A 72089-nucleotide genomic window follows, 5' to 3' on the forward strand; every position below is an offset into this window, starting at 1 on the left:
CCCTGTCTGAAGTAATATTCCCAGTGGAGGTACAAGGCTGTTTCAAAATATGTATAATTAATTAAGAAGCATGCACCTCCTAAAGAATAGGGCGCTTACAATTACATCTAATCGTGGGTACAAGAGGTGATGCACTCAGTGTTCACCACCTTGATGCAAACATTTATGTTCATTTATTTTGCAGGGTATACAGTACAAGACTTCAAAAAACAAAATAAAACTGTAGAGTCATTCCAATAAGCAAACAATTTCAGAGATTTACAAAATCATCAGAACAATATATGGACCCCCTGCTCTTTATGTCCATCTTACGTTCACTAGTAAATGTGAAGTTTGAAACTTTTTGACTTAGCTGCTACTGATCAAAGTTGAATCTCTTCCACGATCCGAATGTCCCATTTCCACCCCCAAGACTTTTCTCCAGCTGGCTGAGTTTTCTGGAATGGGCATCTTCAGACAAACAGGACAATTTTCAAAATCCAAAGTTTCAAGTAAGTCCTAAAACCAGCTTTTTTGGCAAGCCTGTCACATTCATTACACTAACTCTTATATGAAATGAACGTATAGTCTGAAATTAGAATTCGCCAGCTTTGCCAAATTTTTCCCCCAAAAATTTGATTCATGTCAGATGAATGCATCACAATACTGGAAAGCTGAAAATTATAAAGTGAGTGAGACAAAGTGTTCATGCAAAACATCAAATTTCAGGAAATTCGACTTGAAGTTGATCCTCTGCAGATCGATCCACTGATCACGCTATTTCCTCATACATTGTAAGCTTGCAAGTAAGATCCTTACTCCTCTTGCCAGAATTATTAAAAATTTGCTAGAAATGTATTGAAATGTTTGATTTTGTCTGTACATGTACCATTCAAATTGTACAGAGCTGTGGAATATATTGGGTCTGTATAAAGATTTATGATTATTATTCTCTCATATGAAATCTAATAGACTGTATTACTAGAGATGAGCGTTGTTCTACTTGAACTGTTCGCCAATCTCAAATTCGAGCTGTTTTGGGCGGTGTTCGAGCCGGTCGGCGAACACGAACAATTTGAGAAAAATTCGGCTGTTCGAGGTTATGTTCGATAACTGTTCGTGCACCAAAATCATAACTGGATTTTTTCTCAGTAATGATGAAAATTAATGTTAATACGCAGTTTGAGTGTACAGCGGGGCGGGGGGAGGGGCAGGGGATGGATCTCTACAGGAACAATGAAGATCTCCATTTTTTTTTCTCTTTCCCGCATTTGCAGTGGGGAGGTGCAATCTGTCAGCCTATCAGCAGCGCACACACGGAGCGAAGTGCTTTTTTTCACACAAGCAAGGGCATGTGTGATTGGCAGTGTATGTCACATGTCCTTGCCCTATAAGACCAAGCCATTTTCCCCGTCGCCACCATTTTCTCACTGCTGCAGCTGCGTGTTAGACGGCACCGCTGTTGCTGTGTGCGCTATACCTTGTTAATTTCAAGCCAATTTTCGCACAAATATACAGATAGCTTGGGAGTAGGGAATAGTTGTGATTGCAGTCCTTTTAAGGACTAGGTTACAGCATTTCCTACGACTTTTATCAGGCAGGTCTGTGCTCTTAAATAGATAGATTGTGGGAGTAAAGACTAATTGTAATTGGAGTCCTTTTCAGGACTAGGTTACATCAGTTCCTATCAGTTTTTGCCAGGCAGGTCTGTGCCAGTGCTGTGCAAGTTTTTTTCACAGCATTTGGCTGAATCTAGCAAAGCTAATCCTTTTTGGCCTATTGCAGAGTGTGTTAGTCAGTGGAGTAGCCTATCTGTGTTGCAAGATATACCACCTGTGTATAGAATACCAATTTTTTTACTGCACCTAGTGAAGTAAAATCTTTTGGGCATAGCATCATTCTATTAGTCCATCTTTACTGACCTCCATCAGGTTGCAAACTGAATATAATTTTTTTCTGCATGTAGCTCTGAAAAAATATTTGGGCTTCTAGCAGTGTGTGGGACTTGGTCTATTAGTCCATCTATACTGACCTCCATCAGGTTGCAAATTAAAAATAATTTTTTTCTGCATCTAGCTCTGAAAAAATATTTGGGCTTCTAGCAGTGTGTGGGACTTGGTCTATTAGTCCATCTATACTGACCTCCATCAGGTTGCAAATTAAAAATAATTTTTTTCTTCATTTATCTCTGAAAAAATATTTGGGCTTCTAGCAGCGTGTGGGACTTGTTCTATTAGTCCATCTAGACTGACCTCCATCAGGTTGCAAATTAAAAATAATTTTTTTCTGCATCTAGCTCTGAAAAAATATTTGGGCTTCTAGCAGTGTGTGGGACTTGGTCTATTAGTCCATCTATACTGACCTCCATCAGGTTGCAAATTAAAAATATTTTTTTTCTGCATCTAGCTCTGAAAAAATATTTGGGCTTCTAGCAGTGTGTGGGACTTGGTCTATTAGACCATCTATACTGACATCCATCAGGTTGCAAATTGAATAAAAAAATTTTCTGCATCTAGCTCTGAAAAAATATTTGGGCTTCTAGCGGTGTGTGGGACTTGGTCTATTAGTCCATCTATACTGACCTCCATCAGGTTGCAAATTAAAAATATTTTTTTTCTGCATCTAGCTCTGAAAAAATATTTGGGCTTCTAGCAGTGTGTGGGACTTGGTCTATTAGTCCATCTATACTGACCTCCATCAGGTTGCAAATTAAAAATAATTTTTTTCTTCATTTAGCTCTGAAAAAATATTTGGGCTTCTAGCAGTGTGTGGGACTTGTTCTATTAGTCCTTCTATACTGACGTCCAGCAGGTTGCAAATTGAATATAATTTTTTTCTGCATCTAGCTCTGAAAAAATATTTGGGCTTCTAGCGGTGTGTGGGACTTGGTCTTTTAGTCCATCTATACTGACCTCCATTAGGTTGCAAATTAAAAATAATTTTTTTCTGCATCTAGCTCTGAAAAAATATTTGGGCTTCTAGCAGTGTGTGGGACTTGGTCTATTAGTCCATCTATACTGACCTCCATCAGGTTGCAAATTAAAAATAATTTTTTTCTGCATCTAGCTCTGAAAAAATATTTGGGCTTCTAGCGGTGTGTGGGACTTGGTCTATTAGTCCATCTATACTGACCTCCATCAGGTTGCAAATTAAAAATAATTTTTTTCTGCATCTAGCTCTGAAAAAATATTTGGGCTTCTAGCAGTGTGTGGGACTTGGTCTATTAGTCCATCTATTCTGACCTCCATCAGGTTGCAAATTGAATAAAAAAATTTTCTGCATCTAGCTCTGAAAAAATATTTGGGCTTCTAGCGGTGTGTGGGACTTGGTCTATTAGTCCATCTATACTGACCTCCATCAGGTTGGAAATTAAAAATAATTTTTTTCTGCATCTAACCCAGCCAATAGTTTTGGCCTAATACCACAGTTTGGCCACTCAGCTCTGCTCGGTTACCATCCATTGTTTTTTTGTGCAAACAACTCCAGAGTTGTGAATTAGTTAACCACCAAAATGAGTGGAAAAAGGCCTGCTGCTGGTGGAAAGGGGAATAGGCGTGTTGGGAAGGGGAAAAAAGGTTGTGTCCGTGGGGTAGGTGCAGAAGAAAGACCATCTTCCAGCCAAACTAAAATGTCTACTTCTTTTAGCGGACAATGTGATAAGATCCCTTTCTTACGGCCACGCCAATCGCTACAAATTCCAGATGAGGCACAAAAACAGCAGGTGCTTCAACGGATATCAAGTGCTCCTTTAAGTGGGCTCTCCTCCACATCAACTTCAACATCACAAATACTCCAGTCCTCAAAGGTGTCACCCAAATCGCACTTGCTTCCTCACAGCTCCCAAATCTCCAGCTGCCCGTCTGAGTATGAGGTAGAACAGATGGTTGAGTCTGCAGAGCTGTTTACTCATACTATAGCCTGGGAATCAGAGGTCGACTCCAGCGCTTCTGTGAATCCAGACGAGGAAATGATCTGCACTGATGCCCAGAATCTTTATGAGTCGGATCCAGGACCAGACGCAGAAGGTTCTGACCATAATGTAGACCCTCATTCCCAAACTGTAACTCCTGTTGGTGGAGACAATGAGGAAGACGATGATAAGACTCAAATACCTGATTGGAGCGACAACTTTAGTTTTTTGTCAGGGCAGGAACAGGTTGGCTCTGAGGACGACGGGTGTGATAACGCACAGGGTGATGATGATGAGGTCGGAGATCCCACTTACTGTCAACCCACAGTCAGCCAAGAGATGAGGTCAGCAGAGGAGGTGGAGGAAGATGCTAGTGATGACGAGGTCAGGTTGCGCCTTCCTGGACAGAGACGTAGTACTGGAAGCACGTCAACAACTGCATCCTCAAACACAACTCTGCCTCTCACCACAAGTCGTGGTGGCTCTTCAGGTCGCATGGGTGCTAAGCCTTGCATAGCCTGGGCATTTTTTCACATCGATAAAGATGACCCAACTCGTGTTATCTGTAACATTTGTCAGCAAAAGCTAAGTAGAGGCCAAAAAATACATAGTTTGAGTACTTCATGCATGAACCGGCACATGGACATGAAGCATAAGTTGCAGTGGGAAGCTCAGTGTGCTACAATGCGGTCTAGCCGGCCGGGCCAACCACCGTCTGCCATATCTTGTGCATCCGCGGCCTCTTCATCCTCTGTGACTGGGGGGACAGCAGTCACACCTGTTTTGGGGCGCAGACCTGCCACCTCTTTACCCGCAACAGCCAGCGTGATTGGCAGGTCATCATTTTCTTTGGAGGTGGTAACACCAGCTGGTCTTGAGCGCTGTCCGACATCGATAGCACCACCTTTGGATCAAGGCAACCTAACATGTCCGCCTGCATCTTCCTCACAGACCGGCAGTTTGCCGGGGACACCCTTATCAACCCCGTCTAAGCACAATAGCCAGCCCTCGGTCCCTCAGATGTGGACAAGTAAAAGACCATTTCCTCCTAGCCATGAGAAAGCTAAGAGGTTGAATTTCACCATCTGCAAGCTCTTGGCTACAGAAATGCTGCCTTTCCGCCTGGTGGACACAGAGGATTTTCGAGACCTTATGTCCGTCGCAGTGCCCCAGTACCAGATGCCCAGTCGGCACTACTTCTCAAAGAAAGGTGTGCCTGCGCTCCACCAGCATGTCGCACACAACATCACCGCTTCTTTGAGAAACTCTGTGTGTGACAGGGTGCATTTCACCACAGACACTTGGACGAGTAGGCATGGACAGGGGCGTTACATGTCGCTGACTGGGCACTGGGTAACTATGGTGACAACAGGACAAGGGGCTGCTGTCCAAGTCTTGCCGTCCCCACGAGTTGTGCGTCAATCCTCTTTATGTCATTTTTCCTCCACTGCTTCTGCCTCCTCAACCTCCTCTCGGTCTTCCACCTGCACCCAAAGCCTGTCTGGTCATGCCACAAGCTTTCTAACTGCGCAGAAGGGATCCTGCACACCTCCTTACTATGCTGGCAGTAGGGCTCAACGTCATCAGGCGGTTTTTACATTGAAATGTCTGGGAAATGTGAGTCACACAGCTGAGGAGTTGTGGTCAGCTCTGGAGAACCAATTTCATGAATGGTTGTCTCCACTGGACCTGAAACCAGGGAAGGCCGTGTGCGACAATGCTGCAAACCTGGGTGCGGCCCTTCGCCGGGGCAATGTCACACACGTGCCTTGTATGGCTCACGTGTTGAACCTGGTTGTCCAGCAATTTTTAGCCCACTATCCCAGACTAGATGGCCTTCTGCAGAGGGCACGGTCGCTGTGTGCTCACTTCCGCCGTTCGCATCCCGCAGCTCAGCGACTTACATCTCTACAGAAGTCGTTGGGCCTGCCACTTCACCGGCTAAAATGCGATGTGCCTACCCGGTGGAATTCAACTCTGCACATGTTGCAGCGACTGTGGCAGCACCGACAAGCCCTGGTGCAATACGTTCTGACGTATAGCCTGGGCCAACGAGATTCAGAGGTGGGGCAAATCACGCTGGAGGAGTGGTCTCAGATCAGGGACCTATGCACCCTTCTGCACAGTTTTGAAATGGCGACGAAGATGTTTAGTGCTGACGATGCCATTATCAGCATGACTATTCCGGTGATTTACATGCTGGAGCACATGTTAAACAGAATTCGGAGTCAGGTGGTGGCACAAGAGGAGGTGGAGGAAGTAGAGGAGGAGGAGTTGTATGCGGAAGGGCTAACATCTGCAAGGTCCAGACGGTCGGCAGCACCAAGGCGGCAGGCATGTGAGGGTGGGGGAGATGGTTTTACCAGGGCGCATGGTAGCAGCCAAACTAGTGAGGAAGGTGCAGGAGCCCAGGAAGAAGTGGAGGACGAACTGATGGAAGACTCATCAGATGAGGGAGACCTTGATCACATTTCTGTTGTGCGAGGTTGGGGGGAGAGGACAGAGGAAGGAAGCATGATTGTTACCTCGCCACCAACACAACAGGGACTTGGTGCTCCTGGATGCGCAACACACATGAGTGCCTTCTTGCTGCACTACCTGCAACATGACCCTCGAATTGTGAGAATTAGAAATAATCCTGACTACTGGGTTGCCACACTGTTAGATCCCCGGTACAAAAGTAAATTTGCAGAAATTATTCCTGCCATAGAAAGGGATGCACGCATGCAGGAGTATCAGCAGAGACTGTTGCAGAATCTTACATGTGCTTTTCCACAAAATACCAGTGGTGCACGTAGTGAATCTCACAGTTCCAACTTGCCAACCGTGGGACCGTCAAGTGTTCAGCACTCAAACCGTAACAGAACCACAGTATCTGGTGGTAACATCAATTTTGCGGAATCATTTCACCACTTTTTTAGCCCATCCTTTGCAAGGCCACAGGAGACAAGATGTCTGACACATAGTCAACGCCTAGAGACGATGGTACAGGAGTATCTCCAAGTAAACATTGAAGCCACGACTGTGTCACTGGACCCTTGCTCTTTTTGGGCTTCCAATCTGGATAAATGGCCGGAGCTAGCCACTTACGCCTTGGAGATCTTGTCATGCCCCGCAGCCAGCGTTCTGTCTGAACGTGTGTTCAGCGCTGCTGGTGGTGTGCTGACAGATAAGCGCACGCGGCTCTCCACTGATAATGTAGACAGACTCACGTTCATAAAGATGAACAAATCATGGATCCGAAACGACTTTTCTACCCCTGTGTCATCCTGGGGAGAGTAAAAGCTTGATGATTGTTTAAAATCACCCTACCAACCGTTTTAAGCTTTCAAATTACTAATCATGTTTATCTGTATCTTGACTGGAAAATAATTTGGGCTTTGTAGCAGTGTGCAGCACTGATCCTATTAGGCCATCTATAATAAGCTCCACCAGATTTAAAATTAAAAATAATTTTTAGCTGCATCTAGCCCGGAAAATAATTTTGGGGCTCCGAGATGCGCAAGACACATAAGTGCCTTCTTGCTGCACTACCTGCAGCATGACCCTCATATTGTCAGAATTCGAAGTAATCATGACTACTGGGTTGCCACACTCTTAGATCCCCCAAACTTTTCGATCAACCTTTTCATTTTAATAAAGACCAAAAAAATGGTCATTTTTGAAATTATAAGCATTAGCAGGTTGTTAGAAACTGAAATCAAACAGTTTTCAACTCAAAACTTTATTCTAGGTGATGTTACATTTTCACATAGGACCCCTTGTTCGAAAGGAGCTTCTGAACTCTCTCGTCCATTGAATTTGTCAGGTTTTAGATGGTTTCTGCTTCAATTGTTTTGCATGAGGACAGAATACCCTCCCAGAGCTGTTGCTTAGATGTGAACTGCCTCCCGCCATCATAGACACTCCTTTTAATGATGCTCCAAAGGTTCTGAATGGGGTAGAGGTCAGGGGAGCATGGGGGTCACACCATAAGTTTGTCCCCTTTTATGCCCATATCAGCCAGAGATGCAGATGTTTTATGTGCAGCATGAGATGGTGCATTATCATGCAGAAAAATGATCTTGCTGTGAAATACACGGTTCTTCTTCTTGAACCATGGCAGGAAGTGCTGTTTGAGAAAATCCACATACATTATGGAGTTCATCTTTAGCGCCTTCAGGGATCCTAAAGGGGCCGACAATCTCTCTCCCCATGATTCCAGCCCAAAACATTACTCCACCTCCTCCTTGTTGGCGCTGTAGCCGTGTTTGCGTGGGGTGTCCATCAACCAGCCATCCTCCACTCCATCCATCTGGACCATCGAGCGCTGCACGGCACTCATCCGTGAACAAAACAGTTTTGAAATCAGTCTTCATGTAATGTTTGGCCCACTGGAGCCGTTTCTGCTTGTGTGAAGTGGATAGAGGAGGTCGACAGGATGGCGTATGCACAGCTGCAAACCTCTGAAGGACCCTGCATCTTGTTGTTCGGGGGACGTTGGAGGCACAAGCAGCTTCAAAAACTTGTCTGCTGCTATGACAAGGCTTTTTTGCCGCTGCTCTTTCAACCTGACGTAATTGCCTGTAGGAAAGAGTCCTCAATTTGCCCTTATCAGCACGCACACGTGTGTACTGTGAATCAGCTACATACTTCTTGATTGCCAAGACACTTCATCCTGATCATCGCACAATGTTCATTGTAGTCATGCCTTGACCTAAACACTCCACAATTTGTTGCTTCTCAGCAGCCGACACATCCTTTTTCTTTCCCATTTTGGCAGAAAATGTAGGCTGCTGAATAATGTGAGAGAGCCTTCTTAAGTAGTCTTGCCTTTCATTGGACACACCTGACAAACTAATTAGCACTGGTGTCTGCAATTGCTTACAGTGATATAAAGAGCCCTGACACACATCACCATCAATGAGTTTAACTGACAAACAAACAAATTCTTCCCTTATCACTCCTAAACACTTTTTGCATAATAATTTGGAACACAGTGTACATGTGCTTTTCCACAAAACACCAGTGGTTCACGTAGTGAATCTTACAGTTCTAACTTGCCAACCGTGGTCTGTATGGAGTTGTTCAATAAAGGGCCCAAAATTAAGATAACATAGATGGGAGAGGTCTCTATGAATAGGAATTCCTAAGTATTTGATACCCTGTGAGGGCCAGGCAAAGGGAAAGTTGGACTGGATGGAATCCTATATGGATTTGGGGAGGGAGACATCGAGGGCCTCAGACTTCGCTGCATTGATTTTAAAATTTGACCATGTAACAAAGTGATCTATTTCAGCCATAACAGCATGGATGGATATATGTGATTGAGTGATATATACTAGGACATCATCAGCAAATAGAGAGCACTTGTACTCGGTGCCTCCGACCTCAATCCACCTAATATTGGGGTTATGGCGAATTGATGAGAGCAGGTGCTCCGTCACTAGGATGTATAAGAGAGGGGACAGAGAACATCCCTGCCTTGTCCCATTGGTGATTGTGAAAGGTGATGAAAATGTTCTGACGCGCCCCCTGGGCCTTGGGACACCCGGAGCCAGACCCTTTTTGGTGGATGCTGGTGGTTGTAGTCTTCGTGGCGGCGATCCGGTTCCGTGGCTCAGGGCGGTCAAACCAGTGGCGGAACTATTTATGTGGTTTTGATGTTTAAATGTCCGACTACGCCACCCGTGGATTGCGGTCAGAGTGAACCGCCGCTACAGGGCAGACCGCTAAGGCTGGTGTTGTGGGTGCAGCAGAGCGTAGCATAACTCCCCACGGGAGGAGTATAGCCTCAGGGCAGTGTATGCGGAGGATGGGGGTGATGGTGCAGGGCAGCAGCAGTAACGACACGGAGTCAGTGATGCAGTTCAGGGCCTTTACTCACAGTTCTTATTATCCAGACCACGTCTGCAGGTAACGGCTGCCCACGTCGTACTGTGCTCACCAGGTGAGGGGCTCAGACAACTCCCAGATAACTTTGGAGCGCTTCACAGGACCCCCTTTGTGTGTCCTTTGTCTGGCCTTTCTTACCGACACTTCTGTCCGGCTGCCTCGGGCCTCCTCTTGGTAAACTTGGCGCCAGTTTCCCTGACCCTATGTGGTGCCTTCCTAGCGGGTGGAGCAAGGGGCTGCGCCACATAAAATGTCAGAGCCTCCGGTTTCTAGCTGAGGGTCGTTTCCTGCCTCCACTAGTTCGGGGACCGGTCTCCCCCTTTGGCCTGACCCCTCCACGCAGGTGGATTCGGGCGTGCGGTGGCGACTCGCCCTTCCGCACCCCTGGGATCCCTTCATTCCTCGTTCCTGGAGCCTTCTCCGCTCCTCTTCCTTCCTTCTCCCTCTTGCAGGCCTGGGCCTCTGTTACTAGGCCCGCCTCCGGAGCAGAGCTCATGCAGAGCCCCTGCTCCCTGCCACTTCTGCTCAGACTTCTCTGCACTGAACTAAGATGGTGCCCACCTTTTATACTCCCTTCTCAATGCACCCAGGAACTGCTTACTCCCTGCTCCTGCACTGCAGGGTTCCCCTTCCTCAGTGTTCCCTCCCCCCACTCCAGCCAGGGACAGGGACTGTCGTGCCCATCTCAGGGGCATATTGGTCGCCCTGCCCCACGGCAATGTGGTGTAATGCATGCAGGTGTCGGGTCCTGATCCACACTCCATCCTTATCTGAGAGTGAGATATCACACCTCTGGGTGAGGTGCAATACGTCTGTAGCAACCGAGCCCTCCGTGCTACAGTTCCATTTATCTTCAGCCTAGGTGACGTATTGTGATACAGGGCCGTGATTTTGGCTATAAAAGGGTCCCCTAGACCCCTACCCCAAGCTTTTTAAGAGAATCATATATGGCGTGCCAGGAGACTCTATGGAATGCTTTCTCAGCATCCAACGAGAGTATCTACTTACAAATTTTTAACTGCATCTAGCCCAGGAAATACTTTGTGCCTAGTAGCAGTGTCTGCTAGTCAGCGGATTATCCCGGCTGTTAAGCAAGCTACACCACCTGTAGTTTGGACACTTAATTTTTTCAAAGGAAATGCTTCGGGACCACGGGATACTTAGTGAAGAGCATCAGGAGGCACCCCAAGGCATAGGGGCTGGGACTGGCACTAGGATGCCTTGCGGTGGACAGCCGAGCTCGATCCTTATAAAAGCTTTTTAACTGCAGCAGCTTTAGTGGACGCTACTGGAGCTGGAATTACGCGGCTGCTGGCATGAGACTTGCCCTCCAATAGATCCTTGTAAATGGATTTAAAGTGTATTCATTCAAATTAGAGGGACAATTTAAATTAAAAAGCTTAGAGCTGCCTCCACCACAGGGGGGCTCTCTCGACCCACCAGCGGACAGGCACCAGTATTGGGAGAGGGGGGCTGGCCGTCAGGGTTCACCGCGGCTCTGGCACAAACCCGGCGACACGGAGGTGGCACGGGCAGGAGCGGACTGGCCGTCTCGGCTTCTCACTTTTTGGATTTTAGAAGGGCATGACATGCCTATATCTGTGTCTCCCCCTCCTTTTACTCCTCCACCTCTTTTCTTTTCGCATGACTATATGTACTTGTCACTTTTCCATGTGTTAGTTGTGTCTTCTGAGCAGTTTGTCAGCTTTTGGACACCTTTGAAGGTGTTTTCTATGTGTTTCTATGTGTTTTTGTTTGCCTGCCATTGGTTTTAACGGTGTTCGAAGGTGTTCGACGAACAGTTTGGCGAACACACGGGTGTTCGACGAACCGAACCGAACTCGAACACTACGGGGGTGGCTCAACACTATGTATTACGCTGTTTCTAAAGGAGTTGTCCAGCACTGGTCCAGACCTGAAGGTAAGTATGTATGCTTTTTTATTTTACTAGGCAAATTAGAGACATGGTAAAGAGTTGTCTAGTAGTAGATAACTCCTTTAAGGTGGCAATTTGCTCTTTTGACTTCTAGATTTATGGTATAGTATTTCGCCAATTTACAGCATAACGATCGTTTTTTGCCTATGATTATGTCCACATCATTGGGCCTTTGCCTTATACAGAAACTACAGTAAGAACAAATCTAGCACCCAATCCTTTCAAAATCCTTATGTTTATCCCAAGTAAAATAATAACACTTATACTCACCTTTGGTGCCGGAAACATTCCAGCGGTGTCATCAGCACTATGTCTCCTGTGGCTCGAGTGACATTGTTACATCGCGTGAGCCATGCGGCCAATCAGCGGCTGTTTCTCTCTCCCCGCCTTCAGACAAAATAATTTCCTTCAGAGGAAGTGAGAACTGCTGATCTCTCGCTTCCTCCAGATGTACATTATATGATACGTCTGAAGGCGAGGAGAGGGAAGCAGTCTCTGATTCAACGCAGGGCTCAAGGCACAAAACAATGCCACTCGAACCCCGCAAGAGAAAGTGCCGACACCGCTAGAAAAGCGCTGACACCGGAAGGGAGTATAAGTGTTATTTTTTTAATTGATTGAGAAAGGGATGTATGAGTAGTGGACATCCTCTTTAATTAGATCAATATTATACTTGTTTCAAAAAGATGATATAAGCTACTCACTGACTGTATCATTAGGTCTATGCGGACACTTTAAAAGAACTTTAAATATACATAAAGTATACTGACATTTTATTGAAAGACAAAATAAAATCCAAGATTTCGTGCAGCATCCACAAGCCAAGACATTTTTTTTGTCCAGCTTGCTAACACATGGAGAGGATGGGTGGGTCATTTCCTGCAAATGTCCAGTACCCCTTAGAAACAACTATGACATGTGCTTTTGTTAATATTTGGTATTGATGGAAGGAATAACACATTGAGGATGTTAGTGTGACTTATATAAATCTGTGGGTTTTTACACAACAAAATTATATTATCAGGATGATTATTAAAGTTGTTCCAGTTATTCTATTTTAGTTGCAATGGTGGAATACAATTTTATTTTCTGAAAAAAATATCTAATCTAATCATAAGAAACTGGTTTAATTACGCTCTTACCTCTAATTTCATGAAATACATTTAATGTTTTTCAACATGTTTTAGACACCAAGCATAGCAGATATTCTCTGTATTCATAAATTCCTTGCTGTTACTACAACTGATCCCCTTCTATTTTGATGGTGAAACCTTCTTTCCCTTTGACACACTAAATGGCCTCTTGTCATGGTTGCAGACCTTGTCGTTGGCTCAAATCCAACCAAGACAACATCTGCATGGAGTTTATATGTTCTTCGTGTGCTTTCACAGGTTTCTTCTGCTCCACCCAGACTATAATCACACAGGTCAATTACCTCCTTCAACCTCAATGAGGATAAAGGCAGATGTTGTGAATGATTATAATTCGTGATCATACTATGTTGACTCTTTATAAATCAGATTTAATAACGGCCTATTAAACAGAGTTAGTAAATGATACGATCTTTATATAAAATGTTACTTTCCATTTTCCATGCTTTGTTAAATCATTGTCAATCCATTAATATAAAAATGAGATCAGTGATCATTTGTGGTTTGGCTGTGTGACATAATGATAAAAACATATTTTGTTCTGCTAACAGTCAAATATGGGTGAATAGTAAGAATAAATGTACAGTGTGTCAGAATGTTATTGACAGCCCAGGAAAATTGATACTTCAGATGAGTTGTAAAAGAATTGAATAATTAAAACAACGGAGTGGAGGGAAGGGGGGGTCATAATCGGAAACATGCATTTTCTTGGAAGACTGGACATAACAGATGCTATCAGAGTAAATTTTCAAGATAAATTGTCCTATGTGGTATACTTGACCTGAGTCACCCCCTTTTCCTTCCTTCAGAAAGGATAGACGCTGCTTGACTCTGAAGCTCTTCCAATATTTTACAACTTTACAGCTGCTTAAAACCAATTTAAATGTTATTTCTAGTCAATGTCTTGTAAATTATGGCTTGACAAAAGCTTGCTGTAGACTTAGATGGCTCCTGCCCTCCCCCTTACACAGATTATATTGCATTCTGAATGACCAACATTCCATATTGTTTGTTGATTTTGGAAAGATTATTTAAACACAAGATGTTTCACAAAAGAGGGACCTATTGACACACCCTTCATCAGTGAGCGAGGCAGGACAGACACTCATTGTTTAGAAGAGTAGAGCAAGAACCTAAATGAAAGCAGGGCTGATTAGAGACTCTGCTGATACAAAATCAGGACCTGTTCTTGTTTTTATGCTAAGAACAGGACAACTCCACTGTTATTACCCCACATTAATATTAGGAAAACATGACTTGTTATTTAGGATTTACTATCCAAGTCATGTACAGTAAGTAAAGTTGACCTACTACTGCAACTGATGTTTTTCCTATTGAACACTGCTGCATAATCAATCTTGATCAAAAGGCGACATGCTGAGTGAGAGGGAAAACTATGCTTCCTCCCTAAGGTATAATGCTTCTTCTCATTGCTTCTGAAATATAGTCATTTATACATGGTATCACTCACTCCCTTAAATACAGTAGTTATTTCCATAACAGTGAGATTTTAATTTGATGCCATTACATCTAATGTGTCTATATATGGGAGTAAACTGAAACTTTGCAAATTTGAGAAATCACTAATAGATATCTCAGAAATAGTTTAAATTAATGTAATAATATTTCATTTGAGTTATAAAACATACATGGGTTTATTACTAAAAAAGAGATAAAGTGGCACAAGCTTCGTAAAATAAAAAGAAGCTTCCCCGGCAATTGCCCAACCTGAGAAATAAATGTAGAAAATGGTAGCAGCACTCCCAAAAATAGTACAAATTACTGCACTTTATTGGCTCATGTGGCAATGTTTCAGTTCATAACAAACAAAGACATAATTAAACATCATTTATATAAATAGTCATCGTAATATTAAATGAGTATTACATAGATACAATGTAAATAATCATATAATGTAAAAGACCACAATACAATTTACGGTAATTCAACAATCCATTATGCAATATTCCAAAGCTTATAAAGTGTACAGTGCATAAATTGATTAAATTCATACAAATGTGCATACTGTAAATAAAAAAGGCAACTCACTTAACCCCTTAAGGACCAAGCCACTTTGTATGTTAATGTCTGAGCCTCATTTTTTTAATCTGACCAGTGTCACTTTATGAGATAATAACTCTGGAACACTTCAACGGATCCCAGTGATTTTAAAAATGATTTCTTCTGACATATTGTACTTCATGGTAGTGGTAAAATTTGTTTGATATGGCTTGCATTTATTTGTGAAAATATCGGAAATTTGGCAAAAGTCTTGAAAATTTTGCAATTTTCGTATGCTCTTAAACCAGAGAGTTATGTCACACAAAATAATTAATAAATAACATTTCCTAAATGTATACTTTACATCTGCATAATTTCTAAAACATATATTTTTTTGTTAGCAAGTTAGAAAGTTAAAAGTTGATCAGCAATTTCTAATTTTTCCAACAAAATTTACAAAAACATTTTTTTATTGAAAGTGACTTTGGCTGGCCAATAGGACAGAACATACCCAAAAGTTACACCATTCTAAAAACTGCACAACTCAAAGTGCTCAAAAGCACATTCAAGAAGTTTATTAACCCTTCATGTGCTTCACAGAAATTAATGCAATGAGGAAGGAAAAAATGAACATTTTACTTTTTTTCACAAAAATTTTACTTTAGCCCCAATTGTTTTTATTTTCACAAGGGTAACAGGAGAAAATGGATCCTATAATATTGTTGTGCAATTTCTTCTGAGTACGTAGATACCCCATATGTGGGGGAAAACAGCTCTTTGGTCGCATGGCAAGGCTCAGAAGGGCAGGAGCATAGTTTGACTTTTTGAATGCAAAAATGGCTGGAATCAAGAGTGGACGCCATGTCGCGTTTGGAGAGCCCCTGATTTGCCTAAACAGTGGAAATCCTCACAAATGATCCCATTTTGGAAATTAAACCCCTCAAGGAATGTATCTAGATGTGTGGTGAGCAATTTGAACTCCCAGCACAGAAGTTTATCTAAATCAAATTTTTCCCACAAAAATGTTCTTTAAGCCCCATTTTTTATTTTCACAAGAGTAACAGGAGAAAATGGACCATAAAATTTTTTGTGCATTTTTTCCTGAGTACGCTGTTGCCCCATATGGGCAGGAAACTAATGTTTGGACACACGGCAGGACTCTGATAGGAAGGAGCATCTTTTGACTTTTGGAGTGCAAAATTGTCTGGAATCGATAGCGAACATCATGTCGCATTTGGACAGCCCTTGATGTGCCTAAACTGTGGAAAGCCCCCAAAAGTGACTCCGTTTTGGAAACTACACCTCATGAAGAATTCCTCTAGGGGTGTAGTGAACATTTTAAACCCACAGGTATTTCCCAGAATTGTATATCATTGGGCTGTGAAAATGAAAAGTTTAAATTTTTCCACTAAAATGTTTTAGCCCCAAGTTTTTAATTTTCAAAAGGGATAGCAGGAAAAAATGGACCTCAGAATTAATCACTGGCAGAGCTTTATTTGGATACTGGAACAGGCTCCAACTCAGGAATGCTAACCAGAGGTGACACTGGTGCTAGTCCAAATACCATCAGAATGGTTAAAGGTTCAGGTTCTGTGGATGCGACTTCAGGGTTCAGGTACCACAGCTGCGGCTTCACGGTTCAGATACCGCTGGTGTGCTTCAGGTTTCAGGTACCACCGAAGTGGCTTCAGGTTCTAGTTCAGACAACTAAGGTTACAGGGTCACGTTCAGACTAAACAGGTTTACAGGAACTCGAAAAAACTACACAGGGACATACAGATGCACACATTCTCAATGTAAGGATCTACAGGGGTTGCTCAGGCACTTCCCTACTGTGGAGGGTGCCGTATAAACAAGATGCCTCCCAGCAATTGGGTGGGGGCATTTTCAAAGTGTGCTCCCTTCCCCTTTAACAACCGGGGAGCAGGCAAGCTGCTAGGAAGCCGGTGCAACTTGCACCAACCAGGTAGCAAGGAGTCACAACGGGGACCATGCCGCAAGACCGGAACAGTAAGTATGTTGGCGTCCCTGCATGGAGGAGAACAGGGAACCACGCAGGGGAGCCAACAATACCGTTACACTTGTTAAAAAGCAATTGCTTATTAATTTTCTGATCAAGAAAAGGGATTATTTTTGGACCACTGTTTGTTAAATAGTTGTGCCATCTTCCATTTGCCACCTTTGTATAAACACTGGCATGGCAAGCATCGTCCCCCAAAAAAGTGATAAATTATTTTTAGCCATTTTTTCATTTTAAATCACATGAAAAGTCAGTCAGTGCTGTGCTGTATTAAACAAGATTTTGGTTACCATTACTTAAGATCCATTTACACATACAATGACATGTAAAAGTTTGGGCACCCCTGGTCAAAATTACTGTTATTGTGAACAGTTAAGCAAGTTGAAGATGAAATGATCTCTAAAAGGCCTAAAGTTAAAGGGGTTGTTCGGGCATTCTGTATAATTTGTGTTTGTATCTAGGCTGCAGAATGCTGACAGTTTGTAATATGCTCGCTGTCAGCATTCTGCATGATGTCCTAGAGCGCACACCTAGTCATGTTAGCAGTTCTCTCCTGATTCTGGAGGAGCTGTTCACTCCCTGACTAGAGTTTTCCTGTCTGGTAGAGACTAGTCATAACAGACACCACCCCCAGTCTCTGCCAGACCTTCCACCTACCTCCTGCCCCAGTCTCGCATGCAGCTCACAGTGCAATGCAGCAGGTGAATGACTCAGGAAAAGGCTTTTACATAGGTGAGCATAATGTGCTGTGTGCATCCATTCCTCCCTCATCCATCCATCCATCCATGCTTCCCTCCCTCATCCATCCATCTCTCCCTCATCCATCCATCAATCTCTACCTCATCCATCCATCCATCCCTCATACATCTCTCTCTCATCCATCCATCCATCCATATACACATCACTAAAGACTGGGTTTCTCCTGCAGCTAAAGTGTATTATGTGGTATATACAGTATGAATATAAATCACCATAGACTGAGGTTCTGAAGCAGCAGAGGTGTATGATGTGGTATATATGTATACACATCAGTACAGACTGAGGTTCTGCAGCAACTGAGGTGTGGTGTATTATGTGGTATATACAGTACAGACCAAAAGTTTGGACACACCTTCTCATTTAAAGATTTTTCTGTATTTTCATGACTATGAAAATTGTACATTCACACTGAAGGCATCAAAACTATGAATTAACACATGTGGAATTATATAGTTAACAAAAAAATGTAAAACAACTGAAAATATGTCTTATATTCTAGGTTCTTCAAAGTAGCCACCTTTTGCTTTGATGACTGCATTGCACACTCTTGGCATTCTCTTAATGAGCTTCAAGAGGTAGTGAGGGGTGAGCTGGACCGCAGAGTGAAGGCAAAAGGGCCAACAAGTGCTAAGCATGTCTGGGAACGCCTTCAAGATTGTTGGAAGACCATTTCCGGTGACTACCTCTTGAAGCTCATCAAGAGAATGCCAAGAGTGTGCAAAGCAGTCATCAAAGCAAAAGGTGGTTACTTTGAAGAACCTAGAATATTAGACATATTTTCAGTTGTTTCACACTTTTTTGTTAACTATATAATTCCACATGTGTTAATTCATAGCTTTGATGCCTTCAGTGTGAATGTACAATTTTCATAGTCATGAAAATACAGAAAAATCTTTAAATGAGAAGGTGTGTCAAAACTTTTGGTCGGTCCTGTATATTTACACATCAACATAGACTGAGGTTCTGCAGCAGCTGAGGTATATTATGTGGTATATGTATATATGTAAAGTACAGCGATTGTGTTGTTTTACACACATGAGGACACTGCTCAGTTATTTCCAATACTGGAGTGAATGTGCAGTGGGTGGGCAGAGGGTGGTGCTGAACACTGAGGCTGGGTGGTGTCATTTCCAGCTGTGAGGTTAGTAATAAAGCACAGGGAACTGTCAAATTTTGTAGAGCCACAGGTAAACAAAGTGGCTGCAGGGAAAGAAATGAAATTCAGGAGGAATGAAAGGCAGAGGCAAAACACAAAATTTATAGGGATGTTGTATATTACAATACAACACCAGATTAGCTTTAAAAAAAATTGGATTTCGCGGTCGGATAACTTCTTTAAAGATGACATAGTTCCTTTGTATTTTAGGCAAAAAAAATATTTATATTGTCATCTTTTACATTTTAATAATTACAAAAAAAAAGGGGCCGATGCAAAAGTTTTGGCACTCTGCATGGTTAGTACCTATTAGCACCCCCTTTTGAAAGTATCACAGCTCGTGGACGCTTTTTGTAGCCCGCCAAAAGTCTTTCTATTCTTGTTTGAAAGATTTTCATCCATTCTTCCTTGGAAAATTCTTCCAGTTCTGTGAGATTCCTGGGTTGTCTTGCATGCACTGCTATTTTGAGGCCTAGCCACAGATTTTCATTGATGTTCAAATCAGGGGACTGTGAAGGCCATTGTAAAACCTTCAGCTTGCACCTTTTGATGTAGTCTATTGTGGATTTTGATGTGTTGTGCTGCTACAATGTGCATATACAGGGACAGGGATATACAGGGCCGTCCCAGGCCTAACCTGAAGATGCCCAAGTTTCAAGTTTTAGTAAGTAGCGAGAACAAGAAGAGATGCTGAGGACCATACAAATGGCAGTGAGCAGTGAAGTGAGTATTTGTTTTGCTTTTTTTTCTACATCTTGCGTTTCTCATGCTCTGGGGTCTCTTCAGACACCAAATCATAAAAGGGTCATTTAAATCACAGAGAATAAATTTGCTGAAAATTGAATTTCCTGGTAAAATCTGCGCGATATGATGAATTCAAATCTCGCCAGATCCACTCATCTCTAGATCAATCCTTTTTGTTCTATAGGAGATAAAGACTTTTTTTTTAGGTTTCTCAGCTAAAGCTTTCAATCTTTGATATGCATGTGTGACCCATTATCTGTTAAAAAGTCTGTTCATTCACAAATTCAGTTGATGTCCAAACTCCTATAACAATTGTGTGACATGTAGTCTTTAGTGGAAAATCCCATGAAAGAAAAAGTAATTGAGCCCTGCATGGTTTCATAACTGCATATTGTAGATTAAACATGTTCTTGTATTACCTACTAATGTGTCTCTAGTAAACATTTCACTTGCAGACTTCATGGTGCCAATATAGCCATCCTTTCACCAGTTACATGACAGTGCACTGATTTTGCTAATATATTACTCTTAATTAATGTCCAACATGTTCTAAGGTTTCTTATGCTTCATAATTTGTCAGTCAAGATGATGTTATGGTGCAAATGTCAAATAAGAAAACTCTATCTGATTAGTCAATACCTTGTTACAGAAATTAAGAACATAGGAAAATTATAGCATGTGAAGGACAGTCGGAGAACTATTCATACCAGAAACTCTACAGATGAAATAAGGATATTAAAACAAAATGTATCTAGAAGCATTATTCTCCAAGTTGGCGTGATTATGGTGATAACCAAATTGGCATAGGTTTCTTTTTTATTAAAGAGGTGATAAAAAAATCAGAAATTAGAAAAAATATATATTTTGGTTTAAGTTGCCATATTTACAGACCTGTTAATGTTTATAATTTTCCATCATTAGAGATGCATGAGAGCTTGTTTTTTGTGCCTTAAAGTGATGGTTTTATTGATACCAATTTGGAGTACATACCAGGTTCTTATCTGTTTTTATTGTATTTTTTAGGCAGGTATGAAGATCAAGAATTTGGTGTTTTTTGTGTTTTTTTTTACCCCGAAACATAGTGTCTGAAAAATTTAGTTTCTGGTTCTTGCTTATATCCTTAGTGATGTGATAAGGCTCATTAAAGGGTCACTATTGACTTTTAGGATTGCTACTTCCTGTAGGTGGCACTAGAGTTCTGGTCATCTTCTTCTCTGAAAAGACAATTTGCATATTTCCCAGAGGAGCATTGCGGCTTTAAAAGTCTCCTCACCGTGACATGCTTAACATGTCGCTCTCCGCAAGGAGAAATGTTGCCCCTTAGACACCGGTCTGACGCCTCTCAACCAGCCAAACCAGAACTCACACTTTGCACTGATGAGGGGCAGTACCCCAAAACACAGTGTCTGCAAATTGAGTTTCTGGTTCTGGCTTATATCCTAAGTGATGTGATAAGACTCGTTAAAGGGTCACCATTGACTTTTAGGATTGCTACTTCCTGTAGGTGGCACTAGAGTTCCGATCATCTTCTTCTCTGAAGAGACAATTTGCATATTTCCCAGAGGAGCATTGCAGCTTTAAAAGTCTCCTTACCGTGACATGCTTAACATGTCGCTCTCCGCAAGGAGAAATGTTACCCCTTAGACACCGGTCTGACGCCTCTCAACCAGCCAAACCAGAACTCACACTTTGCACTGATGAGGGGCAGTACCCCAAAACACAGTGTCTGCAAATTGAGTTTCTGGTTCTGGTTTATATCCTAAGTGATGTGATAAGACTCGTTAAAGGGTCACCATTGACTTTTAGGATTGCTACTTCCTGTAGGTGGCACTAGAGTTCTGATCAACTTCTTCTCTGAAGAGACAATTTGCATATTTCCCAGAGGAGCATTGCGGCTTTAAAAGTCTCCTTACCGTGACATGCTTAACATGTCGCTCTCCGCAAGGAGAAATGTTACCCTTTAGACACCGGTCTGACGCCTCTCAACCTGCCAAACTAGAACTCACACTTTGCACTGATGAGGGGCAGTACCCCAAAACACAGTGTCTGCAAATTGAGTTTCTGGTTCTGGCTTATATCCTAAGTCATGTGATAAGGCATGTTTAAAGGTCACTATTGACTTTTAGGATTGCTACTTTCTGTAGGTGGCACTAGAGTTCTGGTCCTCTTCTTCTCTCAAGAGACAATTTGTGCTTTTTTGTCACGCTGTTTACCGTATGGGTTAATTATTTTTATATTTTGATAGACCGGACTTTTACAGTCACGGAGATACCAAATACGCCTATTTTTTATTTATTCTTTTAACCCATTCATGACATTTGCAGTATATATATATCATGTTCGGGAAGGACTTCCCACAACTACGATCGCTGTGATTGGCTGTTCAGAATTGAACAATCACATCGTTTTCAGGGTTTCAGGCAATCAGATTGCCTAAAACACTGATGCCCAGCCTATGATCACTGCTGTAAGAGCATTGATAATAGGCTAGAGCCTAGCAATGCTGGTGTCACCAGGGCCAGCCTTGATTGGTGTGATCGACGATGACATATATTGCACCAATCAGGGTGCACAGATACGATCTGATCTCTTGGTGACCGCCCTATACTTCCTCATTCTAGTTGCAGATTTTTACAGGGCAGTCTCTGTGTCACTAGGTGCACCATTCTGGGCCTTCTGGTGCCACAAAGCTAGTGCCATCACAGTTCTTGATGATGCTGACAGAAATAAGAGTTCCTGCTCCTTCCATTAGCTGTTCCTAATCTTTCCTAATCCATGCCAATTCTCCACTCCTCCCTCTTTCCCCCCCTTTTCACCCCTTCTTCGCCTCTCTCCATCCTCCCTCTAAAACCCCCCTTCTGCCTCCGAGCGCTGATCAGTACTTGATGGCTGGATTTGAGGCAGTTTTTTGTGCGTCCTTGCTGTCGCCGAGCGCTGATCAGTAATGCAAATCACTGATCAATGTTGTGCTCTCTGTTTTTCAGGACTTTTTTGTCCCTGTCTATTTTTTCTCGCCCCCCCCCCCCCTTTGCACCATCTCCGTGTGTGCGTCATGTACTCGCAGAGCATTGATCAGTGTTCTGCACTTTTTCCAGGGCTTTTTTTTGTCACTGTTTATTTTTTTCTACCCAAACTCTCCTTTGCCCAACTCCATGTGTGCACATTTTACAGCCGCCGAGCCGATGATCAGATGCACATCATTCATTAGCACCCATGCTCTCTTTTGACAAGGACTTTTTTTTTTTCCTGTCATTTTTTTTTATCCGCTTTTTGCACCACATCCAATGCGTGTGCACTACAACCATCGAAAGCTGATCACTGACACACATCAGTGATCGGCCTCCAGTTGTTGTGTTTGTTTGTTTTTTTTAAAAAAAGGATTGAGTAAGAAAATTTAGATTAGTTGATAGGATTAGATTAGGGACAGTAAAAATATATTCTGTTAATCGTCATCTACTACAGTATTTTTTACTGAATTGAGTCAGGTTTAGTGTCATATAGTAAAGAATAAAAAAAATAAAAATTTAGATTAGTTGATAGGGCTAGATTAGGGACAGTAAAAATATACCGTAGTAATCAGTGTTTACTACAGTATTTTTTACTGAATTGAGTCAGGGTTAGTGTCAGCGTGGAAAAAAATCATCCATGCGCGAGTCTTACAGCCATCGAGCGCTGATTGCTGGCGCACATCAGTGATCGGCCTCTGGTAGTTGCTTCTTTTTAGAGTATAAAAAGGAAAAAAAAATTAGATTAGGGAGAGTAAAAATATACCCAAGTAATCGGCATTTACTACAGTATTTTTTACTTAATTTAGTTAGGGTTAGTGTCAGCACGGAAAAATCATCCGTGTTTGCGTCCTACAGCCTTCAAGTGCTGATCGCTGATGCACTTGTTGCTTTTTTTTTGAGAGAAAAAAGTATTAAAAAGAAAATTAGATTAGGGACAGTAAAAATATACTGTAGTAATCAGCAACTACTACAATATTTTTTATTGAATTGAGTCAGGTGTAGTGTAAGTTGCGGGTGCTCATTAATTTGTTTTTTACTGATTTCCGTTTAGTAAGTTTGTTTTTTATTTTACCAAATTTTATATATTTTTAGCTACATTCTTTTTTTATCTTCTAAATAAAAAAAAGAAGTTTGCACCAAGCACACACGCACACACACCGGAATAAAATTTGATACACACACAAATACCAAAAAAATGCCTTTCTGCTCATCCTTAATCCAGTATTTAGTGGAAGAGGCATACGCTTTCCTTGCCTCCAACACTGACAGTGAGGGAGAGGATGCCACATTCCTTTATTTTTCCAATTTCTCCTCTTTCTCTAGTGATACCGAACCACCACGTAGACAACCAAGGAAATAAAATGAACCAGCGCCCATCGTTACTGACCCCGTATGGACCTCACCTCCCAAAAATTATGAGCCACAGATTCCTGATTTTGTGGCGCAATCAGGAATCCAATTTAACACCATCAACCTCATAGAAATTGACTTTTTCAAAGACTTTTTCTCTGAGGATTTTGTAAATCTCATGGTGTCACAGACAAATTTGTACGCCCATCAATTTTTATCCCAAAATGCAACTTCATCTTTTGCCAACTGGACCCCTGTAGACGCCATAGAAATGATGACGTTTTGGGGCCATGTTCTTCACATGGGGATAGTGAATAAGCCATAAATGTGGCAATATTAAAGTGTTGACGTTTTGTATAACACTCCATCGTTCCGTATGGCTATGCCCTGGACACGCTTTGAGGCCATCCACAAATTTTTACATTGCAGTGATAATGCACAATGTCCTCCCCGAGATGACCCCAACTTTGACCAACTTTTCAAAGTTCGGCGGGTCATTGACCACTTCAGCAACAAGTCTGCAGAGGTGTACAACCCCCAAAGAAAAATTTGCGTGGATGAGTCCCTAATACATTTCAAGAAGAGGCTCAAATTCCAGCAATACCTGCTCAGTGAGACGGGCAGGTATAGAATTAAGCTCTACCAACTGTGTGAGAGTACCTCAGGGTACACCCACAAGTTTAGGGCTTATGAAGGGAAGGACACCCGAATTCAACCCCTGAATGCCCCTCTGTCTTGGGAGTGAGTGGGAAAATTGTGTGGGATTTGGTGCACCCACTGCTGGATCAAGGTTATCATCTCTATGTAGATAACTTCTATATCAGCATCCCACTCTTTAAGGCCCTCTCTGGGCGAGCTGCAGCAGTGTGCAGTACTGTCTGCAAAAATCAGAGAGGCCTCTCTAGGACGTTAATTGGGCAGCTGCTCAGAAAGTGTGAGAGCAGAGCCCAATGTAGCGACAACATGCTGGTAATCAAGGAAAAGATGGATGTCCTTTTCTTGACCACTGTGCATGGTAATGGCAGCACCCCCACTGCTGTATGAGGTGCCTTTACACAGGTCCACGAACTAAACTGTGTACTGGGGTACAGCAAGAACATGGGGGGAGTTGATCTCTCTGATCAATTCCTCCAGACATACAGTGCCATGAGAAAAGCCAAGGTGTGGTACAAGAAGCTGGCCGTGCACATCGTGCAGATGGCAATGTACAATGCTTTTGTGCTATCACATTGTGCAGGCCAGACTGGGAACTTCCTTCAGTTCCAGGAACTAGTGATCAAGTCCCTAATATTTGGCAGTCCCAGTACTTCTGGAGCTAAAAGTGCCCGTGTTGTCCCACGGCTACATTTCCCCGGTGAGGTCCCTCAAACTGGAAAGAGAGGAAGGTCTCAAAAACGGTGCAAAGTGTGTTACAGAAGGGGGATACGAAAGAACACCATTTAGCAGTGTGACACTTGCCCTGATAAACCTGGTCTTTGCATGAAAGACTGTTTCAGAGTCTACCACTCATCCAAGGACTACTATATTTATTTTGGACTTACACAACTAATGTACTCTACACAACTCGTAGGCCAACCTGATGCACTTTACACAACTCACGTATGACACCACATACCAGGAAAACACTTAGATCAATTCCAATATAGGGTCATTGTCACTAGTGGAGGGTTTCCACTGTTAAGGCACATCAGGGGCTCTTCATGACGCCGGCAGACCATTCCATAAAAGTCTGTACTCCAAAACGTCACTCCTTCCCTTCCAAGCTCGGTTGTGCACTAAAACAGTAGTTTTCCTTCACATATGGGGTATCAGCATACTCAGAAGAAATTGCACAACAGATTTTGGGGTCCTTGTGAAAATAAGAAAATTTGGGGCTAAAATAACATTTTGCTGAAAAAAATGTGATTTTTTTATTTTCACAACTCAATGGTGTAATTTTCTGGGAAGCACCTGTGGGATCAAGGTGCTTACCACACACCTAAATAAATTCCTTGGGAGGTCTAGTTTCCAAAATGGGGTCACTTGTGGAGTTTTTTCACTGTTTAGGTACATCAGGGGCTCTCCAAACACATGTTGTCCACTTCGATTCCAGCCAATTTTGCGTTCAAAAAATCAAATGGTGCTCCTTCCATTCCAAGCCCTGCCATGCGCCCAAACAATTTTCCCCCACATATGGGGTATCAACAAGCTCAGGAGAAATTCCACAACAAGTTTTTTGGATTCCATTTTCTCCTGTTACCCTTGTGAAAATAAAAAAAATGTGGGTCTAAATTAAATTTTTGGCGAAAAAAAGTTAAATGTTCATTTTTTCCTTCCACATTGCTTCAGTTCCTTTGAAGCTCCTGAAGGGTTAATAAACTTCTTGAATGTGGATTTGAGCACCTTGAGGGCTGCAGTTTTTAGGATGGGGTCACTTTTGTTTTTTTTCTGCCAAATTGTCCCCTCAAAATCACTTCAAATGTGATGTGGTCTTTAAAAAAATGGTTTTGTAAATTTTGTTGCAAAAATGAGAAATTGCCTGTCAAGTTTAAACCCTTCTAACAACCTAACAAAAAAAAATTAAGTTTCCAAAATTGTGCTAATGTAAAATAGACATATGGGAACTGTTACTTATTAACTATTTTGTTTGACATAACTCTTTGGTTTAAGGGCATGAAAATGTAAAAATTGCTAAATTTTCCAAATTTTCACCAAATTTCCAATTTTTTCACGAAAAAACCATCTCATATCGAAGCAATTTTTACACTATCGTGAAGAACAATATGTCACAAAAACAGTCTCAGAATCAGTGGGATTTGTTGAAGCGTTCCAGAGTTATTACCTCATAAAGTGACGCTGGAAAGAATTGGAAAATTTGGCCAGGTCATGAAGGTGAAATCAAGCTAGGGGGTGAAGGGGTTTATTTCCTCATTTGTAATGGGGAAGGTAATTACATTTTTTTTTCTTTATTTTTAAAAACATTTTTATTTTTTTAGACCACTTAAGGGACTTGAACATGTGGTCACCTTATCACTTATGTTGCAATATATAGTGAAAATCTCCCATGAATCCTCTTGTGGCTCAGCTTCACAGTGGTACCAATATGTCAGTAACAGAGGCCTTCAGCAGGCTCCCAGCTGCCTTGATAACCTATCAGTGTCCCACAATAGCTCCATTTAAACACTTCTGTCTTAGATTGACAGCAGCATTTGAATGCTTAAAGAGGACTTTTCACCCAAATTTTTATATTGAATAGGACACATGATGTAATAGTGGCAGCAGAGCTGAATAAATGTTTTTTTTCTGTTTTAATTTTACCTCTCTGTTGCAGAGATATTGGCTATCAAAGTTATTTGACACCTAATGAGTTAACTTTTGTTAAGTACAGGTGGGTGCTGTCAAAGAATTTTACTTGTTTTAACTTTATTATGTTGACCAACCATGAATAGGCAGCAGCAAAGCTTAGAGCAGGTTTCTCAGGGTGTGAGATATATGGCAGACAGCTCTGATCTCTTGGTCTAAGCTCCCCCATGATTAGAAAGCAAATATAATTAATACCTTTCAGATAAGGTCCCTGTAGCCGGAGGGGCAGCATAGCAGAGTTTAGCTGTGTCATAATATAAACCCTTCTATCTGTTCTCCTCCTTTCATTGGTTGGTTATCATCATACAGGGGGGAGATGTATATTCCCCCTATCTGATAATACCCACTTGGTCTTAAAAGTTAACTCATCAAGTGCCAAATACTTTGATTGCAAATATTTCTGCAATGGAGAAGAGAAATAAAAATAAAATAATAAAAAATATATATATTCTACTCTGCAGCCACTATTATGTCATGTGCTAGTAGAACAAGAAAATTGGGTCCTTTTTAATGGAAGTTCATCACCTCCAAAATTCATTTCAAATGGGCTGTACAGCGTTGTAGAAGACTTAGCCCCTTTAACAACTATACAAGCGCTGTACCTGTTACTGTTACAGTGCCTCAGAAAATAATTTTTAATCCATATACAAATGAGGAGGTTTCGGTGCACTCTTGACATGGCCAAGAGCTTGGTGCACGGTTATGTCTGGACATTTGCATATTGGGGCCCTTTCTCGGCTTCCGATTGATTGCTCGCTTTCCACGTTACCCTTTATATTTTCTCAAAGTGATGATTATGGAAATTTTAAAGGGTTGTCCACTACATGGATACCCTTTTTTAAACCAAGTTGTCCCAATTGCAAAATAAAAGTAACAGATACTCACCATTGGCACCCGTGATGTTCTAGCGATGTCAGCATCAGGTCTTTCGGGGCTTGCACGACATTACTAAGCCACTTGAGCCTTGCAGCCACTCAGCAGCTGCTATTGGACTGCTGCGATTTTACTTCTTCTTTTCCATAGTTAATTCAAGGGAAGTGAGAGTACAGCAGTCCAATAGTGGGCATTGATTGCGTACAGCGTTCATGTCGTATAACAATGTGATGAAGAAGACTATGATTCTCAAAGATATTGAATCCTAATTTTGCTTAAGAAATAAGATCTATAAATAAGTAAGAAATACGTTTTTATAAATCAAATACAGGTGCCAGCTGAACACATATGCTGCCCTTGGAGTGAATACCCACTTTTTAACCCAATGCCATTTTTAGGTCAAACAGTAGGTAAATTAGTGCTTAAAAAATGGTCAGAATGGCTTAAAAATGTAGCTCCTTTACTGTTACTACCCTGTCCTCTGTCAGTGTCTGTAATTCCTGTTCCAACAATGAAGTCCTGACAAAGGCATATTATTTGCTACAACAGTCACATGTACAACATCATCACTGGAGGAGGAATTACAGAGCCTGAAATGGAAATGGAAAATAATGGAACAAGAGAGTTGGGGGATTGCTGAGAAAAGTATGACTTCTTTTATTTACCTTTAACAAAAAAAACAAAAAAACATTTCTGACCCTTTTTAAATGTGATATATCTGCTGGACAACCCTTTTATGTTCAACCTTTAAACAGTTAGCTCCTGACTTCCCACTATTTGTGGCAGGCATTATTTTATCTGTCAGCTATCTCTGGGAGATTTGTGGATCTATATCAGAAAACTGAGCTGCTCCTATTGAGATATAGGAATTTCTTTACTTATTTTAAACAGAAAGTTAGAAATATTTTTATCAGAAAAAAATAGTTATTTGAGGATAGACTTTAACAAAATATTCTACACTGTATAGCTTTCTGTAGTTAAATTAAAACCAGTGGATGCAAATAATCTGAAAAAGAGATTTACAATTAAACTGTTCAATATATCTTCTGTCATGTGTACATTTAGAGCCCATTACACTCTATTAACCAGACAATCCCACTGAAACCAGAAAGAAATCCGTAATGAAAACACATGATACACATGTAAAAGGTCAAGTAATGAGTTATAATCTAGTTGACAATTTGATTTATGTGTGTAAGGAATCCAAAGGATGTGTCTATTCCTGATGAGTGACACCAGCATCTCCTCCACAGCTTCTGCTAAATGTCATTGTTATTAATGCATCTATCTTCTATTAAACTAATGATATACTTGTCTTACAGAAAGATGAGTTAATCCAATCAAACTTTTATTTAAAGTTATTTAAAACGGTTTGCATTACAAATACTTCTAGTAGATAGAGGCGTAACTAGAGTCCGATGGGCCCCAATGCAAAATTTGGACCAACGTATCACCAAACCATTGGTCAGATTTTAAATTCTATAAAAAACACATATGATCTCTGGCGCCACACTCCTTATTCCTGTCTGGGATGTGGATGTGGTCTTCTGTCTGAAGCCAGACTGCGCAGGCGCATTGTGCAGTCTATAGAGACTTAGGACAGAAGGACACATGGAAAACATGGAAATAAGATCATTTTCTAAGTAATACTTCTAAATTGTAGCTATACATTTACCAAATGACAAATATCACCATATTACTATTGAACAAGTACACTATACCCAACCTAATAAACCAATAATAAACCACATAATGGGGATAAATACCACCACACAAGGACCATATAGTATCACTTCATAGTGTGTGAATAAAACCACCATCCTGTCACTCAACAAAATTCACTATCCCAAGACCAATATATCAACAATACCACATCCAAGGGATAAATACCATGACTCCATGGCAGAACCACATTTTACCACAACATCGTAACTAGTGTTGAGCCACCCCCGTAGTGTTCGAGTTCGGTTCAGTTCGTCGAACACCCGTGTGTTCGCCGAACTGTTCGTCGAACTGTTCGTCGAACACCTTCGAACACCGTTAAAACCAATGGCAGGCAAACAAAAACACATAGAAACACATAGAAAACACCTTCAAAGGTGTCCAAAAGCTGACAAACTGCTCAGAAGACACAACTAACACATGGAAAAGTGACAAGTACATATAGTCATGCGAAAAGAGGTTGAGGAGTAAAAGGAGAGGGAGACACAAATATAGGCATGTCATGCCCTTCTAAAATCCAAAAAGTGAGAAGCCGACACGTTCAGTCCGCTCCTGCCCGTGCCACCTCCGTGTCGCCGGGTTTGTGCCAGAGCCGCGGTGAACCCTGACGGCCAGCCCCCCTCTCCCAATACTGGTGCCTGTCCGCTGGTGGGTCGAGCGAGCCCCCCTGTGGTGGAGGCAGCTCTAAGCTTTTTAATTTAAATTGTCTCTCTAATTTGAATGAATACACTTTAAATCCATTTACAAGGATCTATTGGAGGGCAAGTCTCATGCCAGCAGCCGCGGTAATTCCAGCTCCAGTAGCGTCCACTAAAGCTGCTGCAGTTAAAAAGATTTTATAAGGATCGAGCTCGGCTGTCCACCGCAAGGCATCCTACTGCCAGTCCCAGCCCCTATGCCTTGGGGTGCCTCCTGATGCTCTTCACTAAGTATCCCATGGTCCCGAAGCATTTCCTTTGAAAAAATTAAGTGTCTAAACTACAGGTGGTGTAGCTTGCTTAACAGCCGGGATAATCCGCTGACTAGCAGACACTGCTACTAGGCACAAAGTATTTCCTGGGCTAGATGCAGTTAAAAATTTGTAATTAGATACTCTCGTTGGATGCTGAGAAAGCATTCCATAGAGTCTCCTGGAACGCCATATATGATTCTCTTAAAAAGCTTGGGGTAGGGGTCTAGGGGACCCTTTTATAGCCAAAATCACGGCCCTGTATCGCAATACGTCACCTAGGCTGAAGATGAATGGAACTGTAGCACCCTGAGGGCTCGGTTGCTACAGACGTATTGCACCTCACCCAGAGGTGTGATATCTCACTCTCAGGTAAGGATGGAGTGTGGATCAGGACCCGACACCTGCATGCATTACACCACATTGCCGTGGGGCAGGGCGACCAATATGCCCCTGAGATGGGCACGACAGTCCCTGTCCCTGGCTGGAGTGGGGGGAGAGAACACTGAGGAAGGGGAACCCTGTAGTGCAGGAGCAGGGAGGAAGCAGTTCCTGGGTGCATTGAGAAGGGAGTATAAAAGGTGGGCACCATCTTAGTTCAGTGCAGAGAAGTCTGAGCAGAAGTGGCAGGGAGCAGGGGCTCTGCATGAGCTCTGCTCCGGAGGCGGGCCTAGTAACAGAGGCCCAGGCCTGCAAGAGGGAGAAGGAAGGAAGAGGAGTGGAGAAGGCTCCAGGAACGAGGAATGAAGGGATCCCAGGGGTGCGGACGGGCGAGTCGCCACCGCACGCCCGAATCCACCTGCGTGGAGGGGTCAGGCCAAAGGGGGAGACCGGTCCCCGAACTAGTGGAGGCAGGAAACGACCCTCAGCTAGAAACCGGAGGCTCTGACATTTTATGTGGCGCAGCCCCTCGCTACACCCGCTAGGAAGGCACCACATAGGGTCAGGGAAACTGGCGCCAAGTTTACCAAGAGGAGGCCCGAGGCAGCCGGACAGAAGTGTTGGTAAGAAAGGCCAGACAAAGGACACACAAAGGGGGTCCTGTGAAGTGCTCCAAAGTTATCTGGGAGTTGTCTGAGCCCCTCACCTGGTGAGCACAGTACGACGTGGGCAGCCGTTACCTGCACACGTGGTCTGGATAATAAGAACTGTGAGTAAAGGCCCTGGACTGCATCACTGACTCCGTGTCGTTACTGCTGCTGCCCTGCACCATCACCCCCATCCTCCGCATACACTGCCCTGAGGCTATACTCCTCCCGTGGGGAGTTATGCTACGCTCTGCTGCACCCACAACACCAGCCTCAGCGGTCTGCCCTGTAGCGGCGGTTCACTCTGACCGCAATCCACGGGTGGCGTAGTCGGACATTTAAACATCAAAACCACATAAATAGTTCCGCCACTGGTTTGACCGCCCTGAGCCACGGAACCGGGTCGCCGCCACGAAGACTACAACCACCAGCATCCACCAAAAAGGGTCCGGCTCCGGGTGTCCCAAGGCCCAGGGGGTGCGTCAGAACATTTTCATCACCTTTCACAATCACCAATGGGACAAGGCAGGGATGTCCTCTGTCCCCTCTCTTATACATCCTAGTGACGGAGCACCTGCTCTCATCAATTCGCCATAACCCCAATATTAGGTGGATTGAGGTGGGAGGCACCGAGTACAAGTGCTCTCTATTTGCTGATGATGTCCTAGTATATATCACTCAATCACATATATCCATCCCTGCTGTTATGGCTGAAAAAGATCACTTTGTTACATGGTAAAATTTTAAAATCAATGCAGCGAAGTCTGAGGCCCTCGATGTCTCCCTCCCCAAATCCATATAGGATTCCATCCAGTCCAACTTTCCCTTTGCCTGGCCCTCACAGGGTATCAAATACTTAGGAATTCCTATTCATAGAGACCTCTCCCATCTATGTTATCTTAATTTTGGGCCCTTTATTGAACAATTCCATACAGACCACGGTTGGCAAGTTAGAACTGTAAGATTCACTACGTGAACCACTGGTGTTTTGTGGAAAAGCACATGTACACTGCGTTCCAAATTATTATGCAAAAAGTGTTTAGGAGTGATAAGGGAAGAATTTGTTTGTTTGTCAGTTAAACTCATTGATGGTGATGTGTGTCAGGGCTCTTTATATCACTGTAAGCAATTTCAGACACCTGTGCTAATTAGTTTGGCAGGTGTGTCCAATGAAAGGCAAGACTACATAAGAAGGCTCTCTCACATTATTAAGCAGCCTACATTTTCTGCCAAAATGGGAAAGAAAAAGGATGTGTCGGCTGCTTGTGAAGCAACAAATTGTGCAGTGTTTAGGTCAAGGCATGACTACAATCAACATTTTGCGATGATCAGGATGAAGTGTCTTGGCAATCAAGAAGTATGTAGCTGATTCACAGTACACACGTGTGCGTGCTGATAAGGGCAAATTGAGGACTCTTTCCTACAGGCAATTACGTCAGGTTGAAAGAGCAGCGGCAAAAAAGCCTTGTCATAGCAGCAGACAAGTTTTTGAAGCTGCTTGTGCCTCCAACGTCCCCCGAACAACAAGATGCAGGGTCCTTCAGAGGTTTGCAGCTGTGCATACGCCATCCTGTCGACCTCCTCTATCCACTTCACACAAGCAGAAACGGCTCCAGTGGGCCAAACATTACATGAAGACTGATTTCAAAACTGTTTTGTTCACGGATGAGTGCTGTGCAGCGCTCGATGGTCCAGATGGATGGAGTGGAGGATGGCTGGTTGATGGACACCCCACGCAAACACGGCTACAGCGCCAACAAGGAGGAGGTGAAGTAATGTTTTGGGCTGGAATCATGGGGAGAGAGATTGTCGGCCCCTTTAGGATCCCTGAAGGCGCTAAAGATGAACGCCATAATGTATGTGGATTTTCTCAAACAGCACTTCCTGCCATGGTTCAAGAAGAAGAACCGTGTATTTCACAGCAAGATCATTTTTCTGCATGATAATGCACCATCTCATGCTGCACATAAAACATCTGCATCTCTGGCTGATATGGGCATAAAAGGGGACAAACTTATGGTGTGACCCCCATGCTCCCCTGACCTCTACCCCATTCAGAACCTTTGGAGCATCATTAAAAGGAGTGTCTATGATGGCGGGAGGCAGTTCACATCTAAGCAACAGCTCTGGGAGGGTATTCTGTCCTCATGCAAAACAATTGAAGCAGAAACCATCCAAAACCTGACAAATTCAATGGACGAGAGAGTTCAGAAGCTCCTTTCGAACAAGGGGTCCTATGTGAAAATGTAACATCACCTAGAATAAAGTTTTGAGTTGAAAACCGTTTGATTTCAGTTTCTAACAACCTGCTAATACTTAGAATTTCAAAAATGACCATTTTTTTGGTCTTTATTAAAATGAAAAGGTTGATCGAAAAGTTTGGGGGATCTAAGAGTGTGGCAACCCAGTAGTCATGATTACTTCGAATTCTGACAATATGAGGGTCATGCTGCAGGTAGTGCAGCAAGAAGGCACTTATGTGTCTTGCGCATCTCGGAGCCCCAAAATTATTTTCCGGGCTAGATGCAGCTAAAAATTATTTTTCATTTTAAATCTGGTGGAGCCTATTATAGATGGCCTAATAGGATCAGTGCTGCACACTGCTACAAAGCCCAAATTATTTTCCAGTCAAGATACAGATAAACATGATTAGTAATTTGAAAGCTTAAAACGGTTGGTAGGGTGATTTTAACCAATCATCAAGCTTTTACTCTCCCCAGGATGACACAGGGGTAGAAAAGTCGTTTCGGATCCATGATTTGTTCATCTTTATGAACGTGAGTCTGTCTACATTATCAGTGGAGAGCCGCGTGCGCTTATCTGTCAGCACACCACCAGCAGCGCTGAACACACGTTCAGACAGAACGCTGGCTGCGGGGCATGACAAGATCTCCAAGGCGTAAGTGGCTAGCTCCGGCCATTTATCCAGATTGGAAGCCCAAAAAGAGCAAGGGTCCAGTGACACAGTCGTGGCTTCAATGTTTACTTGGAGATACTCCTGTACCATCGTCTCTAGGCGTTGACTATGTGTCAGACTTCTTGTCTCCTGTGGCCTTGCAAAGGATGGGCTAAAAAAGTGGTGAAATGATTCCGCAAAATTGATGTTACCAGCAGATACTGTGGTTCTGTTACGGTTTGAGTGCTGAACACTTGACGGTCCCACGGTTGGCAAGTTGCAACTGTGAGATTCACTACGTGCACCACTGGTGTTTTGTGGAAAAGCACATGTAAGATTCTGCAACAGTCTCTGCTGATACTCCTGCATGCGTGCATCCCTTTCTATGGCAGGAATAATTTCGGCAAATTTACTTTTGTACCGGGGATCTAACAGTGTGGCAACCCAGTAGTCAGGATTATTTCTAATTCTCACAATTCGAGGGTCATGTTGCAGGTAGTGCAGCAAGAAGGCACTCATGTGTGTTGCGCATCCAGGAGCACCAAGTCCCTGTTGTGTTGGTGGCGAGGTAACAATCATGCTTCCTTCCTCTGTCCTCTCCCCCCAACCTCGCACAACAGAAATGTGATCAAGGTCTCCCTCATCTGATGAGTCTTCCATCAGTTCGTCCTCCACTTCTTCCTGGGCTCCTGCACCTTCCTCACTAGTTTGGCTGCTACCATGCGCCCTGGTAAAATCATCTCCCCCACCCTCACATGCCTGCCGCCTTGGTGCTGCCGACCGTCTGGACCTTGCAGATGTTAGCCCTTCCTCATACAACTCCTCCTCCTCTACTTCCTCCACCTCCTCTTGTGCCACCACCTGACTCCGAATTCTGTTTAACATGTGCTCCAGCATGTAAATCACCGGAATAGTCATGCTGATAATGGCATCATCAGCACTAAACATCTTCGTCGCCATTTCAAAACTGTGCAGAAGGGTGCATAGGTCCCTGATCTGAGACCACTCCTCCAGCGTGATTTGCCCCACCTCTGGATCTTGTTGGCCCAGGCTATACGTCAGAACGTATTGCACCAGGGCTTGTCGGTGCTGCCACAGTCGCTGCAACATGTGCAGAGTTGAATTCCACCGGGTAGGCACATAGCATTTTAGCCGGTGAAGTGGCAGGCCCAACGACTTCTGTAGAGATGTAAGTCGCTGAGCTGCGGGATGCGAACGGCGGAAGTGAGCACACAGCGACCGTGCCCTCTGCAGAAGGCCATCTAGTCTGGGATAGTGGGCTAAAAATTGCTGGACAACCAGGTTCAACACGTGAGCCATACAAGACACGTGTGTGACATTGCCCTGGCGAAGGGCCGCACCAGGTTTGCAGCATTGTCGCACACGGCCTTCCCTGGTTTCAGGTCCAGTGGAGACAGCCATTCATGAAATTGGTTCTCCAGAGCTGACCACAACTCCTCAGCTGTGTGACTCACATTTCCCAGACATTTCAAAGTAAAAACCGCCTGATTACGTTGAGCCCTACTGCCAGCATAGTAAGGAGGTGTGCAGGATCCCTTCTGCGCAGTTAGAAAGCTTGTGGCATGACCAGACAGGCTTTGGGTGCAGGTGGAAGACCAAGAGGAGGTTGAGGAGGCAGAAGCAGTGGAGGAACTTTGACATAAAGAGGATTGACGCACAACTCGTGGGGACGGCAAGACTTGGACAGCAGCCCCTTGTCCTGCTGTCACCATAGTTACCCAGTGCCCAGTCAGCGACATGTAACGCCCCTGTCCATGCCTACTCGTCCAAGTGTCTGTGGTGAAATGCACCCTGTCACACACAGAGTTTCTCAAAGAAGCGGTGATGTTGTGTGCGACATGCTGGTGGAGCGCAGGCACACCTTTCTTTGAGAAGTAGTGCCGACTGGGCATCTGGTACTGGGGCACTGCGACGGACATAAGGTCTCGAAAATCCTCTGTGTCCACCAGGCGGAAAGGCAGCATTTCTGTAGCCAAGAGCTTGCAGATGGTGAAATTCAACCTCTTAGCTTTCTCATGGCTAGGAGGAAATGGTCTTTTACTTGTCCACATCTGAGGGACCGAGGGCTGGCTATTGTGCTTAGACGGGGTTGATAAGGGTGTCCCCGGTAAACTGCCGGTCTGTGAGGAAGATGCAGGCGGACATGTTAGGTTGCCTTGATCCAAAGGTGGTGCTATCGATGTCGGACAGCGCTCAACACCAGCTGGTGTTACCACCTCCAAAGAAAATGATGACCTGCCAATCACGCTGGCTGTTGCGGGTAAAGAGGTGGCAGGTCTGCGCCCCAAAACAGGTGTGACTGCTGTCCCCCCAGTCACAGAGGATGAAGAGGCCGCGGATGCACAAGATATGGCAGACGGTGGTTGGCACGGCCAGCTAGGCCGCATTGTAGCACACTGAGCTTCCCACTGCAACTTATGCTTCATGTCCATGTGCCGGTTCATGCATGAAGTACTCAAACTATGTATTTTTTGGCCTCCACTTAGCTTTTGCTGACAAATGTTACAGATAACACGAGTTGGGTCATCTTTATCGATCTGAAAAAATGCCCAGGCTATGCAAGGCTTAGCACCCATGCGACCTGAAGAGCCACCACGACTTGTGGTGAGAGGCAGAGTTGTGTTTGAGGATGCAGTTGTTGACGTGCTTCCAGTACTACGTCTCTGTCCAGGAAGGCGCAACCTGACCTCGTCGTCACTAGCATCTTCCTCCACCTCCTCTGCTGACCTCATCTCTTGGCTGACTGTGGGTTGACAGTAAGTGGGATCTCCAACCTCATCATCATCACCCTGTGTGTTATCACACCCGTCGTCCTCAGAGCCAACCTGTTCCTGCCCTGACAAAAAGCTAAAGTTGTCGCTCCAATCAGGTATTTGAGTCTTATCATCGTCTTCCTCATTGTCTCCACAAACAGGAGTTACAGTTTGGGAATGAGGGTCTACATTATGGTCAGAACCTTCTGCGTCTGGTCCTGGATCCGACTCATAAAGATTCTGGGCATCAGTGCAGATCATTTCCTCGTCTGGATTCACAGAAGCGCTGGAGTCGACCTCTGATTCCCAGGCTATAGTATGAGTAAACAGCTCTGCAGACTCAACCATCTGTTCTACCTCATACTCAGACGGGCAGCTGGAGATTTGGGAGCTGTGAGGAAGCAAGTGCGATTTGGGTGACACCTTTGAGGACTGGAGTATTTGTGATGTTGAAGTTGATGTGGAGGAGAGCCCACTTAAAGGAGCACTTGATATCCGTTGAAGCACCTGCTGTTTTTGTGCCTCATCTGGAATTTGTAGCGATTGGCGTGGCCGTAAGAAAGGGATCTTATCACATTGTCCGCTAAAAGAAGTAGACATTTTAGTTTGGCTGGAAGATGGTCTTTCTTCTGCAGATGTTACTGTTGCTTTAACACCTACCCCACGGACACAACCTTTTTTCCCCTTCCCTACACGCCTATTCCCCTTTCCACCAGCAGCAGGCCTTTTTCCACTCATTTTGGTGGTTAACTAATTCACAACTCTGGAGTTGTTTGCACAAAAAAATAATGGATGGTAACCGAGCAGAGCTGAGTGGCCAAACTGTGGTATTAGGCCTAAACTATTGGCTGGGTTAGATGCAGAAAAAAATTATATTCAATTTGCAACCTGATGGAGGTCAGTATAGATGGACTAATAGAGAAAGTCCGACACACTGCTAGAAGGCCAAATATTTTTTCAGAGCTAGATGCATACAAAAAATTATTTTGAATTTGCAACCTGATGGAGGTCAGTATAGGTGGACTAATAGAGAAAGTCCGACACACTGCTAGAAGGCCAAATATTTTTTCAGAGCTAGATGCAGAAAAAAATTAGATTCAGTTTGCAACCTGATGGAGGTCTGTATAGATGGATTAATAGAACAAGACCCACACACAGCTAGAAGCCCAATATTTTTTCAGAGGTAGATGCAGAAAAAAATATATTCAGTTTGCAACCTGATGGAGGTCAGTATAGATGGACTAATACAACAAGTCCCACACACAGCTAGAAGCCCAATATTTTTTCAGAGGTAGATGCAGAAAAAAATATATTCAGTTTGCAACCTGATGGAGGTCAGTATAGATGGACTAATACAACAAGTCCCACACACAGCTAGAAGCTCAAATATTTTTTCAGAGGTACTGTAGATGCAGATAAAAATTATTTTTAATTTGCAACCTGATGGAGGTCAGTATAGATGGACTAATAGAGAAAGTCCGACACACTACTAGAAGGCCAAATATTTTTTCAGAGCTAGATGCAGAAAAAAATTATATTCAGTTTGCAACCTGATGGAGGTCAGTATAGATGGATTAATAGAACAAGACCCACACACAGCTAGAAGCCAAATATTTTTTCAGAGCTAGATGCAGAAAAAAATTAGATTCAGTTTGCAACCTGATGGAGGTCAGTATAGATGGATTAATAGAACAAGACCCACACACAGCTAGAAGCCAAATATTTTTTCAGAGCTAGATGCAGAAAAAAATTAGATTCAGTTTGCAACCTGATGGAGGTCAGTATAGATGGACTAATAGAATGATGCTATGCCCAAAAGATTTTACTTCACTAGGTGCAGTAAAAAAATTGGTATTCTATACACAGGTGGTATATCTTGCAACACAGATAGGCTACTCCACTGACTAACACACTCTGCAATAGGCCAAAAAGGATTAGCTTTGCTAGATTCAGCCAAATGCTGTGAAAAAAACTTGCACAGCACTGGCACAGACGTGCCTGGCAAAAACTGATAGGAACTGATGTAACCTAGTCCTGAAAAGGACTCCAATTACAATTAGTCTTTACTCCCACAACCTATCTATTTAAGAGCACAGACCTGCCTGATAAAAGTCGTAGGAAATGCTGTAACCTAGTCCTTAAAAGGACTGCAATCACAACTATTCCCTACTCCCAAGCTATCTGTATATTTGTGCAAAAATTGGCTTGAAATTAACAAGGTATAGCGCACACAGCAACAGCGGTGCCGTCTAACACGCAGCTGCAGCAGTGAGAAAATGGTGGCGACGGGGAAAATGGCTTGGTCTTATAGGGCAAGGACATGTGACATACACTGCCAATGACACATGCCCTTGCTTGTGTGAAAAAAAGCACTTCGCTCCGTGTGTGCGCTGCTGATAGGCTGACAGATTGCACCTCCCCACTGTAAATGCGGGAAAGAGAAAAAAAAATGGAGATCTTCATTGTTCCTGCAGAGATCCATCCCCTGCCCCTCCCCCCACCCCGCTGTACACTCAAACTGCGTATTAACATTAATTTTCATCATTACTGAGAAAAAATCCAGTTATGATTTTGGTGCACGAACAGTTATCGAACATAACCTCGAACAGCCGAATTTTTCTCAAATTGTTCGTGTTCGCCGAACGGCTCGAACACCGCCCAAAACAGCTCGAATTTGAGATTGGCGAACAGTTCGAGTAGAACAACGCTCATCTCTAATCGTAACCAGGTAATACCACCATATGTATCATTATCAAAATCCACAGTGCTATCACTAATATTACCACTAGTGACATAAACATACAGAAGCTTTGCAGATCGTATAGTGTATATAGTACAGGTAAATCCTGTAATTTACCAGTATCAACTCCAGTTGAAGTTCATTCATTTTCGCTCTACTTCTTCATCCGGTACAGACTGCTATGGCTTCTTTCATTCAGGACTCATCTATGCAGAAAGTAACACACATAAACTAATGCACTTGCCACCATAAACTAATAAAGTATGTTCCCCATTCTGGCCTACATACAGTAATTATGTTCCATGTCCTAGCACTCTTCATATAAACATAAAAAAAGCTTCTTCTCATCTGTCCCTGCTCCCACGATGAGCAGCATCCACTTCCTCCTCCATAGGTGGTGAAGGGGGGGTGACGGTGCACTGTAATAACATCACGCGTCCCCCCATCTTGAGCACACCAATGTAAACTGCTGATCTTTCATAGGCTAGAGGTTCATAAAGCTAATGTGGTGAAGGGAGCAAATACATTTCAACTAAACAATGCCTGCCGATGTCACCTGAAAACACCATGGGCCAAATCACGATCACTGCCTTTGTTACCGCGATCATTTTGCAACTGTTAATATTCCATTTTTAAGCATGAGAAACATATTCTTTAATACTTTACAGCCTTTACACAGAATTTGCCAACTTTTTTTACCTTACCTTCCTAGCTGTGACATGGTGGTTAGTAGTGATGAGCCACCCCCGTAGTGTTCGAGTTCGGTTCGGTTCGTCGAACACCCGTGTGTTCGCCGAACTGTTCGTCGAACTGTTCGTCGAACACCTTCGAACACCGTTAAAACCAATGGCAGGCAAACAAAAACACATAGAAACACATAGAAAACACCTTCAAACGTGTCCAAAAGCTGACAAACTGCTCAGAAGACACAACTAACACATGGAAAAGTGACAAGTACATATAGTCATGCGAAAAGAAAAGAGGTGGAGGAGTAAAAGGAGGGGGAGACACAGATATAGGCATGTCATGCCCTTCTAAAATCCAAAAAGTGAGAAGCCGAGACGGCCAGTCCGCTCCTGCCCGTGCCACCTCCGTGTCGCCGGGTTTGTGCCAGAGCCGCGGTGAACCCTGACGGCCAGCCCCCCTCTCCCAATACTGGTGCCTGTCCGCTGGTGGGTCGAGAGAGCCCCCCTGTGGTGGAGGCAGCTCTAAGCTTTTTAATTTAAATTGTCCCTCTAATTTGAATGAATACACTTTAAATCCATTTACAAGGATCTATTGGAGGGCAAGTCTCATGCCAGCAGCCGCGTAATTCCAGCTCCAGTAGCCTCCACTAAAGCTGCTGCAGTTAAAAAGCTTTTATAAGGATCGAGCTCGGCTGTCCACCGCAAGGCATCCTAGTGCCAGTCCCAGCCCCTATGCCTTGGGGTGCCTCCTGATGCTCTTCACTGAGTATCCCGTGGTCCCGAAGCATTTCCTTTGAAAAAATTAAGTGTACAAACTACAGGTGGTGTAGCTTGCTTAACAGCCGGGATAATCCGCTGACTAGCAGACACTGCTACTAGGCACAAAGTATTTCCTGGGCTAGATGCAGTTAAAAATTTGTAAGTAGATACTCTCGTTGGATGCTGAGAAAGCATTCCATAGAGTCTCCTGGCACGCCATATATGATTCTCTTAAAAAGCTTGGGGTAGGGGTCTAGGGGACCCTTTTATAGCCAAAATCACGGCCCTGTATCACAATACGTCACCTAGGCTGAAGATAAATGGAACTGTAGCACCGAGGGCTCGGTTGCTACAGACGTATTGCACCTCACCCAGAGGTGTGATATCTCACTCTCAGATAAGGATGGAGTGTGGATCAGGACCCGACACCTGCATGCATTACACCACATTGCCGTGGGGCAGGGCGACCAATATGCCCCTGAGATGGGCACGACAGTCCCTGTCCCTGGCTGGAGTTGGGGGAGGGAACACTGAGGAAGGGGAACCCTGCAGTGCAGGAGCAGGGAGGAAGCAGTTCCTGGGTGCATTGAGAAGGGAGTATAAAAGGTGGGCACCATCTTAGTTCAGTGCAGAGAAGTCTGAGCAGAAGTGGCAGGGAGCAGGGGCTCTGCATGAGCTCTGCTCCGGAGGCGGGCCTAGTAACAGAGGCCCAGGCCTGCAAGAGGGAGAAGGAAGGAAGAGGAGCGGAGAAGGCTCCAGGAACGAGGAATGAAGGGATCCCAGGGGTGCGGACGGGCGAGTCGCCACCACACGCCCGAATCCACCTGCGTGGAGGGGTCAGGCCAAAGGGGGAGACCGGTCCCCGAACTAGTGGAGGCAGAAAACGACCCTCAGCTAGAAACCGGAGGCTCTGACATTTTATGTGGCGCAGCCCCTTGCTCCACCCGCTAGGAAGGCACCACATAGGGTCAGGGAAACTGGCGCCAAGTTTACCAAGAGGAGGCCCGAGGCAGCCGGACAGAAGTGTTGGTAAGAAAGGCCAGACAAAGGACACACAAAGGGGGTCCTGTGAAGCGCTCCAAAGTTATCTGGGAGTTGTCTGAGCCCCTCACCTGGTGAGCACAGTACGACGTGGGCAGCCGTTACCTGCAGACGTGGTCTGGATAATAAGAACTGTGAGTAAAGGCCCTGAACTGCATCACTGACTCCGTGTCGTTACTGCTGCTGCCCTGCACCGTCACCCCCATCCTCCGCATACACTGCCCTGAGGCTATACTCCTCCCGTGGGGAGTTATGCTACGCTCTGCTGCACCAACAACACCAGCCTTAGCGGTCTGCCCTGTAGCGGCGGTTCACTCTGACCGCAATCCACGGGTGGCGTAGTCGGACATTTAAACATCAAAACCACATAAATAGTTCCGCCACTGGTTTGACCGCCCTGAGCCACGGAACCGGATCGCCGCCACGAAGACTACAACCACCAGCATCCACCAAAAAGGGTCCGGCTCCGGGTGTCCCAAGGCCCAGGGGGTGCGTCAGAACATTTTCATCACCTTTCACAATCACCAATGGGACAAGGCAGGGATGTCCTCTGTCCCCTCTCTTATACATCCTAGTGACGGAGCACCTGCTCTAATCAATTCGCCATAACCCCAATATTAGGTGGATTGAGGTGGGAGGCACCGAGTACAAGTGCTCTCTATTTGCTGATGATGTCCTAGTATATATCACTCAATCACATATATCCATCCCTGCTGTTATGGCTGAAATAGATCACTTTGTTACATGGTAAAATTTTAAAATCAATGCAGCGAAGTCTGAGGCCCTCGATGTCTCCCTCCCTAAATCCATATAGGATTCCATCCAGTCCAACTTTCCCTTTGCCTGGCCCTCACAGGGTATCAAATACTTAGGAATTCCTATTCATAGAGACCTCTCCCATCTATGTTATCTTAATTTTGGGCCCTTTATTGAACAATTCCATACAGACCACGGTTGGCAAGTTAGAACTGTAAGATTCACTACGTGAACCACTGGTGTTTTGTGGAAAAGCACATGTACACCGCGTTCCAAATTATTATGCAAAAAGTGTTTAGGAGTGATAAGGGAAGAAATTGTTTGTTTGTCAGTTAAACTCATTGATGGTGATGTGTGTCAGGGCTCTTTATATCACTGTAAGCAATTGCAGACACCTGTGCTAATTAGTTTGGCAGGTGTGTCCAATGAAAGGCAAGACTACTTAAGAAGGCTCTCTCACATTATTAAGCAGCCTACATTTTCTGCCAAAATGGGAAAGAAAAAGGATGTGTCGGCTGCTGAGAAGCAACAAATTGTGGAGTGTTTAGGTCAAGGCATGACTACAATCAACATTGTGCGATGATCAGGATGAAGTGTCTTGGCAATCAAGAAGTATGTAGCTGATTCACAGTACACACGTGTGCGTGCTGATAAGGGCAAATTGAGGACTCTTTCCTACAGGCAATTACGTCAGGTTGAAAGAGCAGCGGCAAAAAAGCCTTGTCATAGCAGCAGACAAGATTTTGAAGCTGCTTGTGCCTCCAACGTCCCCCGAACAACAAGATGCAGGGTCCTTCAGAGGTTTGCAGCTGTGCATACGCCATCCTGTCGACCTCCTCTATCCACTTCACACAAGCAGAAACGGCTCCAGTGGGCCAAACATTACATGAAGACTGATTTCAAAACTGTTTTGTTCACGGATGAGTGCCGTGCAGCGCTCGATGGTCCAGATGAATGGAGTGGAGGATGGCTGGTTGATGGACACCCCACGCAAACACGGCTACAGCGCCAACAAGGAGGAGGTGGAGTAATGTTTTGGGCTGGAATCATGGGGAGAGAGATTGTCGGCCCCTTTAGGATCCCTGAAGGCGCTAAAGATGAACTCCATAATGTATGTGGATTTTCTCAAACAGCACTTCCTGCCATGGTTCAAGAAGAAGAACCGTGTATTTCACAGCAAGATCATTTTTCTGCATGATAATGCACCATCTCATGCTGCACATAAAACATCTGCATCTCTGGCTGATATGGGCATAAAAGGGGACAAACTTATGGTGTGACCCCCATGCTCCCCTGACCTCTACCCCATTCAGAACCTTTGGAGCATCATTAAAAGGAGTGTCTATGATGGCGGGAGGCAGTTCACATCTAAGCAACAGCTCTGGGAGGGTATTCTGTCCTCATGCAAAACAATTGAAGCAGAAACCATCCAAAACCTGACAAATTCAATGGACGAGAGAGTTCAGAAGCTCCTTTCGAACAAGGGGTCCTATGTGAAAATGTAACATCACCTAGAATAAAGTTTTGAGTTGAAAACTGTTTGATTTCAGTTTCTAACAACCTGCTAATGCTTATAATTTCAAAAATGACCATTTTTTTGGTCTTTATTAAAATGAAAAGGTTGATCGAAAAGTTTGGGGGATCTAAGAGTGTGGCAACCCAGTAGTCATGATTACTTCGAATTCTGACAATATGAGGGTCATGCTGCAGGTAGTGCAGCAAGAAGGCACTTATGTGTCTTGCGCATCTCGGAGCCCCAAAATTATTTTCCGGGCTAGATGCAGCTAAAAATTATTTTTAATTTTAAATCTGGTGAAGCTTATTATAGATGGCCTAATAGGATCAGTGCTGCACACTGCTACAAAGCCCAAATTATTTTCCAGTCAAGATACAGATAAACATGATTAGTAATTTGAAAGCTTAAAACGGTTGGTAGGGTGATTTTAACCAATCATCAAGCTTTTACTCTCCCCAGGATGACACAGGGGTAGAAAAGTCGTTTCGGATCCATGATTTGTTCATCTTTATGAACGTGAGTCTGTCTACATTATCAGTGGAGAGCCGCGTGCGCTTATCTGTCAGCACACCACCAGCAGCGCTGAACACACGTTCAGACAGAACGCTGGCTGCGGGGCATGACAAGATCTCCAAGGCGTAAGTGGCTAGCTCCGGCCATTTATCCAGATTGGAAGCTCAAAAAGAGCAAGGGTCCAGTGACACAGTCGTGGCTTCAATGTTTACTTGGAGATACTCCTGTACCATCGTCTCTAGGCGTTGACTATGTGTCAGACTTCTTGTCTCCTGTGGCCTTGCAAAGGATGGGCTAAAAAAGTGGTGAAATGATTCCGCAAAATTGATGTTACCAGCAGATACTGTGGTTCTGTTACGGTTTGAGTACTGAACACTTGACGGTCCCACGGTTGGCAAGTTGGAACTGTGAGATTCACTACGTGCACCACTGGTATTTTGTGGAAAAGCACATGTAAGATTCTGCAACAGTCTCTGCTGATACTCCTGCATGCGTGCATCCCTTTCTATGGCAGGAATAATTTCTGCAAATTTACTTTTGTACCGGGGATCTAACAGTGTGGCAACCCAGTAGTCTGGATTATTTCTAATTCTCACAATTCGAGGGTCATGTTGCAGGTAGTGCAGCAAGAAGGCACTCATGTGTGTTGCGCATCCAGGAGCACCAAGTCCCTGTTGTGTTGGTGGCGAGGTAACAATCATGCTTCCTTCCTCTGTCCTCTCCCCCCAACCTCGCACAACAGAAATGTGATCAAGGTCTCCCTCATCTGATGAGTCTTCCATCAGTTCGTCCTCCACTTCTTCCTGGGCTCCTGCACCTTCCTCACTAGTTTGGCTGCTACCATGCGCCCTGGTAAAATCATCTCCCCCACCCTCACATGCCTGCCGCCTTGGTGCTGCCGACCGTCTGGACCTTGCAGATGTTAGCCCTTCCGCATACAACTCCTCCTCCTCTACTTCCTCCACCTCCTCTTGTGCCACCACCTGACTCCGAATTCTGTTTAACATGTGCTCCAGCATGTAAATCACCGGAATAGTCATGCTGATAATGGCATCGTCAGCACTAAACATCTTCGTCGCCATTTCAAAACTGTGCAGAAGGGTGCATAGGTCCCTGATCTGAGACCACTCCTCCAGCGTGATTTGCCCCACCTCTGAATCTCGTTGGCCCAGGCTATACGTCAGAACGTATTGCACCAGGGCTTGTCGGTGCTGCCACAGTCGCTGCAACATGTGCAGAGTTGAATTCCACCGGGTAGGCACATCGCATTTTAGCCGGTGAAGTGGCAGGCCCAACGACTTCTGTAGAGATGTAAGTCGCTGAGCTGCGGGATGCGAACGGCGGAAGTGAGCACACAGCGACCGTGCCCTCTGCAGAAGGCCATCTAGTCTGGGATAGTGGGCTAAAAATTGCTGGACAACCAGGTTCAACACGTGAGCCATACAAGGCACGTGTGTGACATTGCCCCGGCGAAGGGCCGCACCCAGGTTTGCAGCATTGTCGCACACGGCCTTCCCTGGTTTCAGGTCCAGTGGAGACAACCATTCATGAAATTGGTTCTCCAGAGCTGACCACAACTCCTCAGCTGTGTGACTCACATTTCCCAGACATTTCAATGTAAAAACCGCCTGATGACGTTGAGCCCTACTGCCAGCATAGTAAGGAGGTGTGCAGGATCCCTTCTGCGCAGTTAGAAAGCTTGTGGCATGACCAGACAGGCTTTGGGTGCAGGTGGAAGACCGAGAGGAGGTTGAGGAGGCAGAAGCAGTGGAGGAACTTTGACATAAAGAGGATTGACGCACAACTCGTGGGGACGGCAAGACTTGGACAGCAGCCCCTTGTCCTGCTGTCACCATAGTTACCCAGTGCCCAGTCAGCGACATGTAACGCCCCTGTCCATGCCTACTCGTCCAAGTGTCTGTGGTGAAATGCACCCTGTCACACACAGAGTTTCTCAAAGAAGCGGTGATGTTGTGTGCGACATGCTGGTGGAGCGCAGGCACACCTTTCTTTGAGAAGTAGTGCCGACTGGGCATCTGGTACTGGGGCACTGCGACGGACATAAGGTCTCGAAAATCCTCTGTGTCCACCAGGCGGAAAGGCAGCATTTCTGTAGCCAAGAGCTTGCAGATGGTGAAATTCAACCTCTTAGCTTTCTCATGGCTAGGAGGAAATGGTCTTTTACTTGTCCACATCTGAGGGACCGAGGGCTGGCTATTGTGCTTAGACGGGGTTGATAAGGGTGTCCCCGGCAAACTGCCGGTCTGTGAGGAAGATGCAGGCGGACATGTTAGGTTGCCTTGATCCAAAGGTGGTGCTTTCGATGTCGGACAGCGCTCAAGACCAGCTGCTGTTACCACCTCCAAAGAAAATGATGACCTGCCAATCACGCTGGCTGTTGCGGGTAAAGAGGTGGCAGGTCTGCGCCCCAAAACAGGTGTGACTGCTGTCCCCCCAGTCACAGAGGATGAAGAGGCCGCGGATGCACAAGATATGGCAGACGGCGGTTGGCCCGGCCGGCTAGGCCGCATTGTAGCACACTGAGCTTCCCACTGCAACTTATGCTTCATGTCCATGTGCCGGTTCATGCATGAAGTACTCAAACTATGTATTTTTTGGCCTCTACTTAGCTTTTGCTGACAAATGTTACAGATAACACGAGTTGGGTCATCTTTATCGATCTGAAAAAATGCCCAGGCTATGCAAGGCTTAGCACCCATGCGACCTGAAGAGCCACCACGACTTGTGGTGAGAGGCAGAGTTGTGTTTGAGGATGCAGTTGTTGACGTGCTTCCAGTACTACGTCTCTGTCCAGGAAGGCGCAACCTGACCTCGTCGTCACTAGCATCTTCCTCCACCTCCTCTGCTGACCTCATCTCTTGGCTGACTGTGGGTTGACAGTAAGTGGGATCTCCGACCTCATCATCATCACCCTGTGCGTTATCACACCCGTCGTCCTCAGAGCCAACCTGTTCCTGCCCTGACAAAAAACTAAAGTTGTCGCTCCAATCAGGTATTTGAGTCTTATCATCGTCTTCCTCATTGTCTCCACCAACAGGAGTTACAGTTTGGGAATGAGGGTCTACATTATGGTCAGAACCTTCTGCGTCTGGTCCTGGATCCGACTCATAAAGATTCTGGGCATCAGTGCAGATCATTTCCTCGTCTGGATTCACAGAAGCGCTGGAGTCGACCTCTGATTCCCAGGCTATAGTATGAGTAAACAGCTCTGCAGACTCAACCATCTGTTCTACCTCATACTCAGACGGGCAGCTGGAGATTTGGGAGCTGTGAGGAAGCAAGTGCGATTTGGGTGACACCGTTGAGGACTGGAGTATTTGTGATGTTGAAGTTGATGTGGAGGAGAGCCCACTTAAAGGAGCACTTGATATCCGTTGAAGCACCTGCTGTTTTTGTGCCTCATCTGGAATTTGTAGCGATTGGCGTGGCCGTAAGAAAGGGATCTTATCACATTGTCCGCTAAAAGAAGTAGACATTTTAGTTTGGCTGGAAGATGGTCTTTCTTCTGCACCTACCCCACGGACACAACCTTTTTTCCCCTTCCCAACACGCCTATTCCCCTTTCCACCAGCAGCACGCCTTTTTCCACTCATTTTGGTGGTTAACTAATTCACAACTCTGGAGTTGTTTGCACAAAAAAACAATGGATGGTAACCGAGCAGAGCTGAGTGGCCAAACTGTGGTATTAGGCCAAAACTATTGGCTGGGTTAGATGCAGAAAAAAATTATTTTTAATTTGCAACCTGATGGAGGTCAGTATAGATGGACTAATAGACCAAGTCCCACACACCGCTAGAAGCCCAAATATTTTTTCAGAGCTAGATGCAGAAAATTTTTTTATTCAATTTTCAACCTGATGGAGGTCAGTATAGATGGACTAATAGACCAAGTCCCACACACTGCTAGAAGCCCAAATATTTTTTCAGAGCTAGATGCAGAAAAAAAATATTTTTAATTTGCAACCTGATGGAGGTCAGTATAGATGGACTAATAGACCAAGTCCCACACACTGCTAGAAGCCCAAATATTTTTTCAGAGCTAGATGCAGAAAAAAATTATTTTTAATTTGCAACCTGATGGAGGTCAGTATAGATGGACTAATAGAACAAGTCCCACACGCTGCTAGAAGCCCAAATTTTTTCAGAGATAAATGAAGAAAAAAATTATTTTTAATTTGCAACCTGATGGAGGTCAGTATAGATGGACTAATAGACCAAGTCCCACACACTGCTAGAAGCCCAACTATTTTTTCAGAGCTAGATGCAGAAAAAAATTATTTTTAATTTGCAACCTGATGGAGGTCAGTATAGATGGACTAATAGACCACGTCCCACACACCGCTAGAAGCCCAAATATTTTTTCAGAGCTAGATGCAGAAAATTTTTTTATTCAATTTGCAACCTGATGGAGGTCAGTATAGATGGACTAATAGACCAAGTCCCACACACTGCTAGAAGCCCAAATATTTTTTCAGAGCTAGATGCAGAAAAAAATTATTTTTAATTTGCAACCTGATGGAGGTCAGTATAGATGGACTAATAGACCAAGTCCCACACACTGCTAGAAGCCCAAATATTTTTTCAGAGCTAGATGCAGAAAAAAATTATTTTTAATTTGCAACCTGATGGAGGTCAGTATAGATGGACTAATAGACCAAGTCCCACACACCGCTAGAAGCCCAAATATTTTTTCAGATCTAGATGCAGAAAAAAATTATATTCAATTTGCAACCTGTTGGAGGTCAGTATAGAAGGACTAATAGAACAAGTCCCACACACTGCTAGAAGCCCAAATATTTTTTCAGAGCTAAATGAAGAAAAAAATTATTTTTAATTTGCAACCTGATGGAGGTCAGTATAGATGGACTAATAGACCAAGTCCCACACACTGCTAGAAGCCCAAATATTTTTTCAGAGCTAGATGCAGAAAAAAATTATTTTTAATTTGCAACCTGATGGAGGTCAGTATAGATGGACTAATAGAACAAGTCCCACACGCTGCTAGAAGCCCAAATTTTTTCAGAGATAAATGAAGAAAAAAATTATTTTTAATTTGCAACCTGATGGAGGTCAGTATAGATGGACTAATAGACCAAGTCCCACACACTGCTAGAAGCCCAACTATTTTTTCAGAGCTAGATGCAGAAAAAAATTATTTTTAATTTGCAACCTGATGGAGGTCAGTATAGATGGACTAATAGACCAAGTCCCACACACTGCTAGAAGCCCAAATATTTTTTCAGAGCTAGATGCAGAAAAAAATTATTTTTAATTTGCAACCTGATGGAGGTCAGTATAGATGGACTAATAGACCAAGTCCCACACACTGCTAGAAGCCCAAATATTTTTTCAGAGCTAGATGCAGAAAAAAATTATTTTTAATTTGCAACCTGATGGAGGTCAGTATAGATGGACTAATAGACCAAGTCCCACACACCGCTAGAAGCCCAAATATTTTTTCAGAGCTAGATGCAGAAAATTTTTTTATTCAATTTGCAACCTGATGGAGGTCAGTATAGATGGACTAATAGACCAAGTCCCACACACTGCTAGAAGCCCAAATATTTTTTCAGAGCTAGATGCAGAAAAAAAATATTTTTAATTTGCAACCTGATGGAGGTCAGTATAGATGGACTAATAGACCAAGTCCCACACACCGCTAGAAGCCCAAATATTTTTTCAGAGCTAGATGCAGAAATTTTTTTAATTCAATTTGCAACCTGATGGAGGTCAGTATAGATGGACTAATAGACCAAGTCCCACACACTGCTAGAAGCCCAAATATTTTTTCAGAGCTAGATGCAGAAAAAAATTATTTTTAATTTGCAACCTGATGGAGGTCAGTATAGATGGACTAATAGACCAAGTCCCACACACTGCTAGAAGCCCAAATATTTTTTCAGAGCTAGATGCAGAAAAAAATTATTTTTAATTTGCAACCTGATGGAGGTCAGTATAGATGGACTAATAGAACAAGTCCCACACGCTGCTAGAAGCCCAAATATTTTTTCAGAGATAAATGAAGAAAAAAATTATTTTTAATTTGCAACCTGATGGAGGTCAGTATAGATGGACTAATAGACCAAGTCCCACACACTGCTAGAAGCCCAAATATTTTTTCAGAGCTAGATGCAGAAAAAAATTATTTTTAATTTGCAACCTGATGGAGGTCAGTATAGATGGACTAATAGACCAAGTCCCACACACCGCTAGAAGCCCAAATATTTTTTCAGAGCTAGATGCAGAAAAAATTATATTCAATTTGCAACCTGCTGGAGGTCAGTATAGAAGGACTAATAGAACAAGTCCCACACACTGCTAGAAGCCCAAATATTTTTTCAGAGCTAAATGAAGAAAAAAATTATTTTTAATTTGCAACCTGGTGGAGGTCAGTATAGATGGACTAATAGACCAAGTCCCACACACTGCTAGTAGCCCAAATATTTTTTCAGAGCTAGATGCAGAAAAAAATTATATTCAGTTTGCAACCTGATGGAGGTCAGTATAGATGGACTAATAGAATGATGCTATGCCCAAAAGATTTTTCTTCACTAGGTGCAGTAAAAAAAATGGTATTCTATACACAGGTGGTATATCTTGCAACACAGATAGGCTACTCCACTGACTAACACACTCTGCAATAGGCCAAAAAGGATTAGCTTTGCTAGATTCAGCCAAATGCTGTGAAAAAAACTTGCACAGCACTGGCACAGACCTGCCTGGCAAAAACTGATAGGAACTGATGTAACCTAGTCCTGAAAAGGACTCCAATTACAATTAGTCTTTACTCCCACAATCTATCTATTTAAGAGCACAGACCTGCTTGATAAAAGTCGTAGGAAATGCTGTAACCTAGTCCTTAAAAGGACCGCAATCACAACTATTCCCTACTCCCAAGCTATCTGTATATTTGTGCGAAAATTGGCTTGAAATTAACAAGGTATAGCGCACACAGCAACAGCGGTGCCGTCTAACACGCAGCTGCAGCAGTGAGAAAATGGTGGCGACGGGGAAAATGGCTTGGACTTATAGGGCAAGGACATTTGACATACACTGCCAATCACACATGCCCTTGCTTGTGTGAAAAAAAGCACTTCGCTCCATGTGTGCGCTGCTGATAGGCTGACAGATTGCACCTCCCCACTGCAAATGCGGGAAAGAGAAAAAAAAATGGAGATCTTCATTGTTCCTGCAGAGATCCATCCCCTGCCCCTCCCCCCGCCCCGCTGTACACTCAAACTGCGTATTAACATTAATTTTCATCATTACTGAGAAAAAATCCAGTTATGATTTTGGTGCACGAACAGTTATCGAACATAACCTCGAACAGCCGAATTTTTCTCAAATTGTTCGTGTTCGCCGACCGGCTCGAACACCGCCCAAAACAGCTCGAATTTGAGATTGGCGAACAGTTCAAGTAGAACAACGCTCATCTCTAGTGGTTAGCTAATCTATACTGCACTTGTGCTGTATTAACCAGTACAGTATAGATATTTACATTGGTATTTATTAGTGTTGAGCGAACATGCTTGACACTGCTCGGTACTCGCCCGAGCATCATGCTACTCGGGATGTTCGGCGAGCACCGAGTATTTCGGGGTTACTCGGGCGGGAGCTTGGGTTTCCGCCCTGCATGTTTGGGGCTCTTTACAGAGCCAATGAACATGCAGGGATTGCCAGCCAGTCACTGTAATGCCGCAGCCATGTTGGTTGTGCGCATTACATTGATTGGCTGGCCGCACAGCGTCACCTCGAGTATTTAAAACCGGGTGTCGCCATCTTGGACACAGACGGCTGGGATCAGACAGTGTAGGGACAGCGCTGCTGATTTAGGGAGAGATATATACTGCAAAATAGTTAGTGTAGGGTCTGTAAAGGCTGCCAGATCAAACAAACAGTCCTTCTCAGGACTAATATCCATCCCAGATATCAGGCAGGCAGGCAGGCTGTATAGGATACACAGTGGTTATACCAGCAAACGCTGCATTACAGTCCTGTGTGCTCCTGTTGCTGAAATTGCTGGACATAGCTCCAGGTCTCGGGAGCCAGGAAAAATCCTTTTTTTTTTCATCTAAATCCTCTTTTTATTTTCCTACTTCACACTGTACAAATACCCGTCTTATTAGCCTTTTGGTGTCCCCACCCCAAAAAAAAAGAAAAAAAAGGGTGTCTGTGACAGTTCAGACACAAATATATCTGTTGAAAATAGTCTGGTGTAGGCCAGAGAAACAGAAGTGTGGTTTTGCAGTTACATGGTTCAAACCTCTGTATTATCTACTTTTGGGCCATTTGTATCTAAAAAAAAACAGTTTGAGTGTGTCGTTCACTGTTCAGCCGCAAATATATATATTTAAAAAAGTCTGGTATACACCAGTGAATTATAACTGTGGTTTTGCTGTTCCACGGTAAAAAATCTCTATTATCCTGCTTTTGGCATTTTTTGCCGTAAATAAAAAACTAATAGTGTCTCCCTGATTTTTCAGACACAAATATATCTGTTGAAAATAGTCTGGTGTAGGCCAGAGAAACAGAAGTGTGGTTTTGCAGTTCCAGAGTTCAAACCTCTGTATTATCCACTTTTGGGTTATTTGAATCTAAAAAAAAACATTTTGAGTGTGTCGTTCACTGTTCAGCTGCAAATATATATTTTTTAAAAAGTCTGGTATACACCAGTAAATTATAACTGTGGTTTTGCTGTTCCACGGTAAAAAAATCTCTATTATCCTGCTTTTGGCATTTTTTCCGTAAAGAAAAACAGTAATAGTTTCTCCCTGATTGTACAGATTGTTTAAAAGAGTCGGGTGTAGGCCAGAGAAATAGAACTGTGGTTTTCAGCTTCCACGGTTCTAATCTACTTTTTATTACCCTTTTTCCATTGATAGTGCGAGTGTAAGCTATTTTACTTCCTTTACAATGGGCAAGGCGCATGTCAAGGGACGTGGAACTGGACGTTCTGGTGATGGTGTGGGCAGAGGACGGGGCCGTGGCCAAGGTGAAAATGTGCCACAACCAACAGCCACATCTTCTCGCTCCCACTTCTTGACCGAATTACTAGGGAAGCACAGAACAACACCAGTATTGCGAAGTGATCAGTGTGAACAGGTTATTAATTGGATAGCAGATAATACATCCAGTTACCTGGGCACCACCACCTCCGGTCTGTCTTCCACACGGTCAAATCTTAGTAGCCCGGAGTCTCGACCGCATACTCCTCCTCACCCTGATGCTCCTTCCTCCCACCATGCCGAGTGTCGTCAGACAGCAATTGATCCCACACGTGGACACTCTGAAGAGTTGTTCTCTGGTCCATTTCCAGATTTGTGCCCCTCGCCTGCCCCGTTTGAAGTGGTGGAAGAGGAGATCCTGTTAGAACTCTACTGTTAGGTTTTTTCTATCTTGCTGGTCACATGACCTTTTTTGCCTATTTAATCCTGCTCCGCCCTCCTTGCCTTGCTGCACTTCATTGTAATTTCTACTCTTAAGCTAGCCTGGTGCTTAGTTACCTTTCTCAGTCAGTTTAGCTAGGTCTTCGGACCTTTATGTTCTATGTTGTGTGTTTGTCTTTTACTGCTACAATTTCTGCTAGGAGGTGTCCAACTTTATCCCAGTCCCTAGTTCTTGTAGGGATCCCTCCCTTGCATCTATAGGTCTTCAGACTAGCCGAGGACTTTAGCGGGTCTGATCGCAGGATCAGGTTCCCCTTTACATCGTAGGGATCTAGCTTAGTTCTTTTGTAGGGACAGATCTCCTTTCTTTCCTTAGTGCTTGCAGAAGATCATAACAGATCCCATGTAGTGATGCCCAAATATTTGAACAGCCACGGCCACAGGAAGTCGACGCTGGCAATTTGTCACAAGAGGTGGACGATGACGAGACACAATTGCCAGGAAGTGAGGAGGAGGATCGTGGTGCGCAAGTGGAAGAGGAGGAGGTGGTGGATGATCTAGTAACTGACCCAACGTGGCAAGAGGACATGCAGAGCGAGGCCAGCAGCACACAGGGTGAGGGAGGCAGAGTACCCCAACAGGCAGGAAGAAGCAGTGTGGTGGCCGCACACAGAAGGCAGGCAACAGTTCACTGTAACACCAACACGAGGGACGTTGCTAGTACAACCTGTAGGTCTTCCAGGGTCTGGAATTTTTTTAAAGACTCTGCTGATAACCCCAAAAAGGCCATTTGTACCACCTGCCATGCCAGCATCAGCAGGGGTGACAAACTACCAGCCTGACCACCACCAGCATGATCAGGCACATGGCAGCAAAGCACCCGACTTTGTGGGGCGAACCCCAGGGTCCATGACCAGTGTCAGCGGGTGTCACCACTGCTTCTTCCGCTGTTGTGCGTGCAATAGAACCCCCTGTTGGGTGTGCAAGGCAATCCCCTCTCCATACTGCATGCAAAGATGCCCCCTCCTCTCAGTCTTCACTTGGAAGTTTCTCAAGAAACAGCATCAACGTCCACGTCCACGTCCCACCGCAGCGTTCAATTGTTCATATCCCAGACTTTTGAACGAAAGCGGAAATTCGCAGCTAACGCCCCACAGGCCACAGTCCTAAATTTGCACATTTCACGACTGCTTGCGTTGGAAATGCTGCCTTTTAGGCTGGTGGAGACGGAATCCTTCCGCAACCTTATGGCGGTGGCCGTCCCTCGATACTCAGTCCCCAGCCGACAATATTTTGCACGGTGTTCCATCCCCGCACTACACAAGCACGTGTCCCAAAACATCTGCCATGCACTCAACAACACAGTTACTGGGAGAGTCCACCTGACAACGGACACGTGGACAAGTGCTTGTGGCCAGGGACGGTACATCTCCCTGACGGCACACTGGGTAAACATAGTGTAAGCCGGGACCCAGTCGGACCTTGGGACGGAACACATCCTCCCCACACCGAGGATTATGGGCCCTATGTCAGTCAGAGTTGCCCCCACAGTGTACAGATCCTGCACATCATCCTCCTCCTCCTCATGTTCAGCCTCCATCTCAGATATCACCACATCAGTTACAAGCTGGAAGCACTGCAGTACTGCCTCCGCCAAGTGGCAACAGGCTGTGCTGAAACTCAAACTTAGGTGAGAAACCTCACACTGCTTGTGAGTTGTGGACAGCTGTGAAAGAGCAGGCAGATCAGTGGCTGAGACCGCTGAACCTACATCCAGGCATGGTCATGTGTGACAATGGCCGTAACCTGGTGGCGGCTCTGAGGCGAGGCGAGATCACACACGTACCATGCCTGGCTCATGTGCTTAGCCTCGTGGTTCAGCGGTTTCTTAAATCGTACCCCGAGTTGCCAGATCTGCTCGTCAACTCCAATCCAGCAGAGGCAGGGAAACACTGTCAACGTTCTGGGACAGTTTTCTCAGACCCTGCCTTCGGACAGACCCTGAGGCGCGGGGTACTCTCACAAGGAGTGGAAAGTTTCAAAAGATGGTGAGGGAGTTCCTTGCCGACCGTACCAGCGTCCTCCGTGATTCATCGGTGCCGTTTAATTATTGGGTATCCAAGCTGGACACTTGGAATGAACTCGTTCTGTATGCCTTGGAGGTCCTGGCCTGCCCTGCCGCTAGCATGTTATCAGAGCGTGCTTTTAGTGCCGCTGGGGGAATTATAACTGATAAGCGCACTCGCCTGTCAACTGACAATGCTGACAAGCTGACCCTTATCAAAATGAACAAGGGCTGGATTGGGCCAGACTTCTCATCACCACCAAATGACAGCAGAGTAACATAAAGTCAAATCCACTGTGTTATTTCGGGAGGTGTATTCACATGCACCGCTTCACACCCACACATGGGTAAACGCTTCCTCATTTTGGCTGTTTTATGTTCTTCTCCTTATCCTCAGCCTCCACCACCACTATACCACCAGGGTGACCGTGGTCCGTGTTGCCATTATTAAAAGTTCCTCCGTCCTAATTTTTGTCTGCTTTTGCTTGGAATTCATAAGCAAAGACTGTGGGAGACCCATTACCCAATAATGGGAATAATATTTTTAAGATGCTGTACTGTATGGCTCTTGTAAGGGGCATTAAAACCGTCTTGTTAAGCTACTGTGACCTCCACCACTTTTCCAAGGGGCATTAAAACCGTCTTGTTAAGCTACTGGGACCTCCACGTCTCTTCCGAGGGGCATTAAAACCGTCTTGTTAAGCTACTGTACCCTCCACGTCTCTTCCGAGGGGCATTAAAACCATCTTGTTAAGCTACTGTGAACTCAACCACTTTTCAAAGGGGCATTAAAACCATCTTGTTAAGCTACTGCGACCTCCACCACTTTTCCACTGCGCATTAAAACCGTCTTGTTAAGCTACCGTAACCTCCACGTCTCTTCAAAGGGGTATTAAATGCGTCTTCTTAAACCACTCTGAACTCCACAGCTCTTTCAAGGGGCATTGAAATGTTGTTTTTAATTACCTCTAACCTCCATGACTCTTCCAACGGGCATTGCATTTCCTCCTAATTTTAGTCAGCTTTTGCTTTTCCATGCAAAGGCGAAAACTAAGGGAGACCCACTCCAAAATAATAGGTAGAAGGTTTTTAGTACGCTGTAATCCACGTCTGTTTCAAGGGGCATTGCAGTTCCTCATAATTTTTGGAAAGCCTTCCATTCACTGCTTAGGCCAACAGTGTACAGGAGAGCCAGTTGCTATGAATGGAAAAAACGGTTTAGTTTAGGCCCTCTGACCTCCATGTCATTTCCAAGGGGCATTGGAGTGCCTCGAAATTTTTGGTAGGCATTGCACTCACTGTATGCCCTATAACTGTGTAGCCGAACCGCTCCTTTTGTTACAGAAACATATCCTACAAGACATATGTGGTTGACTGGCCTGATATTGATGTGAATGGTCCCTGTTCCTCCTGCTCTTTCTCATTTGCCACCACCTCATCCATCATTTATCACCTGTAGCTTTGTTTGTTCGGGAGTCATAGAACTGGGATAGTAGCAGGAAAACATCCAGCAATCCTCAGAGGAGGTAGGATATGCGCCAAAACGCTGACCACCTCAGGCCTGGCCGCTACTACATACATGCGCTTGCATTCCAAGAAAACAAAGCAGATGCTAACTTCTATCATCATCATCATGCTCCTCACCTTGGCACTCTCAACTCCCCTCATGGAGAAGCCAGGGCCCACCGGAGGAGTCTGGTACTCTGGTGGGCTCGTCCAATGCTGCCCTAAAGCAGGCCAGACTAAGAAAAGTGTGTGGGAAGGTGACAGGAGAAATAGGGGCGGCTGGGGACCGTTTATGGACACCCGGCTGCCCCCAGGCGGCTGGGGACCAAGTGTGGACACCCGGCTGCGGGGTGGCTGGGGACCGAGTGTGGACACCCGGCTGCCGGATGGCTGGGGACTGAGAATGGATACCAGGCCGCCAACCCAGCCATGAAGTGGTGGCCAGATTCCGCCTCCACATGCCTAAAAGGCCAAATTTAAAGTGCAAGCAAGCAAGCAGTATGGTATTGCAGCCTGGGGTGGGTGGGTGGCAGGCTGCATACTTGCGCTTGCATTGCAAGGAATGGGAGAGGTACAATTGAACACTGCCCTGGGACAAGGACTTGAACGGGGATAGTTGCAAGTCTGCAATGACAGGTGCAGGGTGGGAGGCATCTTCGCATGTACCATGAACAGGGGTTTGGCATGCACACACTACAGCGGAATAGGCTGTCATTCCCACTAAATGCACTGGGGAGGGCACAGGTAATGTTTTGGTATGCGCGCTTAATCTTATGTATAAGGCGCACCAGGACAAAAAGGGGCAGCTGGGGAACACATATGGATACCACGCTGCCGAAGCAGCCATGAGGTAGTGGCCAGCTTCGACCTCCTCCAAACTAAAAGGCCCCATTTCAAGTGCAAGCTAGTAGTATGGCATTGCAGCCTGGGGGTGGGTGGGTGGCAGGCTGCACACTTACGCTTGCATTAAAAGAAAACAAAGCAGATGCTAACTTCTATCATCATCATCATGCTCCTCACCTTGGCACTCTCAACTCCCCTGATGGAGAAGCCAGGGCCCACCGGATGAGTCTGGTTCTCTGGTGGGCTCGTCCAATGCTGCCCTAAAGCAGGCCAGGCTAAGAAAAGTGTGTGGGAAGGTGACAGGAGAAATAGGGGTGGCTGGGGACCATTTATGGACACCCGGCCGCCCCCTGGAGGCTGGTGACCGAGCATGGACACCCGGCCGCTGGGCGGCTGGGGACTGAGTTTGGATACCTCGCTGCCGAAGCAGCCATGAGGTAATGGCTATCTTCGACCTCCTCCAAACTAAAAGGCCCCATTTCAAGTGCAAGCTAGCAGTATGGCATTGCAGCCTGGGGATGGGTGGGTTGAAGGCTACACACTTACGCTTGCATTCCAAGAAAACAAAGCAGATGCTAACTTCTATAATCATCATCATGCTCCTCACCTTGGCACTCTCAGCTCCTCTGATGGAGAAGCCAGTGCCCACCGGAGGAGTCTCTGGTTGTCTGGTGGGCTCTTCCAATGCTGCCCTAAAGCAGGCCAGGCTAAGAAAAGTGTGGGGAAGGTTCCCGGGACAAATAGTGGTGGCTGGGGACTGAGTATGGTGACCTCGCCGCTGACGCAGCCATGAGGTAGTGGCCAGCTATGGCCTCCTCCAAACTAAAAGGCCCCATTTCAAGTGCAAGCTAGCAGTATAGCATTGCAGCCTGCGGGTGGGTGGTTGGCTGCATATTTGCGATTGCATTGCAAGGAATGGGGGAGGTACAATTGAACACTGCCCTGGGACAAGGACTTGCACGGGGATAGTTGCAAGTCTGCATCTTCTGATGCGGCAAGGATCACTTCTGATGGGCACACTTTTAGGCAGTGACCTGGGTGTCAGAGATGCTTCCAAGAGTCTTCCCCATGCTGTTCCCATGTCTTTTCAGCACTGTATGCATGTGTCACACAGCACATGGCCAGATAAAGTTGTAAAATGTTATTATTACATTTCCCGGTGAATGCATTTGTCACGGTTGAAAGCAATACAAAAGTGCAAAAAACACATAAAAAATGCTACTTGTGAACATAGCCCAAGGTGTGGAGGAGTATTTTTTTGGGGTTATTTATTTTACCTTATACACAAGTCTTTACCCTGGAAAGGAACTTCCTTAACATATTTCACAGGAGAGTAGTTTCAGTTTCGTTTTTGAACGTTTTATTGTGAGCCCTTAAAAGTGGCTTAATACCTCTGACCACGTTGTTGACAGCAGTGACCTGGGGGTCAGAAATGCTTCCTGGGGCGATCCCCATGCTGTCCCCATGTCATTTGAGCACTGTCACTATTGTTTTGGGCACTTGTTAGGCTTTTAGAAGACTGCCGGGGGTGCCGCCGCAAAAATGCTCGAGTCTCCCATAGACTAACATTGGGCTCGTTGCTCGGGTCGAGCACCGGAGTATCACGGCGAGCTCGGCCCGAGCTTCGAGCACCCGAGCATTTTAGTGCTCGCTCAACACTAGTATTTATGCATGTGAATTGGCATAGAAAGCAGGGAAAAGAAACCAAAGTGCATATACCTTAGATAGAAGCAACCAATGGGAATCAGATAAATAAACAAAAAGTGGACATACAGTGGTATGAAAAAGTGTTTGCCTCTTTCCTGGTTTCTTATTCTTTTGTATGCTCTTCACACTTAAATGTTTCAGATCACAAAACAAATTTAAATATTAGACAAAGATAACACAAGTAAACATGAAATGCAGTTTTTAAATGATGGTCTTTATTATTAAGGCAAAAAGAAATCCAAAACCACAGGACCCTGTGTAAAAAAGTAATCTAAAAAAATTACCTGATGTGGTATTCAAACAAGCAGACAAGGGGGGCAACATTGTGGTTTGGCCGAGAAAAATTTATGAAACAGAAGCATTACGTCATCTTCGGGATTCTTCATGTAATAAAAAACTTACCTATAATCTGCTTGTTTCATTTAAGACATCACTTAATGAAATCCTACAGAGGGCCTACCAAGATGGATGAATTACAAAAGATTTAATGCAAGCACTTATGGTCCCAGATCCTGCTGTACCAACGCTATATTTTCTGCCAAAGATCTACAAAAATGCTGCTATTCCCCCAGGTAGGCTAATAGTTTCTGGTGTGTGTGGTCTTGTAGAGCATATTTACAAATATGTGGATAACTTAAAAATTTGGTGGAAAATCTACCATCGTATTTGCAGGATATGGCTGATTTGCTCCGCAAGATTGATGGAGGACACATTGAAGATGACATGCTTCTAGTCACATGTGACATACAATCTCTTTATACAAGTATCAAGCATCATGAAGGCCTAAGGGCAGTATCTTTCTTCCTTCAAATGAGGAATCTTGAAAAGGATCATGCAGACTTTATCGTTGAATTATTGGAATTTATTCTTTTCCATAAATTTTTCACCTTTAACGGCTCCTTCTCCTTACAGCTCCAGGGAACAGCAATGGGGGCAGCATGTGCACCATCTTACGCTAATCTGTTCCTGGGGCTGTGGGGGAGGGAGCTTTTTATGATAGATATAGGTCTGCCAATGAAGCATGTCATTTTTTGGACACTTTTCATTGATGATGTTTTTTTTATTTGGAAAGGTACCTCATCAGAGTTGAATACATTTTTTGAAGAGTTGAATAAGAATGAACTCAACATCCATTTGACTTATAAGTATGATCAATATAAAATTGATTTTCTTGATGTTTGAAATTAAGTGTGATAATAAAAATACTCTTCAAACAGATTTGTTTAGAAAAAGCACTGCAGTGAATTCATTGCTACATTCAAAATCCTCTCATCCACCACAGATGAGGCATACGAAGTGGCGAATATACGTATATGCTCTGAGGATGATTTATTTGAAAGTCAGGCACAGCAATTACGAAAGAGGTTCATTGACCAGGGATACAGCAAGAAGAATATTAATGTGGCAGACCAACGAGCAAAAAATTCTAATGGACAACAACTTCTGCATACATCTATGAAATGACCAATGGATAATCAGGTGAGATTTATCCGCCAGTATCACTCTCAATGGCCTCATATGAAGAGAATTCTGAATACATTTTGGCCTATTCTGCATACCGACGCCATCATTAAGCAATATGTGTCAACCAATGTTAGTCTTACTGCTAGAGGTGGACGTAATCTGAAGGACATACTTGTGTCTAGTCATTTCCAACCGATTCAGAGGTGTTTCACTCATTCTGTTCCTCATCAAAAAAGGAGCTGTGTACCATGTGGTGCTAATATGGAGCAGGCAACAAGTTTATCCAATACAGCAGGAACTAAGACATATACTATAATGCACAGTATTATTTGTTTCAGTGGATTACTACGCTGTTTGTCCATGCCCAAAGATATACGTGGGACTCACAACATGTGAGTTAAAGGTGAGAGTGTGTGAACACGTCCATGACATTTTAGCAGGTAAAAAAGAGAGCAATATCGAGTCACATAAATCTATACCAAAGCACTTTAAAATCCATCACCACTGTGCTGCTACAGGCAATGTTGCTAAACGTCTTTCTCAAGATGAATGCAAATGGATATGGACTTTAAATTCTGGATATGCTTTGGGATTGAATGAAGTATGCAGTTTTGCACCATTCGTCTAGTAGCTATTTTACATTAATATAATTATTCCCTTGAAGTCCTGATTGTTTTTAATTGGTTTTATTTATATTTTAATGACTTTTTCAGGCACGTTGTTGGTTTTGTGTAAACTTATTATAACTTATTTTCTATCATATAACTTTTGTTTTTCAGTTTGAATATTTTCAGTCTGGATGGGACTTGTGCAAATAATAAAGAATTGTTATACATATATGGATCTTTTATGATATGGGAATATCTTTTTTCTTCTTGATTATATGCGCATATGTGTTTTTTATATACATACACTACCGTTCAAAAGTATGGGGTCATTTAGAAATTTCATTATTTTTGAAAGAAAAGCACTTTTTTTTTTCAATGAAGCTAATATTAAATGAATCAGAAATACACTCTATACATTGTTAATGTTGTAAATGACTATTCTAGCTGCAAACATCTTGTTTTTATTGCAATATCTACATAGGTGTATAGAGGCCCATTTCCAACAACCACCACTCCAGTGTTTTAATGGTACATTGTGTTTGCTAACTGTGTAAGAAGGCTAATGGATGTTTAGAAAACCCTAGAATCCCTGGCACAAGTATGTTAGCCCAGCTGAAAACGGTTTGGCTGATTTGAGAAGCTATAAAATTGACCTTCCTTTGTGCTAGCTGAGACTCTGGAGCATTACATTTGTTTGTTCTATGAAACTCTCAAAATGGCCAGAAAAAGAGAACTTTCATGTGAAACTCGACAGTCTATTCTTGTTCTTAGAAATGAAGGCTATTCCATGCAAGAAATTGCCAAGAAACTGAAGATTTCCTACAACGGTGTGTACTACTTCCTTCAGAGGAGAGCATAAACAGGCTCTAACCAGAGTAGAAAGAGAAGTGGGAGGCCCGCTGCACAACTGAGCAACAAGACAATTACATTAGAGTCTCTAGTTTGAGAAATCGACGCCTCACAGCTCCTCAACTGGCAGCTTCATTAAATAGTACACGCAAAACGCGAGTGTCAACATCTACATTGAAGAGGTGACTCCGGGATGCTGGCCTTCAGGGCAAAGGGTCAAAGAAAAAGCCATATCTGAGACTGACTAATAAAAGGAAAAGATTAATATGGTCAAAAGAACACAGACAATGGACAGAGGAAGATTGGAAAAAAGTTTTATGGACAGACAAATCAAAGTTTGAGGTGTTTGGATCGCACAGAAGAACATTTGTGAGACACAGAACAACTGATAAGATGCTGGAAGAGTGCCTGATGCCATCTGTCAAACATGGTGGAGGTAATGTGATGGTCTGGGGTTGCTTTGGTGCTGGTAAAGTGGGAGATTTGTACAAGGTAAATGGGATTTTGAATAAGGAAGGCTATCACTCCATTTTGCAACGCCATTTCATACCCTGTGGACAGCGCTTGATTGCAGCCAATTTCATCCTACAACAGGACAAAGACCCAAAGCACACCTTCAAATTATGCATGAACTACTTAGGGAAGAAGCAGACAGCTGGTATTCTATCTGTAATGGAGTGGACAGCTCAGTCGCCAGATCTCAACCCCATTGAGCTGTTGTGGGAGCGGAACGTATGGTACGCAAAAAGTGCCCATCAAGCCAATCCAACTTGTGGGAGGGGCTTCAGGAAGCATGGGGTGAAATTTCTCAACATTACCTCAGCAAATTAACAGCTAGAATGCCAAAGGTCAGCAATGCTGTAATTGCTGCAAAGGGAGCATTCTTTGACGAAAGCAAAGTTTGAAGGAGAAAATTATTCTTTCAAATAAAAATCATTATTTCTAACCTTGTCAATGTCTGGATTATACTTTCTATTCATTTTGCAACTCATTTGATAAATAAAAGTATGCGTTTTCATGGAAAACACAACATTTTCTGGGTGACTCCAAACTTTTGAACGGTAGTGTATATATGTACAGTTGGGAATTAAAGTATTTAGTCGGCCACCAATTGTGCAAGTTCTCTCACTTAAAAAGATGAGAGAGGCCTGTAATTGACATCATAGGTAGACCTCAATTATAAGAGACAAAATGAGAAAACAAATCCTGAAAATCACATTGTCTGATTTGGAAAGAAATTTTTTTCAAATTTTGGTGGAAAATAAGTATTTAGTCAATTACAAACAAACAAGATTTCTGGCTCTCACAGACCTGTAACTTCTTCTTTAAGAGGCTCCTCTGTCCTCCACTCATTACCTGTAGTACTGGCACCTGTTTGAACTTGTTAGCAGTATAAAAGACACCTGTCTGCAACCTCAAACAGTCACACTTCAAACTCCACTATGGTGAAGACCAAAGAGCTGTCGAAGGACACCAGAAACAAAATTGTAGCCCTGCACCAGGTTGGGAAGACTAAATATGCAATAGGCAAGCAGCTTGGTGTGAAGAAATCAACTGTGGGAGCAATAATTAGAAAATGGAAAACATACAAGACCACTGATAATCTCCCTCAATCTGGGGCTCCACACAAGATCTCACCCTGTGGGGTCGAAATGATCTCAAAAACGGTTAGCATAAATCCCAAAACCACACGGTAGGGCCTAGTGAATGACCTGCAGAGAGTTTGGACCAACGTTACACAGGCTACCATCAGTAACACACTACGCCGCCAGGGACTCAGATCCTGCAGTGCCAGATGTGTTCCCCTGCTTAAGCTATTACATGTCCTGGCCCATCTCAACTTTGCTAGAGAGCATTTGGATGATCCAGAAGAGTATTGGGAGAATGTCATATGGTCAGATGAAACCAAAGTAGAACTGTTTGGTAGAAACACAACTCGTCGTGTTTGGGGAGAAAGAATGCTGAGTAGCATCCAAAGAACACCATACCTACTGTGAAACATGGGGGTGGCAACATGATGCTTTTGGGCTGTTTCTCTGCCAAGGGACCAGGACGACTGATCCATGTACATGAAAGAATGAATGGGGCCATGTATCGTGAGATATTGAGTGCAAACCTCCTTCCATCAGCAAGGGCATTGAAGATAAAACGTGGCTGGGTCTTTCAGCATAACAATGATCCCAAGCACACTGCCAGGGCAACGAAGGAGTGGCTTCGTAAGAAGCATTTCAAGGTCCTGGAGTGGCCTAGCCAGTCTCCAGATCTAAAACCTATAGAAAACCTTTGGAGGGAGTTGAAAGTCTGTGTTGCCCAGCGACAGCCCCAAAACATCACTGCTCTACAGGAGATCTGCATGGAGGAATGGGCCAACATACCAGCAACAGTGTGTGCCAACTTTGTGAAGACTTACAGAAAACGTTTGACCTCTGTCATTGCCAGCAAAGGATATATAACAAAGTATTGAGATGAACTTTTGTAATTGACCAACTACTTATTTTCCATCAAAATTTGAAAAAAATGTCTTTCCAAATCAGACAATGTGATTTTCAGGATTTGTTTTCTCATTTTGTATCTCATAGTTGAGGTCTACCTATAATGTCAATTACAGGCCTCTCTCATCTTTTTAAGTGGGAGAACTTGCACAATTGGTGGCTGACTAAATACTTTAATTCCCTACTGTATTGCTTATATATGTTTTATATATATCTTTATATACACTTTTCTATTTTAGAAACTCTCTATTAGAGATGAGCGTTGTTCTACTCGAACTGTTCGCCAATCTCAAATTCGAGCTGTTTTGGGCGGTGCTCGAGCCGTTCGGCGAACACGAACAATTTGAGAAAAATTCGGCTGTTCGAGGTTATGTTCGATAACTGTTCGTGCACCAAAATCATAACTGGATTTTTTCTCAGTAATGATGAAAATTAATGTTAATACACAGTTTGAGTGTACAGCGGGGTGGGGGGAGGGGCAGGGGATGGATCTCTGCAGGAACAATGAAGATCTCCATTTTTTTTTCTCTTTCCCCCATTTGCAGTGGGGAGGTGCAATCTGTCAGCCTATCAGCAGCGCACACACGGAGCGAAGTGCTTTTTTTCACACAAGCAAGGGCATGTGTCATTGGCAGTGTATGTCACATGTCCTTGCCCTATAAGACCAAGCCATTTTCCCCGTCGCCACCATTTTCTCACTGCTGCAGCTGCGTGTTAGACGGCACTGCTGTTGCTGTGTGTGCTATACCTTGTTAATTTCAAGCCAATTTTCGCACAAATATACAGATAGCTTGGGAGTAGGGAATAGTTGTGATTGCAGTCCTTTTAAGGACTAGGTTACAGCATTTCCTACGACTTTTATCAGGGAGGTCTGTGCTCTTAAATAGATAGGTTGTGGGAGTAAAGACTAATTGTAATTGGAGTCCTTTTCAGGACTAGGTTACATCAGTTCCTATCAGTTTTGCCAGGCAGGTCTGTGCCAGTGCTGTGCAAGTTTTTTTCACAGCATTTGGCTGAATCTAGCAAAGCTAATCCTTTTTGGCCTATTGCAGAGTGTGTTAGTCAGTGGAGTAACCTATCTGTGTTGCAAGATATACCACCTGTGTATAGAATACCAATTTTTTTACTGCACCTAGTGAAGTAAAATCTTTTGGGCATAGCATCATTCTATTAGTCCATCTATACTGACCTCCATCAGGTTGCAAATTAAAACTAATTTTTATCTGCATCTACAGTACCTCTGAAAAAATATTTGGGCTTCTACCTGTGTGTGGGACTTGTTGTATTAGTCCATCTATACTGACCTCCATCAGGTTGCAAACTGAATATATTTTTTTCCTGCATCTACCTCTGAAAAAATCTTGGGCTTCTAGCTGTGTGTGGGTCTTGTTCTATTAATCCATCTATACTGACCTCCATCAGGTTGCAAACTGAATATAATTTTTTTCTGCATCTAGCTCTGAAAAAATATTTTGGCCTTCTAGTAGTGTGTCGGACTTTCTCTATTAGTCCATCTATACTGACCTCCATCAGGTTGCAAACTGAATATAATTTTTTTCTGCATCTAGCTCTGAAAAAATATTTGGCCTTCTAGTAGTGTGTCGGACTTTCTCTATTAGTCCATCTATACTGACCTCCATCAGGTTGCAAATTAAAACTAATTTTTATCTGCATCTACAGTACCTCTGAAAAAATATTTGGGCTTCTAGCTGTGTGTGGGACTTGTTGTATTAGTCCATCTATACTGACCTCCATCAGGTTGCAAACTGAATATATTTTTTTCTGCATCTACCTCTGAAAAAATATTAGGCTTCTAGCTGTGTGTGGGTCTTGTTCTATTAATCCATCTATACTGACCTCCATCAGGTTGCAAACTGAATATTATTTTTTTCTGCATCTAGCTCTGAAAAAATATTTGGCCTTCTAGTAGTGTGTCGGACTTTCTCTATTAGTCCATCTATACTGACCTCCATCAGGTTGCAAATTAAAACTAATTTTTATCTGCATCTACAGTACCTCTGAAAAAATATTTGGGCTTCTAGCTGTGTGTGGGACTTGTTGTATTAGTCCATCTATACTGACCTCCATCAGGTTGCAAACTGAATATATTTTTTTCCTGCATCTACCTCTGAAAAAATATTGGGCTTCTAGCTGTGTGTGGGTCTTGTTCTATTAATCCATCTATACTGACCTCCATCAGGTTGCAAATTCAAAATAATTTTTTTCTGCATCTAACCCAGCCAATAGTTTTGGCCTATTTCCACAGTTTGGCCACTCAGCTCTGCTCGGTTACCATCCATTGTTTTTTTGTGCAAACAACTCCAGAGTTGTGAATTAGTTAACCACCAAAATGAGTGGAAAAAGGCCTGCTGCTGGTGGAAAGGGGAATAGGCGTGTTGGGAAGGGGAAAAAAGGTTGTGTCCGTGGGGTAGGTGTTAAAGCAACAGTAACATCTGCAGAAGAAAGACCATCTTCCAGCCAAACTAAAATGTCTACTTCTTTTAGCGGACAATGTGATAAGATCCCTTTCTTACGGCCACGCCAATCGCTACAAATTCCAGATGAGGCACAAAAACAGCAGGTGCTTCAACGGATATCAAGTGCTCCTTTAAGTGGGCTCTTCTCCACATCAACTTCAACATCACAAATACTCCAGTCCTCAAAGGTGTCACCCAAATCGCACTTGCTTCCTCACAGCTCCCAAATCTCCAGCTGCCCTTCTGAGTATGAGGTAGAACAGATGGTTGAGTCTGCAGAGCTGTTTACTCATACTATAGCCTGGGAATCAGAGGTCGACTCCAGCGCTTCTGTGAATCCAGACGAGGAAATGATCTGCACTGATGCCCAGAATCTTTATGAGTCGGATCCAGGACCAGACGCAGAAGGTTCTGACCATAATGTAGACCCTCATTCCCAAACTGTAACTCCTGTTGGTGGAGACAATGAGGAAGACGATGATAAGACTCAAATACCTGATTGGAGCGACAACTTTAGTTTTTTGTCAGGGCAGGAACAGGTTGGCTCTGAGGACGATGGGTGTGATAACGCACAGGGTGATGATGATGAGGTCGGAGATCCCACTTACTGTCAACCCACAGTCAGCCAAGAGATGAGGTCAGCAGAGGAGGTGGAGGAAGATGCTAGTGACGACGAGGTCAGGTTGCGCCTTCCTGGACAGAGACGTAGTACTGGAAGCACGTCAACAACTGCATCCTCAAACACAACTCTGCCTCTCACCACAAGTCGTGGTGGCTCTTCAGGTCGCATGGGTGCTAAGCCTTGCATAGCCTGGGCATTTTTTCAGATCGATAAAGATGACCCAACTCGTGTTATCTGTAACATTTGTCAGCAAAAGCTAAGTAGAGGCCAAAAAATACATAGTTTGAGTACTTCATGCATGAACCGGCACATGGACATGAAGCATAAGTTGCAGTGGGAAGCTCAGTGTGCTACAATGCGGCCTAGCCGGCCGGGCCAACCACCGTCTGCCATATCTTGTGCATCCGCGGCCTCTTCATCCTCTGTGACTGGGGGGACAGCAGTCACACCTGTTTTGGGGCGCAGACCTGCCACCTCTTTACCCGCAACAGCCAGCGTGATTGGCAGGTCATCATTTTCTTTGGAGGTGGTAACACCAGCTGGTCTTGAGCGCTGTCCGACATCGATAGCACCACCTTTGGATCAAGGCAACCTAACATGTCCGCCTGCATCTTCCTCACAGACCGGCAGTTTGCCGGGGACACCCTTATCAACCCCGTCTAAGCACAATAGCCAGCCCTCGGTCCCTCAGATGTGGACAAGTAAAAGACCATTTCCTCCTAGCCATGAGAAAGCTAAGAGGTTGAATTTCACCATCTGCAAGCTCTTGGCTACAGAAATGCTGCCTTTCCACCTGGTGGACACAGAGGATTTTCGAGACCTTATGTCCGTCGCAGTGCCCCAGTACCAGATGCCCAGTCGGCACTACTTCTCAAAGAAAGGTGTGCCTGCGCTCCACCAGCATGTCGCACATAACATCACCGCTTCTTTGAGAAACTCTGTGTGTGACAGGGTGCATTTCACCACAGACACTTGGACGAGTAGGCATGGACAGGGGCGTTACATGTCGCTGACTGGGCACTGGGTAACTATGGTGACAGCAGGACAAGGGGCTGCTGTCCAAGTCTTGCCGTCCCCATGAGTTGTGCGTCAATCCTCTTTATGTCAAAGTTCCTCCACTGCTTCTGCCTCCTCAACCTCCTCTCGGTCTTCCACCTGCACCCAAAGCCTGTCTGGTCATGCCACAAGCTTTCTAACTGCGCAGAAGGGATCCTGCACACCTCCTTACTATGCTGGCAGTAGGGCTCAACGTCATCAGGCGGTTTTTACATTGAAATGTCTGGGAAATGTGAGTCACACAGCTGAGGAGTTGTGGTCAGCTCTGGAGAACCAATTTCATGAATGGTTGTCTCCACTGGACCTGAAACCAGGGAAGGCCGTGTGCGACAATGCTGCAAACCTGGGTGCGGCCCTTCGCCGGGGCAATGTCACACACGTGCCTTGTATGGCTCACGTGTTGAACCTGGTTGTCCAGCAATTTTTAGCCCACTATCCCAGACTAGATGGTCTTCTGCAGAGGGCACGGTCGCTGTGTGCTCACTTCCGCCGTTCGCATCCCGCAGCTCAGCGACTTACATCTCTACAGAAGTCGTTGGGCCTGCCACTTCACCGGCTAAAATGCGATGTGCCTACCCGGTGGAATTCAACTCTGCACATGTTGCAGCGACTGTGGCAGCACCGACAAGCCCTGGTGCAATGCGTTCTGACATATAGCCTGGGCCAACGAGATTCAGAGGTGGGGCAAATCACGCTGGAGGAGTGGTCTCAGATCAGGGACCTATGCACCCTTCTGCACAGTTTTGAAATGGCGACGAAGATGTTTAGTGCTGACGATGCCATTATCAGCATGACTATTCCGGTGATTTACATGCTGGAGCACATGTTAAACAGAATTCGGCGTCAGGTGGTGGCACAAGAGGCGGTGGAGGAAGTAGAGGAGGAGGAGTTGTATGCGGAAGGGCTAACATCTGCAAGGTCCAGTCGGTCGGCAGCACCAAGGCGGCAGGCATGTGAGGGTGGGGGAGATGGTTTTACCAGGGCGTATGGTAGCAGCCAAACTAGTGAGGAAGGTGCAGGAGCCCAGGAAGAAGTGGAGGACGAACTGATGGAAGACTCATCAGATGAGGGAGACCTTGATCACATTTCTGTTGTGCGAGGTTGGGGGGAGAGGACAGAGGAAGGAAGCATGATTGTTACCTCGCCACCAACACAACAGGGACTTGGTGCTCCTGGATGCGCAACACACATGAGTGCCTTCTTGCTGCACTACCTGCAACATGACCCTCGAATTGTGAGAATTAGAAATAATCCTGACTACTGGGTTGCCACACTGTTAGATCCCTGGTACAAAAGTAAATTTGCAGAAATTATTCCTGCCATAGAAAGGGATGCACGCATGCAGGAGTATCAGCAGAGACTGTTGCAGAATCTTACATGTGCTTTTCCACAAAATACCAGTGGTGCACGTAGTGAATCTCACAGTTCCAACTTGCCAACCGTGGGACCGTCAAGTGTTCAGCACTCAAACCGTAACAGAACCACAGTATCTGCTGGTAACATCAATTTTG

Source organism: Phyllobates terribilis, unplaced genomic scaffold (assembly GCF_046119375.1).
Source record: "Phyllobates terribilis strain yellow unplaced genomic scaffold, ASM4611937v1 Scaffold_4__5_contigs__length_816908805, whole genome shotgun sequence".
Taxonomy (NCBI): Eukaryota; Metazoa; Chordata; class Amphibia; order Anura; family Dendrobatidae; genus Phyllobates; species Phyllobates terribilis.